General features: G+C 52.1%; 5 non-coding genes across 5 annotated transcripts; 3 read left to right on the top strand and 2 right to left on the bottom strand.

Moving 5' to 3' along the window:
• The first annotated feature begins 2,244 nt into the window (after positions 1 to 2,244).
• TRNAQ-CUG (transfer RNA glutamine (anticodon CUG)) lies at positions 2,245 to 2,316 on the top strand. The gene has a single exon. It is a non-coding gene; the product is annotated as a tRNA-Gln (tRNA).
• Positions 2,317 to 14,748: 12,432 nt separating this feature from the next.
• Positions 14,749 to 14,821, bottom strand: TRNAF-GAA (transfer RNA phenylalanine (anticodon GAA)). Its single transcript has one exon. It is a non-coding gene; the product is annotated as a tRNA-Phe (tRNA).
• Positions 14,822 to 26,940: 12,119 nt separating this feature from the next.
• TRNAN-GUU (transfer RNA asparagine (anticodon GUU)) lies at positions 26,941 to 27,014 on the bottom strand. Its single transcript has one exon. It is a non-coding gene; the product is annotated as a tRNA-Asn (tRNA).
• A 14,655-nt stretch (positions 27,015 to 41,669) lies between these two features.
• On the top strand, positions 41,670 to 41,751 carry TRNAS-UGA (transfer RNA serine (anticodon UGA)). Its single transcript has one exon. It is a non-coding gene; the product is annotated as a tRNA-Ser (tRNA).
• A 20,614-nt stretch (positions 41,752 to 62,365) lies between these two features.
• On the top strand, positions 62,366 to 62,439 carry TRNAT-AGU (transfer RNA threonine (anticodon AGU)). The gene has a single exon. It is a non-coding gene; the product is annotated as a tRNA-Thr (tRNA).
• The last annotated feature ends 8,175 nt before the right edge of the window (positions 62,440 to 70,614 follow it).

Raw genomic sequence — 70,614 nt, 5'->3', positions numbered from 1 at the left:
ATAGTCAGTGCTTCCCTTCAGGGACGGCCCTAGAGGGGTCTGGGGTATGGGACAAATCCCCCCCTTTCCTCCTCAGGCCCTGCCCCACTCCACCCCTTCCCCCAAGTTCCCCACCCATCCCGTCCCATCTCTTCCCTTCCTGCACCTTCCTGACCCATTCCTCTCCCACCCCCAGCTCTTCCCATCCCAGCTCCTTCCCCTCCCCACCCAGCGCCTCCTGCACCCCACTGAACAGCTGATCACTGTCAAGTGAGAGGCACTGAAAGGGAAGAGGAGGAGCTTGTCAGCAAGGCCTGTAGTGTGGAGGAGGAGCTGGCTGTCAATGGGCGCTGAGCACCTATTTTTTCTCTGTTGGTTCTGCAGCCTCCTAGCTCCCATGGAGTTGCTGACTTGGCTCCTTTCACACTCTAGAGAGAGGAGCAGAACCAGGGCTATGGCTGATCTATGGGGCACCAGGTGAGTGGCAGAGGCGTCAGGTGCTGAGAGTTTGCCTGACCCCTCAGGGTCACAGTGTGAGGTGGTGCCCCAGGGATCTCTATGAAAGGAGCAGAACAGGATTTACTTGGGTGGGGAGAGAATTGAGAGTGTCTCAGGGGGTTGTACAGAGGTGTTGCCCGGGTGAGAGACTGGCTAAAACACAGGCCATGCTGTGAGCAGGATTTGCACCTGCACAGGAGAACCCTATTGGATTTCAACTCCCACATCTTAACCACTCGGCCATCACAGCTGGGAGTGAAAAAAAATGACCCCAATGCCAGAGAAACTGGTAAAGAATCACAATGACCAGGTGTGAAGTCATCTGAACCACAAAATTCCCACCACAAACCTGGCTCCCAAAGCACGGGGGGGATTGCGGTTTGTTCTCTTTCCTTAGCCCATGTGCTGTCACACAGACAGCGTGTTTAAAAGTCTCCCCTCCTGCAGAGCGGGAATGGGAAATGATTCTCAGCTTGAAGCCTGATGTAGGGTGACTGGACGTCCTGATTTTATCGGGACTGTCCTGATATTTGCTTGTTTGTCCCGCATCCCAACCGATGTTTGGTCGGGACCCTGGACAAACAAATAACTTTGTCCTCTGCTCCGACAAACAGGCATAGTCTGGAGGGATATTTGCCCCCTCCCCAACTCCACCCCCTCATTCCCCCATTGGATTCATCCCCAAATCCTGGCCCTGGCCCTGCCCCAGTCCCACCCCCTCACTGCCCCATTGGATCCCTCCCCAAATCCTTGCCCTGGCTCTGCCTCTTTCCCAAGCACGCGGCATTCTTCCTTCCTCCCAGGTTTGCACATGGGCCATGGCCATGGCCGAGAGCGCAGTGTGGAAGCTGCTTCAGCCCTGCAGCCTGCGGGGCAGCGCAATGGGGCTGGGGGCAGTGCGGAGGAGGCAGGGCCCAGGTGGGTGGGGGGCAGAGACACATGTGGGGCAGACACACTCCTGTTGGGAGCTGCCTGGTTTCATCCCTTGCCCGGGAGCTGCAGGAAGGGCCCGGATCATGGCTCGGCTGCAGAGCTCGGAGCCCAGGCTGGGCCCAGGAGTGAAGGGATGGGGGAGCTGGGGGTGTATCGGGGGTCAGAGCTGAGAGTTGGTTGGAGATGGGGCTGTGCCACTGCCGCTTGGCGGCGTGGCGGCCCTCTGCTTCTTTTTTTTTGCTCCGCCCCCCGCGTCCCGATATTTCATTTTTGACATCTGGTCACTCTAGCCTGATATGAAGGAGGATGTCTGGACCAAGGGGCCAGGGACTGGCCTTTGCTAGAGAAACCACTGTCAAGTTTTAGCCAGTTAGGACAAGTCAGCAAATAAGAACAACCTCAGGTATCAGCTAACTGCTACAGGTTGCAAATTCCTACACTGCAGCAGTTTCTGGCACTACACCTGCACAGCTCTGCTCCCCGGCTCTTCTCGGGCTCCTGCTCTCTCCTTAGCTCTGTCCCCACTCTTGCCCAGGCAGTTCCAGCTCACATGGAGGATGGGACCCCCTGGCCTGGTGACTCTCTCATTACACTGCCTGGCCTGTCAGTGCAGCTAACTTGGAGCTTTGGCCTCTCCCCATTGTCCCTGGGGACTGTCAGTCTCAGGGTCCTGATTTCCCATTGATCCTTCCCACTTCTATTGGTGCTGGGAACTAGCCAACCAACCCCGCCCCCACCCGCCCACTCACACTAAGTTTTAGTAAAGGGCCAAAAGCCCCCTTACACGAGCAGCCCCATGAGGGTCACCGATGTGCAGAGAAGGCAGCACAAGCTGGTCCCATGGTGTAATGGGCAGCACTCAGGACTCTGAATCCTGTAATCTGAGTTCAAATCTCAGTGGGACCTTGTGTTGGCTTGTGGTCATAGGCAGCAGGTTATATACATTTCTGGTGCTCAGGCTCCAGCAATGTTCAGGGCTGGGGCCTTGCTCCAGCAATAGTTGGAGTTGGGTCTCTTCTCTGGGCCCTGGCCTCTGCCTGCCACCCCCTCCCCTGCTGCACTCTGTCCTTGCCTGACAAAAAGCTGCATGGGCCTGTCCCCTGCTGCTGGAGTAGAGGGATTTGGGCAGAACGGCTGTCTGCTGGCCCAGGGTCCTAGTGCCTGCCCACCGCTAATAGAAAGGCAGGCTGCCCTGAGCCTCTCCAACGCCCCCAGCCCTAAGATCTCTTATCCCTCTTTCCGAGGCGGGAGCCCCCCCTACATCATGAACCCCCCATCTTCAGCCCCACAGCCCTCACCCCTGCACTTCCTCTCAGACGGTGCACCTCCTCCCCATTCCATCCCAAAGCCTCCACCCTGCATCCCTCCTGCACCCCAATCCCCAGCCCAGGATCTACACCCCAGACCTCCCCCCCAAACCTCCTCCCAGAGCCTTAGGCAGGTTGGGGGAGGAGTTTGGGGGGGTGGAGTTGGGGGGTTGGTTCTGGGCACCACCAAAATTTCTACAAACTTGCCACCCATGCTTGTGGTAAAGTCCCAGAGCTCAACTTCCCTGTCTCCAGCTGTGTAAGAGTGAATCTTTCCCCTCCTGCTGGGTGACTCACACCTCCTAGAGCCAGGTCTTTGGCTGCGATGGCCACAATGGGTTAGGGCTCTAGAACTTGCTACCCTGATAGCTGAGATTCTTGCTGCTGCACCTGATGTTCACAAGCTTGGCCCTTTTGCTTCCTACCACACGTTTCCTCTGGCCCACATGGCGCTTGAAGAAAGGAGTGCCAGCGCTGGGATTAATAGTCAGGGCTTGGCAGGAGGGAGGGAAGAGTCCCAGGCTGGAGCCCCACACACCTTCCCTCCTCTGGGCACCTAGAGCAGAGGCAGCCCAGCTCTGTGCGCTGGATACCTCGGCAGAGTAGGTGAGTTCATGTAAATACAGTCTGGTCCCAAAGCCTCCTCCCAACCCTGGTGATCAGTAGCTGTCAGGGGAGAGCTCATTCACACCTCACTTACAAATCATCATTTGAAATTCTAAGGTTGGCCAACACTGCCGAAGGCAATGCACCCACATTGTCAGCAAACACAACAGCTGAGTGAGGAAACCCGGCTTTGTCCAGGACTTTCCAAACCTATTTTACTTTCTCAGCTACAGTAGTTTTCATACATTGTATCTGCTTTTAAAGTGTGTGTTAACGTTTCAATTTCTTTTCAAATTTGCAACCAATGATGACATTGGCAGCGCTGCATGTAACTACCTGACCACTGAGGGAGGGGGTGTTGGGGAAATTCAGGGAAGGGGGTGCACAGCCCCCTGGATGGGGGGCTTATAGGGAATAGCCCAGTTTCACTGAATTGAGTCTCCTACTGCAGCACCTCAGTAGGTTACATCAGAGAGGAGCTGCAGTGTCTAGGCAGTGGGATGCCTGTGCCTTTAAGAGCCCAGCCCTGGGAAGCCCAGGCTGAGAGGTGCTGCCTGATGAGAGGGGAAATAAAAAAAGCCCTCTGCTCTCCCCACCCATGTTTGCAAACACTGGAGTCTCAGCCCACCGGGATAACTGTTACCCTCGGCCCCTGCCTGTGCCGGGGTTTAACCCTCTTGGCAGCGCCTCCCTCTGGCTTAACTCCGGCTTCCTTCCCCTTTCCCTGACTTTGCCCTTCAGTCCCTCTCCTAATTCTGCCTCCAACTGCTTGACCCCCCGACAGTCAATTTCCACCCCCTGCTCAGACTCTGGCCACCCACTCCTCTGATTTGCCCCCCTTTGCCCCTTTTAATCCCTGTAAAAAGTAGGGGTTGCTGGGTCCCATTCTCTGGAGGGAGGCGCTGGGCACCTGGCCCCTGCCTGCCAGTGCTCAAAGTGCCCCATGAGCTTGTGGATATTTGCCAAGTGCTGCAGGGTCACCCGAAGGGAGAGAGAGACGCGGTTAGGAAGTGATGCAGCCAAGGGTGCCTCACCCAACACTGAGATGCAGCCACCTCTGGGGTGAGTTACACAAGTCAGCAAATGAATTTGGAACAAGAATGCACTGAAAGGACCGAGGCAGCTGCAGGAAGTGGAGAAAACCAGAAAAAGCAGTAGCCCTGGATCCTAGCCCTGCCCCTCCCCCACTCTACCCCCTAACCTACTACTCCCCTCCCACATTTGAGGGGAGAACCCAGGAGTCCTGGTCCCCAGCCTTGCCCACCCCCATATTTTGATATGGCTCCATCCAGCAGCTGCCCCCACAATTGCAGGGCAGTGCCATGGGGCACACTGGGGCCTGCCTGTTTGCACAGGATGGGCAATGCCAGTGCCCCAGGGTGCAGAGAGACGATGTAAGGGAGAAGCAGGCAGCAGACAGCTCCCATGACTGAGAAAGAAATGCTAGGAGGTGCTATGCTGCAAGGAGTGAAGGGGGTTGGCAGGGAATGGGAGGATCTTCCCTCACAGCAGGTGCGTCTGTCTCCCTCCCAGTTCCTCCCCCAGCCCAGGCAAATCGTGGCCCAGCTACCAGGGTTAAATTTGGCCTGGATTCCCCAGCTGCTGGGGGTGGGGTGTGGGGCTGGGAAGCATGAGCCTCTACTCCCCCTTACCCAGACACAGTTGCATGGGCACAGACCAAAGGAGCCTGCAGCACTGCTGCCTAGAGGAAAGTGAGTCACCAGCCAGTGACAGATACATCATGGCTCTCCTCATCCTCATCCTCTTTTCCATATACAACCTGGCCAGGGGAGGGGGTGTAAACTTAGGGCAGTTGCATAGTTAACCTGTGGAACTCCTTGCAAGAGCATGATTGAAGGCCAAGACTATAACAGGGTTCAAAAAAGAACTAGATAAGTTTATGGTGGATAGATCCATCAAGGCTATTAGCCAGGGTGAGCAGGGATGGTGCCTGTAGCCTCTGTTTGCCAGAAGCTGGGAATGGGCGGCAGGGGATGGATCACTTAATGATTCCCTACTCTGTTCATTCCCTCGGGGCACCTGGCACTGGCCACTGTCAGAAGACAGGAGGATACTGGGCTAGATGGACTTTGCATCTGAACCAATCTGGCCGCTCTTATGTCTCCCTTGGCGCAGCAGTGACACCCAGTGAGCAATCAGGGTATGTTTCTCTGGAGCAGCAGTGACACCTCGTGGTCATTCAGGGTAATGCACAGAAAGCGTTTCCCATTGATAGAGCAATGACACCAGCGGTCAGGTGGTGTAATGCACAGCGTGTATCTGCCTTCTAGGAGCAGTGACACCCACGGACCAGTCACGGTAATACACAGTGTGTGTTTCCCACCAATCTGGGTAAGGCACAGAGCATGTTTCCCATGAAGCAGCTGTGACACCCAGTGACAGGAAGTGGAGTGACCTGGCCCCAGCCTGCTCCGCTCTGCCAGCTTGGGCTGGGGGACAGGGTGCTGTGTAGGGCACCAAAATGTCTAGGGACAACCTTGAATAGATCATTTTTCCACAGGGACCGATAGCTGTTAGAATCGAGATATTCAGGCTGCCTATACAGGCCTAGACTTTAAGAACTTAGGTGTATTTTTATCACTTAGCCAGTGACGGGTATAAAACAAAACCAAAATCCCAGTCTGCCTGTGTCTGGGCCTTCTCTCCCTAGTAAAGTCTGAGCCCTTGTTAGGAGATGTCATAAATAGATAGTTAAGGGTTAATGTCTCTTTTACCTTTAAAGGGTTAAGAAGCTCCATAAAGCTGGCTGACACCTGACCAGAGGACCAATAGGGGGATAAGATGCTTTCAGATCTTGGTGGAGGGAAGTCTTTGTTTGTGCTCTTTGTTTTGGGGGTTGTCCGCTCTTGGAACTAAGAGGGACCAGACGTCCATCCAGGCTCTCCAAATCTTTCTGAATCAGTCTCTCATGTTTCAAATTTGTAAGTAATTAGCCAGGCAAGGAGTGTTAGTCTTATTTTTGTTTTCTCAACTTGTAAATGATCCTTGTTTGCTGAGAGGATTTTACCTCCGCTTGCTGTAACTTTGAACCAAGGCTAGAGGGGTTTCCTCTGGGCTATATAAATCTGAATACCCTGTAAAGTATTTTCCATCCTGATTTTACAGAGATTATTTTTATCTTTCTTTCTTTAATTAAAAGTTTTTTCTTTTAAGAACCTGATTGATTTTCCTTGTTTTAAGATCCAAGGGGATTGGGTCTGGACTCACCAGGATTGGTAGGGGAAAAGGAGTGGGGATGGTTAATTTCTCCTTGTTTTAAGTTCCAAGGAGTTTGGATCTGTGTTCACGAGGGAACTGGTGAAGCCTCTCAAGGCTGCCCAGGGAGGGGAATGTTTTGGGGGGACAGAAAGTATTCCAGACACTAACTTCTGGATGGTGGCAGTGTTACCAGATCTAAGCTAGTAATTAAGCTTAGAAGGGTCCATGCAGGTCCCCCACATCTGTACCCTAAAGTTCAGAGCGGGGAAAAAACCTTGACAGTAGGCTAAGGCCTTTGGCTAAGCAGCAGGGGCAGCCAGACGCTGGGAAGTGAATGGTCACATCCTCACCTCCCAAACCCGTCACACTGAACTAAGGTGGGGTTGGGCTGTTAGGAAGACGATCCTGTCCCAGTAGTGCCCGTCACCTACCAGATAAAGAACAGATCTTAAGGGAGCATCCAGTCTGGCAAGATATCCCTTCTCAATGGTTTGTGGATTGTGAAACCGTCATTTCTGTAGGTTTATCTTTATGGCCCCCGCTTTTCTATTGTCAATCTGTCTGGTCCTCTAATTGTTTCTGTCTGCTGCAGAATTAATTTTGCTGGGTGTAAGTTAATTAGGGGAGTGGGATGTAATTGGTTAGAGAATTCTGTTACAATAGGTTAGAATTGGTTAATTTCATTTCAGTAAAATGATTGGTTAAGGTCTCGCTGAGAATATTACTATATTAACTGGGGTCAAACAGGCAGTGGGCGGGGAAATTGGAATCATGCTTGCTAACGGTGGGATGGGAATAGGGAACAGGGAACAGGGACACAGGCAAGGCTCTGCAGTGTCGGAGCTGGGAAGGGGGACATGGGGTAAACACTCTGCAGTGTAAGAGCTCATAGACTTTAAGGTCAGAAGGGACCATTATGATCGTCTAGTCTGACCTCCTGCACAACGTAGGCCACAGACTCTCACCCACCCACTCCTGTAACAAACCCCTGACCTATGTCTGAGCTGTTGAAGTCCTCAACTCATTGTTTAAAGACTTCAAGGTGCAGAGAATCCTCCAGCAAGTGACCCGTGCCCGACGCTGCAGAGAAAGGATGAAACCCCCCAGGGTCTCTGCCAATCTGCCCTGGAGGAAAATTCCCTTTCCTGACCCAAATATGGTGATCAGCTAAACCCTGAGCATGTGGGCAAGACTCACCAGCCGGACACCCAGGAAAGAATTGTCTGTAGGGATGTGGGGTAAATGCTCTGTGGTGTCAGAGCTGGGAAGGGAACACAGGGGAACAGACTCTGTCCATGTATAGATCTCAGCCTGACTGGTGTGAAGGGCTTTGGAATCTGCTTGCTTGGAAACTAACCCCAGTAAACATCCTTCTGTCTGCGCTTCTGACTTCTGGTCTTTTGCTGCTTCCTGTCTGTGTGACAAGAGCCAGAGAGGTGGGCAGGGGAAGGGAAAGCCAAAGCCATCTAACAATGGCTCCTTGCTCCTCTCCCTCCAGGTTCAGGGGTCAGGGATGGGCAGGACTCCAGGCTCTGCTTGAGGGATCCTGGCACAGGGGCTGGTGGGGGAGAAAGGATTGTAGATTCTGACCTGCACTCTGGAGAGGAGCTAATAAGTGAAGGGGGCATTTTTGATTCCTCTCCTGCTTCAATGTCCCCAGGGCTGGAATTCTACATTCCATAGGGCCAAATGAGGGGTTGAAGCCATTTGGCTAATGAAAACCAGTGCTCACAACCTCAGCATAGCTCCTGTCAGCACTGCCCTAGAAGTACTGTGTGCTAACCAATTGTGCCACTGGAGCACATGTTAATTGGTAGTCTCTCACTCCCCTAGGTTGATAAAGGCAAGGGGTATGGCTACATTTGGAATTTCAAAGCGCTGCCGCGGCAGCGCTTTGAAGTGTAAATGTAGTCAGAGCGGCAGTGCTGGGAGAGAGCTCTCCCAGCGCTGCATGTAAACCACATCCCTTACGGATGTAGCGTGCAGCGCTGGGAGCCGCGCTCTCAGCGCTGCTGCCCTGATTACACTGACGCTTTACAACGCTGTATCTTGCAGCGCTCAGGGGGGTGTTTTTTCACACCTCAGTTGCAGCGCTGTAAAGTGTGAGTGTAGCCAAGGCCAAGGAGTGACCCCAAACATTCTCAATGGGATTAAGAGCCGGGTATCAACAAGTGTTGTACTTGGTGGGTTGGATTCTTCTTAAGGCTTCCAGGCACCATTTGACCCTTTTGTTCTTCTCTGTGTAATAACAGAGCTGACTGAGGGTATGTCTACATCTACAATTTTGCAGCGCTGGTTGTTACAGCTGTATTAGTACAGCTGTATAGGGCCAGCGCTGCAGAGTGGCCACACTTACAGCAACCAGCGCTGCAAGTGGTGTTAGATGTGGCCACACTGCAGCGCTGTTGGGCGGCTTGCAGGGGTGTTCGGGGAACGCGAGAGCAAACCGCGGGGAAGCAGGTCTCCTTCCCCGCGGTGTGCTCTCGCGTTCCCCGAACCCCCCTGCAAGCAGGTCTCCTTCCCCACGGTTTGCTCCAGGTGTTCCCCGAACCCCCCGCAAGCAGGTCTCCTTCCCCGTGGTTTGCTTTCACGTTCCCCGAACCCCCCCCGCAAGCAGGTCTCCTTCCCCGCGATTTGCTCTCGCGTTCCCCGAACCCCCGTGCAAACCGCGGGGGAAGGAGACCTGCTTGCGGGGGGGTTCGGGGGAAACGCGAGAGCACACCGCGGGGAAGGAGACCTTGCTTGCTGCGGGGTTCGGGGAAATGCGGAAGAGCAAACTGCGGGGGAGGAGAAGGATACCTGCTTGATTACCAGAGAGGCTTCCTCAGGTATGCTGGGATACCTGCTTATTCCAAGGAGGTCAAGAAAAACGCTGGTGAGTGTCTACACCTGATGACCAGCGCTGGATCACCAGCACTGGATCCTCTACACCCGAGGTTCGACGGGGTGTAGGGCCAGCGCTGCAAACAGGGAGTTGCAGCGCTGGTAATGCCCTGCAGATGTGTACACCTCCTAAGTTGCAGCGCTGTAACCCCCTCACCAGCGCTGCAACTTTGTGGTGTAGACAAGGCCTACGACTCACTGTTGCAGTCTTACTGCAGACCAAACAGATCTGAAATCACTGATAACCAGGGTCTAAGCATTAGTCCTGCTTTGGGACAGTGTCTCTCATGCAAGAAACTGCCCAGTCTGCGCTAGCAGTGAGGCTCCCTCACTAACAGCTGAAAGCAGGAAGAGCTGTGTGAAGTGCAGGGCCCCAGGAGTGTCTGAACAGGGGCGAACAACACCCCAGGACTTTTAAAAATGGGAGGTCTCTGCCTTGCCACTTTGTAATGACCGTAAGGGTGAGTGAGGGTGGGGAGGGGGCCGAGAGCAGCGAGCAGGAGGAGGGGTCTTTGGGGGAAGAGGCAGCGTAGGAGTTGGAGGTGAGCTGGGGCACGGTGGCTGGGGAGTGCAGGGAGAGGGCTGCCCGCAGCAAGTAACGGGGGTGGGGGCATGCAGGGGAACTGCTCCCTGTCCCAGCTCACCTCTGCTCCGTCTTCTCCCCTGAGCACGCTGCCCCCGCTGTAATTCTCCTCCCCTCTCAGGCTTGCCACACTAAACAGCTGATTAGCACCGCAAGTCTGGGAGGCAGGAGAAGTGGAGCGGTGCCAGCATGCTCAGAGGAGAAGGGAAGAGGGGAGGTGAGCTGGGTGGGGAGCTGCTTCAGAGGGGGCTGCCTGGCTCTTTGCCATGGCCCCTGCCCCCTGCTCCGCCCCAAGCCCTGCACCCCTCGCCCCTGCACTCACTGCATGGTCCACTCCTCTGGCTCCCAGCCATGCTGCCAGCGAGTGCTGTGGGGCGGTTCCCCCCTCCCCGCAAACTTGGGAGTCAGGGGAGCAGAGCAGGCTGAGGCCCCAGGCCTGCATGGGGGGAAGCAGAGTGGGGCTGGTCCCAGGCCTCTGTGGGGGACAGGGGGCTGGCTACTTCCTGCAGGAAGTGGAGTGACCCGGCCCCAGCCTGCTATTGCACAATCCCCAGCCACGCTGCACAGCGTGCCCCAAGAGGGAGTGGGGGGCCAAGCAGATGATCCAGCGCGAGGGGGTCATTCTCATTGGTAGCTGTCTCGTGGCAGTGAGTTCAACAGGCCTTGGCACATGCTGTGTGGGGCAGGAGGTCCTTGTATTTGGAGCAGTGGGAGGGAACTGCGTGCAGTTGTGTCTCTGAGCACAACTGTGAATGTTATGTGTGTGTGTGGGGGGTTATTGTGAGTGTGGCTGGGAGTGTGATTGTTTCTCTCTTTGAGGGTTGGACTAACATGTCCCTCTGGGTGTGTTGTGTGTGAGTGTTCTTGGGATTGTGTGAGTCCCTTTGTGTGTGTGTGTCAGTCACTTGCTGCAGAATACAAAAATCCTGCAAAGCCATTTCCTACTGGTTAGCGCAGGAACACACTGATACAGTGTGACAGACACACACACACAGAGCAGGGCTCAGCAGAGGGCAGCAAGGACACACACGTCTCCCCTGGGCCACCTTGGACAATTGTCCATCACTACTCGGCACAGTGCTGGTGCCCCCACACGGGGGTGGGCAGTGACCGGGGAGAGAGGGCAGATGTGCTGGATCTTTAAAAGCAGCAAAGAGTCCTGTGGCACCTTATAGACCAACAGACGTATTGGAGCATGAGCTTTCATGTGTGAATTGCCACTTCGTCAGCTAGATTCAGAAGGAAGCACTTTGGGAAAATCAGTCAAGGCCCTTAGCAGAGCTGGGACACAGACCCAGTGACCCCTGCACCACCCTGGGAGGGCAGTGGGGTTTAGTGGTCAGAGCAGGAAGGGGCTGGACAGCAGGACCCCTGGGTTCTATCCTTAGCTCTGGAAGTGGAGGGGGTCTAGAGCAGGGGGACTGGGATCCAGGACTCCTGGGTCCCATAGGGGAGACTGTTTTTCCCTGTGCTTCCCTCCCTAGAGATCCCAGCCCAGCCCCCTAGTGGAGACTGAGCAGGAGTAGGGGGAGTTGTTCTCCCACTTTGGAGTTATGATTCAAACTCCTCCCCCAAGGACTGTGACATCACAGAATCCACCACCCCACCCCACAACACAAAGAAAACTAGTGGGGTTAGGAGGATTCTAGCTGCAGACACCCCTTGTCATTGCAAAAAACCCCCAAACCTACTTGCACACACACAAAACACCCTCTCAGGCTATACACCCCCTGCTAGGACAGGACCTCTTGCTCCCACCCCTTTTCTTATCACCACAAGCTGCTCCCAGGCAAGCACCACACCCCATTCACACACTTTTTGTCACTACGTAGCTCAGTGGCAATCACTGCCCCAAAATGACTTCGGTGCAGGCACTCCCCGCACGAACTCCCCACACTGGATTCTGTCCACACACAGAGAATCTCTCTGCCCGGCTCCTTCGGTTCATCTCACTGCTCCCCGTACTGCCACCAGACACCGCTCATCTGCATAACCCCGCCCACGGACACGTGACACCTTCTGTCCTGCTAGTTTCAAGTGAGTGAGTTGCCCTTGGGGAGTGAGCAGGTCACAGCACATCACAGCCCCAGCGCACGTCACAGCCCCAGCCAGGGCCGGCTCCAGGCACCAGCTCAGCAAGCAGGTGCTTGGGGCGGCCAAGGGAAAGGAGCGGCACATCGGGCTCTTCGGCAGCAATTCGGCAGTGGGTCCCTCGGTCCCTCTCGGAGGGAAGGACCTGCCACCGAATTGCCGCCGAAGAAAAAGGCAGCGCAGTGGAACAGCCGCCGATTGCGATCGTGGGTTGTTGTTTTTTCCTCACCGCTTGGGGCAGCAAAAACCCAGCCCTGGCCCCAGCACATCACAGCCCCAGCACACGTCATAGCACATCACAGCCTGGGGCAGGGAGATATTGGGGGAGGGGATTAGGGGAGGGAGAGACCCAGCCCCATAGACCCATAGGGGCAGGAGATATTGGGGTCAGAAGAAGAGGAGAGGGGGGTGGCAGAGACCCAGCCTGTGGTGCAGAGAAAACGGGGTGGGGTGGAGGGAGGTGGGGAACAGAAGAGACGTGTGGAGTGGTGAGATGTTGGTCCAGGGAAACTGAGTCACTCCCAGGACATGCTGTGCAGGGGGAATCACAGGGGCAGGGAGAGAGAACCAGCCCCACAGAGCCCAAGAGGGATATTGGAGGCAGGGGAGGGGATGGAGGGATGAGAGACCCAGGGCCACAGAACTCCCCTGGCTCCCAAGTTTGGGGGGAGGGGGGAACCGCCCCACAGCACTCACTGGCTGCATGGCTGGGAACCAGAGGAGTGGACCAGGCTGGGGCTGGGTCACTCCACTTACCATGCAGTAAGTGCAGGGGCAGGAGGGCGGGACCGGGGCAGAGCAGGGGCAGGGGCCATGGGGAAGAGCCAGGCACCCCCGCTGCAGCAGCTCCCCACCCCAGCTCCCCACTGCTCCACCTTCTCCCCTGAGCACGCCGGCGCTGCCCCACTTCTCCTGCCTCCCAGGCTTGCAGTGCTAATCAGCTGTTTAGTGCAGCCAGCCTGGGAGGGGAGGAGAATTAGAGTAGGGGTGGCGTGCTCAGGGGAGAAGATGGAGCAGGGTTGAGCTGGGACAGGGAGCGGTTCACCTGCACACACATCCCCCGATAACTTGCTGCAGGCAGCTCTGCCCCCGCACCTCCCCCCAGCCCCCTGCCCCAGCTCACCTCCACTCTATTTCCTCCTCTGAGTGTGCTTTTTGGTGCCCCCAACCACTTGGCACCCTAGGCGGCCGACTAGATCGCCTAGTGGTTGCACCGGTCCTGGACACTGCCTATCAACAGGATTTCTCCTCCTCCTCCTCCTCAGTGAGATTAAATCTCCACACCTAGACAGCCGGTCCATCCGCTGCACCATAATTCCCCATGCCTGAGACCCCCTGCCAAAGCCCTGCACCCGGCTCCAGAGAATTAAGTTTCACATCTCACTGGGAACTCAACTTCTTGTGCTGAGAGAGACTCGGCCCCTCTCAGTAGCTGACCTGAGAAACACAGTGTCTGCAAAAGAGTCATGTTGCACCTTATAGATTAACAGACATATTGGAGCATGAGCTTCGGTGGGTGAATCCCCACTTTGTCAGTTGTATCAGTGTTTGTCTTTTCCAAAGAAGTGCCTGGACGTCCTTTTCTTGTGTGACCACGTGGCCTAATGGATAAGGCATCTGACTTTAGATCAGGGGATTGAGGGTTCAAGTCCCTTCGTGGTTGTGCTTGTCCAGTTTTACCTTTGGGCTAAAAGTCCTGCTTCCTTCAGGGCTGGAACCTCTTCTTGGCTGCTCAGGCCGGTGCTCTGGCTTCAGCTAGAGCCCTGGGAAGGAGTTGGGGGTTGGGTGTCACAAAGGCTAGGGCAGGAGCCCCAGGTGCTTCTGGTCTAGCCTTTGCCATTCCTGACTTGCCAAAGAAAATGGGCGGCTGCCCGGGCTAGTGTGTAGAGCAGTTTCCCTCTTCCAAATGTGCGCCAGTCCCTGTGTTTGAGGGGGTTTGCTACATACCACCTTCGGAGCCTGGGTGTTTCTCTGCTTCTCCGCAGCTGGGAAAAAGCCTCTTGGGGAAAAATCTCCTGCCCCACTGCAAAAGTGAGCACCTTGAGTGGGACCAGTCAGAGGCCCCACCATGGGGGCTGGCCCTGCTTTCCTACCATCTTGTGATGTTGGCCACAGAGCATCAGCAGCCGCCCCGCATGCATGCTGGTGACCTTCAGTGGGTGTTTGGCATGGCAGGGAGCAGGCTGGCTGAGTGTTTTTATGCCTGTCTGAAGGCCACACCTAGGCATGGTCCTGCCCTCCTCTAGCCCTGACCTCAGTTGCTCTGTGGCTTTTAAGCTTCCCTTGGAGCTGTCAGCACCAGCTGCCTCTGCTCTAGGTGCCCAGAGGAGGAGAGGTGTGTTGGGTCACTTTTACAGATGCCCCTTCCCTGGTACTGCCATTGCTCAGCTGCACAGAGGAGCTTCCATCCCCAATCCCTGCCTAGCAGCCCTCTGGCACCATTCCTGAGGGCTGCCCTGCCTCACTTTCTTCCTACCATGTCAGGAAAGACAGTTCTCATTATTAAAGGGCAGGTGGGCCAACTAGGGGCAGAAGCCCATTCCATGTTTTCCTACTGCAAAGCCCAAGATCAGTAACTTATCTTGAATGCAAGCACTGCTGTGCTCCCAGAAAACAAGCCACCCCTGCACAAAGAAGAATGAAAGGGCCTGCCAAAGCCTGGGATTGAACCAGGGACCTTTAGATCTTCAGTCTAATGCTCTCACAACTGAGCTACTTTGGCAACTGCAGGACAGCATTTTGGCCTGTTGCTTCTCTGTCTGGGATGTTTTTGTCAGCAGCTGCACACAAAAAGGAAAGGAAAACAAACGGCTGCTTCATACCCCCACCGGAGGAACCCGGCACCGTTAGCTGTGGTGAGTAATAAGTGGCTGTTCGCTGACAGGGCCTGTCCCCGAGCAGCTGGAACAGCAGCTGCCGCCTCCCCTTCAGCTCCAGGCTGTGGGAAATGCTCATTGCCTGGCTCCATGGACGGATGCTGCTCCATGCTCTGGAGAGCATCTGTATTGCTCTGTCAACCCCTCGTCTTCACTGAGCCAGTCTGGTAAGTGCCCCCTGCGGCCTGGCAGCTGAAAGTCTGTGCAGACATCAACCCTCTGGCCAGCCCCAGAGCCAGCAACAGCGCCAGCCCTCCCCCCCCACAGCACCACAGGGGCACTCAATGCACTTCCTGTGGGGAAATGGCTCCTTGGCGTCCTGCTGCTAGAGTGAGAGCCAGGAGAGAGCAGTGTCTGGCTCACCTTGGGGGAGAGAAGGGACCTGATGGGTGCGGCTCTCCCTCAGCCTCACCCGCAATGCTGGTCAGTTGTATTGTCACTGTCATAGTCAGCGTTTTCCTTCAGGACCGGCCCTAGAGGGGTCTGGGATCAAGGACAAATCCCCCCTTTTGTCCCCAGGCCCCGCCCCCACCCCTTCCCCCAAGTCCCCACCCCTGTCCCATCTCTTCCCATCCTGCAACTTCCTGCCCCATTCCTCAACCACCCCCACCTCTTCCCGTCCCTGCTCCTCCCCCTCCACCCAGTGCCTCCTGAACCCCACTGAACAGCTGATCACTGGCAAGTGGGAGTAGCTGAAAGGGAAGAGGAGGAGCTTGTCAGCAAGGCCTGTAGTGTGTATGGGGGGGAGGTGGCTGTCAGTGGGCGCCGAGCACCTATTTTTTATCTGTTGGTTCTGCAGCCCCATTGCTACCCTGGAGTCACTGACATGGCTTCCTTCGCACTCTAGAGAGAGGAACAGAACCAGGGCTATGGCTGATCTATGGGGCACCAAGTGAGTGGCAGAGGCTTCAGGTGCTGAGAGTTTGCCTGACCCCTCAGGGACACAGTGTGAGGTGGTGCCCCAGGGATCTCTATGAAAGGAGCAGAACAGGATTTACTTGGGGTGGGGAGAGAATTGAGAGTGTCTCAAGGTGTTGTACAGAGGTGTTGCCCGGGTGATAGACTGGCTAAAACACAGGCCTCGCTGTGAGCAGGATTCAAACCTGCACAGAGGAAACCTATTGCATTTCCACTCCCACACCTTAACCACTCAGCCATCAGTGAAACAAATCCCCCAATGCCAGAGAAACTGGTAAAGAATCACAATGACCAGGTGTGAAGTCATCTGAACTACAGAATTCCCACCGCAAACCTGGCTCCCAAAGCACGGGGGGGATCTGGGGTTTGTTCTCTTTGCTTAGCCATGTGCAGTCGCACAGAGAGCGCATTTAAAAGTCTCCCCTCCCACAGAGCAGGAATGGGAAATGATTCTCAACTTGAAGCTGATGTAGGGTGACCGGACGTCCTGATTTTATCGGGACTGTCCTGATATTTGCTTGTTTGTTCCGTGTCCCGACTGATGTTTGGTTGGGACCCTGGACAAACAAATAACTTTGTCCTCTTCTCCAGCACACAGGCATAGTCTGGAGGGATACTTACCCCCCCCAACTCTGCCCCCTCATTCCCCCATTGGATCCCTCCCTAAATCCCGGCCCTGACCCTGACCCTGCCCCAAGCCCCACCCCCTCACTGCCCCATTGGATCCCTCCCCAAATCCTTGCCCTGGCCCTGCCTCTTCCCCAAGCACACGGCATTCTTCCTTCCTCCCAGGTTTGCACACGGGCCATGGCCATGGCCAGGAGTGCAGCGCAGAAGCTGCTCCAGCCCTGCAGCCTGCGGGGCAGCGCAGTGGGGCTGGGGGCAGCACGGAGCAGGCAGGGCCCAGGTGGGCAGGTGGTGGAGACACACGTGGGGCGGACACGCTCCTGCTGGGAGCTGCCTGGTTCACCCCTTGCCCGAGAGCTGCAGGAGGGGCCCGGATCATGGCTCGGCTGCAGAGCTTGGAACCCAGGTTGGGCCCAGGAGCGAGGGGATGGGGGAGCTGGGGATGTAGCGGGGGTTGGAGCCGAGAGTTGGTTGGAGATGGGACTGTGCTACTGCCGCTTGGTGGCGGGGGAGCCCTCCAGCTTTTTTTTGCTCCACTCCCCGCGTCCCGATATTTCATCTTTGACATCTGGTCACCCTAGCCTGATATGAAGGGGGATGTCTGGACCAAGGGCCCAGGGACTGGCCTTTGCTAGAGAAACCACTGTCAAGTTTTAGTCAATTAGGACAAGTCAGCAAATAAGAACAACCTGAGGTATCAGTAACTGCTACAGGTTGCAAATTCCTACATGCAGCAGTTTCTGGCACTACACCTGCACAGCTCTGCTCCCCAGCTCTTCTCGGGCTCCTGCTCTCTCCTTAGCTCTGTCCCACTCTCGCCCAGGCAGTTCCAGCTCACATGGAGGATGGGACCCCCTGGCCTGGTGACTCTCTCATTACACTGCCTGGCCTGTCAGTGCTGCTAACTTGGAGCTTTGGCGTCTCCCCATTGTCCCTGGGGACTGTCAGTCTCAGGGTCCTGATTTCCCATTGATCCTTCCCTCTTCTATTGGTGCTGGGAACTAGCCAACCAACCTCGCCCCCCCTCCCCCCGCCCACACACACTAAGTTTTAGTAAAGGGCCAAGAGCCCCCTTACACAAGCCAGCCCCATGAGGGTCACCGATGTGCAGAGAAGGCAGCACAAGCTGGTCCCATGGTGTAACGGGCAGCACTCAGGATCTGAATCCTGTAATCTGAGTTCATATCTCAGTGGGATCTTGTGTTGGCTTGTGGTCATAGGCGACAGGTTATATACATTTGTGGTGCTTGTGCTCCACGACTATTCAGGGCTGGGGGCCCTGCTCCAGCAATATTTGGAGTTGGGTCTCTTCCCCTGGGCCCTGGCCCCTGCCTGGCATCCCTCCCCCTGCCGCGGTGCGTCCCTGCCTGACAAAAAGCAGCATGGGCCTGTCTCCTGCCTGCTCCTGCTGCTGGAGTAAAGGGATTCTGGGCAGAACTGCTGCCCCAGAGTCCTAGTGCAGGCTGCCCTGAGCCTCTCCAACACCCCCAACCCTGAGCTCCCTCTGAACCCTGATACTCTGCCCCAGTCCTGAGCCCCCTCCTGCATCATGAATCCCTCATCCTCAGCCCTACGCTCCCTCCCAGAGGGTGCACCCCTTCCCACACACTCCTTCCCACCCCCAGAGCCTGCACCTCTCCACCCCTTCCTAGAACCCTGCCAGAGCCTGCACCCAGCACCCAAACTCCATCCTAAAGCCTGAACCTTGCACCCCTCCTGCACCCTAATCCCCAGCCCAGAATCTGAAGCCCAGACCTCCCCCCTAAATCCCAGCCCAGAGCCTTAGGCAGGTGGGGGTGGAGTTTGGGGGTCGGAGTTGGGGTGTGGGTTCTGGGCACCACCAAAATTTCTACAAACTTGCCACCCATGCTTATGGTAAAGCCCCAGAGCTCAATTTCCCCGTCTCCAGCTGTGTAAGAGTGAATCTTTCCCCTCCTGCTGGGTGACTCACACCTCCTAGAGCCAGGTCTTTGGCTGGGATGGCCACAATGGGTTAGGGCTCTAGAACTTGCTACCCTGATAGCTGAGATTCTTGCTGCTTCACCTGATGTTCACAAGCTTGGCCCTTGTGCTTCCTACCACACTTTTCCTCTGGCCCACATGGCGCTTGAAGAAAGGAGTGCCAGGGCTGGGATTAATAGTCAGGGCGTGGCAGGAGGGAGGAAGAGTCCCAGGCTGGAGCCCCACACACCTTCTCTCCTCCAGGCACCTAGAGCAGAGGCAGCCCAGCTCTGTGCGCTGGATACCTCGGCAGAGTAGGTGAGTTCATGTAAATACAGTCTGGTCCCAAAGCCTCCTCCCAACCCTGGTCATCAGTAGCTGTCACGGGAGAGCTCATTCACACCTCGCTTACAAATCATCATTTGAAATTCTAAGGTTGGCCAACACTGCCGAAGCCAATGCACCCACATTGTCAGCAAACACAACAGCTGGGTGAGGAAACCCGGCTTTGTCCAGACTTTCCAAACCTATTTTACTTTCTCAGGTACAAGTAGTTTTCATACGTTGTATCTGCTTTTAAAGTGTGTTAACGTTTCAATTTCCATTCAAATTTGCAACCAATGACAACATTGGCAGGGCTGCATGTAACTACCTGACCACTGAGGGAGGGGGTGTTGGGGAAATTTGGGGAAGGGGGTGCACAGCCCCCTGGATGGGGGGCATATAGGGAATGCCCAGTTTCACTGAATTGAGTCTCCTACTGCAGCACCTCAGTAGGTTACATCAGAGAGGAGCTGCAGTGTCTAGGCAGTGGGATGCCTGTGCCTTTAAGAGCCCAGCCCTGGGAAGCCCATGCTGAGAGGTGCTGCCTGTGAGAGGAGAAATAAAAAAGCCCTCTGCTCCCCCCACCCATGTTTGCAAACACTGGAGTCTCAGCCCACCGGGATAACTGTTACCCCTCGGCCCCTGTCTGTGCCAGGATTTAACCCTCTGGCAGCGCCTCCCTCTGGGCGTAACTCCGGCTCCTCCCCCCCTCCCTGACTTTACCCTTCGGTCCCTCTCCTAACTCTGCCTCCAGCTGCTTGACTCCCCGACCAGTCAATTTCCACCCCCTGCTCAGACCCTGGCCACCCCGTCCTCTGATTTGCCCCCCTTTTCCCCTTTTTAATCCCTGTAAAATGTAGAGGGTGCTGGGTCCCATTCTCTGGAGGGAGGGCTGGGCGCCTGGCCCCTGCCTGCCCAGTGCTCAAAGTGCCCCATGATCTTGTGGATGTTTGCTGAGTGCTGCAGGGTCACCCGAAGGGGGAGAGAGACGCAGTTAGGAGGTGATGCAGCCAAGGGTGCCTCACCCAACACTGAGATGCAGCCACCTCTGGGGTGAGTTACACAAGTCAGCAAATGAATTTGGAACAAAAAACGCAGTGAAAGGACCAAGGCAGCTGCAGGAGGTGGAGAAAACCAGAAAAAGCAGTATCACTGGATCTCAGCCCTGCCCCTCCCCTAATCTACCCCCTAACCTCCACTCCCCTCCCCTCCCACATGTGAGGAGAAAACCCAGGAGTCCTGGTCCCCAGCCTTGCCAACTCCCATATTTTGATATGGCTCCATCCAACAGCTGCCCCCACAATTGCAGAGCAGTGCCATGGGGCACACTGGGGCCTGCCTGTTTGCACAGGATGGGCAATGTCAGTGCCCCAGGATGGGGAGAGATGATGCTAAGGGAGAAGCAGGCAGCAGACAGCTCCCATGACAGAGAAAGAAACGCTAGGGGGTGCTATGCTGCAAGGAGTGAAGGGGGTTGGCAGGGAATGGGAGGATCTTCCCTCACAGTAGGTGCGTCTGTCTCCCTCCCAATTCCTCCCCAGCCCTACGCCAGCCCAGGCTAATCCCAGCCCAGCTGCCAGGGTTAAATTTGGCCTGGATTCCCCAGCTGCTGGGGGTGGGGCATGGGGCTGGGAAGCCTGAGCCTCTACTTCCCCTTCCTCAGACACCGTTGCATGGGCACAGACCAAAGGAGCCTGCAGCACTGCTGCCTAGAGGAAACTGAGTCACCAGCCAGTGACAGACACATCATGGCTCTCCTCATCCTCATCCTCTTTTCCATATACAACCTGGCCAGGGGAGGGGGGGGTAAACTCAGGGCAGTTGCATAGTTAACCTGTGGAACTCCTTGCAAGAGGATGTTGTGAAGTCCAAGACTATAACAGGGTTCAAAAAAGAATTAGATAAGTTTATGGTGGATAGATCCATCAAGGGCTATTAGCCAGGGTGGGCAGGGATGGTGCCTGTAGCCTCTGTTTGCCAGAAGCTGGGAATGGGCAATAGGGGATGGATCACTTGATGATTCCCTGCTCTGTTCATTCCCTCTGGGGCACCTGGCACTGGCCACTGTCAGAAGACAGGAGGATACTGGACTAGATGGACTTTGCATCTGAACCAGTCTGGCCGTTCTTATGTATCCCTTGGAGCAGCAGTGACACCTCGTGGTCATTCAAGGTAATGCACAAAAGGTGTTTCCCTTGATACAGCAGTGACACCCACTGGTCAGGTGGCGTAATGCACAGCATGTGTCTGCGCTCTACGAGCAGTGACACCCATGGACCAGTCACGGTACGGCACATAGTGTGTTTCCCACCAGTCTGGGTAAGACACAGAGCATGTTTCCCATGAAGCAGCAGTGACACCCAGTGACCAGCAGGGGTGGCATCAGACTCTTGTCCTTTAGTGGGGGACTGAGATGGGTTAGACAAAAAAAATTGGGGGGCTGTGCCCCCCATCACCTGGCCCCACCCTTCATGGGGGTCATGACTCTGCTCCTTCTCAGTTAAAGGCCAGGCTCATCTCCTCTCCCCCGGGCTAGGGTTTACAGCAATACAAACTTTATTAAAATAAAATATTAAACAGGGTTTACTTTAAATATTCTAAATCTGTCCAATTTTAGTACTGAATCCAAAGTTCTCTTAAAGATCCCATCAGTAACCAAAACCTAAATGAAAAATTGAAACCAAAAACAAGGCTTAATTTAAAACCCAAACATTAAGAAAAACGTTGTTTGTAAAAATAAAAACAAATGCTGTAAATTAATAATTTCAACATTTTATCAAAAAAGTCTGCTACAGCAGAATGATAAAATAACATCAAATAAATAAGCATGACCACTAAAACCTCCTATAAAGGAATTGAATCCTTGAATACTGGCCAAATCTATATAAAATATGCAGAACTATGTCAAAACTGGTTTTGCAGATCAGCCATTCAAATCCAGCAAATGTCAATTAAAAGCTCCATTCCAACTAAAAAAACCAAAACAACCCAATAAACCAAAACCATCACAGCCTGAAACAAACCTGCACAGAAGCAAAATTAAACTATACCAACACAGGAACAAACGATGTAAATTTCTAATTCTAACTTCTTATTTCTCCCAGGAGGAAGGTGTTTTGCACCTCAGTAACCAGGCTGTCACTGCAGTTTTCCTTTCACTAAATAAGATTTTTACCAAATATAAATTGCCCTCCAATTTCTCTAAGAGAAATTGAAATTGTATCTTTGCACTAATATCCCCTCAGAGCAGCCCCACACCCTGAGGCCAGGGGAGAATCCCAGCTGGTTTGTGCCTGAAGCTGATGAGAGAAAAGGAAGTGAGCCATCTTGGAGCTTTCCGATACCACCTGCGGGGAGCACAGGGATTTGACTGAGGGTACGTCTTCACTACCCGCCGTATCGGTGGGAAGCAATCGATTGCTCGGGGATCGATATATTGCATCTCATCTAGACGCGATATATCGATCCCCGGATGCGCTTATATCGATTTCGTAACTCCACCAAGCCGAACGGAGTTGTGGAATCAATAGGAGGAGCCACGGATATCGATCCTGAGCTGTGAGGAGGATGAATAATTTGATCTTAGATACTTCGACTTCAGCTACATTATTCACGTAGCTGAAGTTGAGTATCTAAGATCGATTTTCCCCCATAGCATAGACCAGCCCTCAGTGACATCCTGGCTAATTTTCACCTTGTTCTCTGCCAGCAGGCTCAACTGAAGAGCTCGGGAGTGACTTGACCATGGCAGCACCCTATTTACATACTAAAAGCTGGCATTTTGGGGCCAATGGGGTGAAATGTGAGTACTTTTGGGGTTGGGACCCACATGAGAAGGGATGTGGACAAACTGGAAAGAGTCCAGCAGAGGGCAATAAAAATGATTAGGGGACTGAGACACATCACTTATAAGGACCTATCCTGTATGTTAAGCTAAGGCAAAGTTAGCATATCTATATTGTGACCTTTTACTCAGATAGGAAAATCGACCTTTATCATGTTACTTAAATAGATGAGTACCCATGCCTGTCTAAGACCTTTACCTAGACCAATCGACAATGGAGAATGGCATAGGAGTTTTTTCAGTGTTATACCCACAGATTTAACAGGTACACCACAAGGTAACTTATGTGCATATGTACATGTCATCAACAAGCACAAACATACTAGCCTATGAAGTAAATGTACCCTAATGTTTTGTGGGGGAGGAATGAAATTTGGGCATAGGAGGAAGGATTTCCAGCCCTTGTGCCCTATAAAAGAGGTAACCCACCTCGCTAGAGCACTTTGCTCTATCATTGTGGCTTACTTCCTCCACTCTCTCTCTATGTACTATCAGTAGGCTGTACTTGTTCTGAAACTTTAAGTTTCAAGGGAACTAGGCTAAGTTCGGTTTCCCTAAGTTGTTATTCTTTGTTTATTAGGTTTTGATTCTAAAGTTTAACATATTCTAGTAAACCCTAAGTAACACCAGATTTTTCTAAGCACTGCATCTTTCAATTAAGAATTAAGAAACCTGAACTGCAAGGCTGGTCCTGTGTCTCTTACCACCAGGTTATCAAGGAAGGCTGTGAGTATATTAACCAAAACTTTGTTGCATATAATGCCATATGTATCTTCTGAATAGCAGTAATGCAACTGTAACTTTGTAACTCAATTAAATTAAATTAAATGTAAGCTAATAAATTAAATTTTCATCAAATTATCCAAATTAATATTATTAGTATACCCTAAATCAGGCTACATGGGACAGAGAGTTGGAGTGCAGAGGGATGAAGGCACTGGCTCTGGGGGAGCAGACTCTGGGGTGGGGTTAGAATGAGAGATTGAGGGTGCACTAGAGGACTCAGGGTTAGGATAGAGAATTGGGCTGTGAATGCTCCGGAATGAGACCAGGAAAGAGAAAATTGAGATGCAAGAGAGAAATCAAGCTGGAGCAAAAAGCAAAGAAGAAGTGTGCAATTTGAGCTCCAGAGGGAAGAAAAAAACCTCTGCTTGTCCCCTCTTACCAAAGCATCTAAGAACCAGATGAGAGACATTTTTCCCCCACTGCAACAACAATTCCAGTTGATCTAGACTGAGAAAGGAACTCTTCTTCTCTACAGCATTAGCAAACCTGGACTGGGTCAGGAACATCTCATCCCCCTACCCCCCCTCTGATGTTCCTGGCCTGGGACATGGGAGGGGCTCCTCTCTTCTCCATTTGGGACATGGCGGGATGAGAGAAGTGACAGGGCTTTACGGGAAATCATTATTTGCTTGATTCATGTGCAAGTCTTAGTCCTTGTTAACCCAAACAAACCATTTATCCTGCATGCAGTTTGGAAGGTCTGGGAGCAGTCCCGTACCAGGAAGTAGAAGGAAATGTAAATCTGTAGGCTTTGCCAGCTGAGGACTGTCTGATAGCAAAAGTCGCTATCCCATCCACCAGCTGCAGTTCTTGGTCTTGATATGGGCCATCACTGAGAAATTTCGAGACTACTTGTGTGGTGCTCAGTTTCAGGTGTGGACAGAGAACAATCCACTGACTTATGTGTTAACAAGGGCTAAGCTGGATGCTACAAGGCAGAGATGGGTGGCAACTTTTGCTAGCCATAACTTCGCATTCAATACCAATGAGTTGGTATAATAGAGAATGTGATTTATCAGGACCATCAATTCTTGGCTTGGGGGAGGATGTAAGCAGGATGAGAATGAACTCTACCCTGACATCCGTTGGTGATCTGTTGTAAAGGCCTTTTGAGGCTGCTGTCATTTGCATGGTTCCACCCACCCCGCATTGCATGATGGGGGTGCTTGTCCAAAGGATCATTTCAGCTGCTGTGGGATCCTCAGTCTCTATCTTATTAGGGCAGGGGTAATAAACTGCAGTTATTCCGGTGACATAAATCAAGGACAGTAGAACGGAATTTAGCGATTCATGATTTCGGGACTCACCTGAACCTTCATAAATCTCGTTAGGCAAGGGACATGGGTTCCAAAATATGGTGAAATAAGAGAGATTGCAAAGGGATGCTTGTACTTAGTGCTGTGGATTTCTTGTGAAATCTTTAAATGCAGGTTTTATGTTCTTTGTGTCTCTCCAATTTAAAAATAAAGTTTTTTATACTTCTAATCCATGTTTAGATTTATGAATAGATAAAAAGTGGTTAATGACTAAATGCAGTTTTTAGGTGTTCTTAAACTGCTGGGCTGTAATCTCTTCTCCACACTGAAAATTGAAAACAACTCTATAGTTGGGGAAAAGACTCCCCACCCACACTCAGACAGCAAGAAAATTTTGCAGATTGGATTCTGGGGCACACTCTAAAACCAGATTCTTAGTCACAGGTCAGCTGGTGGGTTTAGGCAAATTCTGGCCTCTGGGACCAGAGCTGAGGTTGGGGGGGGGGACAGGCCCCCACAACTTTTGTGGCACATGCACCACCTCTGCAATCAACCTTTGCTACCTCACTCCCTAGCACCACACACAGAGCAGCCTTTTACCTCTCAGAACCAAAACATACCCTGAAAAAGATCAAACAGCATAAGCACCACTAACAACAACTCAAAGAGATTCAAAACTGTCTCTACCTTTATACACCAGCAACAACAGGAACGAAACCAACAAGCACAGGCAACCAAGAGCTAAACAAACATCCATTCCAGCCTCCCACAAGCCTCAGGCATTGGGAACCCAGACCCCTTAATGGTGAGTACTTTTCAGTTGAGGGTGAAGCTCTCAGGCCTCAAATGCCAGGTACAGTTACTCTCTCCTTGATCCAAAACGAACAGCAAAATACACTGCATTACTCCTACCCCAATAACAAAGAGACTGGGGATCCCACAGCAGCTGAAATGACCGTTTGGACAAGCACTCCCATCATGCAATCCAGGGTGGGTGGAACCATGCAAATGACAGCAGCCTCAAAAGGCATTTACAACAGATCACCAACAGATGGCAGGGTAGAGTTCATAGCAACCCTGCTTAAACTAGATTGTGGAAAAGATTAAAAAACACTGAACATTCAAACTCACCAAATGCGGGTCAATCCATCCTCATCGTCCTATCCGCTCGTTATACTCCACACCTGAACTTAGCCCTCACATGGACAACATACCCTCCTAACTCAGTGTCTGTACGTTAACCTTTTACCCCCAGTCGGGGCTATTGCACATTATGTATTCCTTATGCCACCCGATCTTAAACTGAACTTCGCACCCAGCGTCTACAGGGTAAAAGCCTCCCTTTTACCCTGTAGACGCTGTAAAATCCTGTGACCAGGGCAGCTGCATAGCAGCCTGCGCATCTGCCTGCCAGCGCAAGAGCGCATAAGGCACTAATCCGGATAGTGCCGGCTGGGTGGCAGGGCTGTGAAGAGCCAGCAGAGTGCCGCAGCGGAAGTGTGCTGGCCCCATAGCCCAGAGGTTGATGGATTGAAACCATCCTCTGCTATGTGTGTGTTTGTTTCTTTTCCCTCTGGGCCTTCCAGCAAGGCGGTGACCAGCAGAGCGGCAAGAGGTGGCTGAGGCGGCGGCCTGCCAGGGAGCTCCCTGGCACCTCTGGCTGCCTGGGCTGAAGGCAAGAGGGAGGTCTGGGTGTGGCAAGGGCCTCCTGTCCCAGAATGACGCCGCAGTGCTTCCTGGTCCCCTTTTCCCACCCACCCCGGCAGGCTGCGGGAGAACACGAGGGAGGCTCTCGGGGCGCTAGGCAGTGCTGTGTGTCTGTCAGGGGAAAGAGCCGAGGCTACCGACTCGACCTGCCATCGGCTCGTGTGGCTCTGCGTGCCGTCAGCTGGGGCGGGCCAGGCTGCGCACGTGACTCAGGCTTGGGCAGCATGGCTGCTCTTTCCTGACGAGGCATGAGGCAGGCCAAGAGCTTTGCACAGCCTACAGGAAAGTGGGAGGGAGGCGTCTTTGAGCAGGCATGTCTCGTCCCCTTCTCCCTTGCCGCTTTGGCGGAGGCGGGAAGGCAGCAAAATGTTCCCGGCTGAAAGTTTTTGTGCTCGGCCTCGAGGATTAAGCCTGAGCCTTCGGCACCACTGCTGGGAAATGGGTTTCTGAATGGCATCCAGCATGCTCTTTGGGCCACCAGCTGAAAGCACTGAGGCCAAGAGGCAGCAAAATGAGACTTTGGAGGCTCCGGGGAAGCAAGGAAGTAGCACAGGGTCATCGCCATCCCTGGGTGGACTCAAACCACCACCCTTTTAGTTAACAGCCAAATGCGCTGACCCATTGCGCCACAGAGACATGGATGGGCAAGGCTGTATGGAGCACAAAAGTTGGGAATCAGCTCAGGCTACGTCTACACTACAGCATAAAATCGAAATTACTAAAACCGATTTTATAAAACTCATATTATAAAATCGATTTTATGCGTCCACACTAGGGCACATTAATTCGGTGGTGTGCGTCCATGGTCGTAGTCTACCATCGATTTCTGAAGCAATGCATTCTGGGTAGCTACATTGAAGGAATGAGATCAATAACTTCGATTTCCGTCCACACTAAACCTAAATCGATATAGTAATATCGATTTTAGGGTTACTCCTCTCGTTGGGGAGGAGTACAGAAATCGATTTTAAGAGCCCTTAAAATCGATTTAAAGTGCCTTGTAGTGTGGACGGGTACAGAGTTAAATCGATTTAATGCTGTTTAAATCGATTTAACTGTGTAGTGTGGACCAGGCCTCAGGGTACGCTCTAGCATATGCATGCAGCTCTTAGATAAGCAACAGCAAGGAACTGGACTGGCATGCAGTGAAAGTTCTGTGGGAAGGAACCGAAAAGAGCACGGGGGCTGCGGTTCAGCGCTTGCATACACTTTCTTTGGCCTGTTTTGCTGGAAGAGTTAGTAGGGCAAAATTCTTAGTCACAGGTCAGCGGGTGGGTTTAGGCAAATTCTGGCCTCTGGGACCAGAGCTGAGGTGGGGGAGGGGAGCCAGGCCCCCACAACTTTTGTGGCACATGCACCACCTCTGCAATCAACCTTTGCTACCTCACTCCCTAGCACCACACACAGAGCAGCCTTTTACCTCTCAGTACCAAAACGCACCCTGAAAGAGATCTAATGGCATAAGCTTAAGGCAAACGACTGCAGCACTAACAACAACAAAGAGATCGAATGGTAAAACCCTAACCCTAAGGCAGTGGGGCTCCTCATGGCTTTTTGTTCCACGCTTTGATCTCACCCACCATGTATCAAGTGTGAGTTTCTCAGGCACTAGAATAGCCTTAACATGGAGTCTTAGGCCACGTCCAGACTAGGGTATTAAAATCGATTTTAGATATGCAACTTCAGCTACGTGAATAACGTAGCTGAAGTCGAACTTCTAAAATCGAGGTACTCACCCGTCTGTACGGCGCTGCATCGATGTCCGTGGCTCTCCGTGTCGATTCCGGAACTCCGTTCGGGTTGATGGAGTTCTGGAATCGATGTAAGCGCTCTCGGGGATCGATACATTACGTCCAGACTAGACACGATATATCGATCCCCGAGCAATCGATTTTAACCCGCCGATGCCGCGGGTTAGTCTGGACGTGGGCTTAGACATTCTCCTTAGGCCTCCTGACATTATCTTACCACTCGAGTGTAGTAGAAGCTGCAAACTCTGTATGTCCTTTAGAGCTAACCCTACGAAAACATCCAGGATTCCTTGCTTATGCTTAGAAAGTGTGCGGTCTCCCTGAAGTCCAACCAGCATCCGGGGTGGGGACAACAGTTTCTTCCTGACAGGGATTTTTATTCCACTCCCCCAGAGTTCAAGCTGATGGGGGCAAGTGTTTGTGCAGGTCTTTGCCTCGTCGTGGGTGTGTGAGGGGGAGCAATCAACCAGGTCTTTTGTCCATGGATGATCCACAGTGGCTTGCCTGATGTCTCAGTCAGGGCCTTCTCTTGTTGGAAAGGAGATGACGCCTCTTCTGGTAAACTAGCATTTCACACTTAATCATGCTTCTCTCCTGACTGGTGGCAGGGTGGCGGTAAGGGGGTTTACAGCTTTAGTACCAATGCTTATATATCACCTTACAACATGGGCTACAGCTATTATCGGTGAGAAGAATGCATGCAGCAACTCACGAGCTTGTCATAAACTCTAAATACTAAACACATTTTTATAAATCGAAGGCCTGTTTTAACCACAGTAACAAACAGGTGAGAAACACTAGGTTCCAGCCATGCATTTGTCACTTTTCAGTAACGCCTGGGGGCCTTGGTATGAGCTGGCACCTGGTCTGCCAATGTCAGAAAAGTATCTTCCCTCTCTTGTCCCCAGGTGTCTGTACTGGGAGCAGTACTGTTCAACTTATTCATAAATGATCTGGGGAAAGGGGTAAACAGTGAGGTGGCAAAATTTGCAGATGATACAAAATTGCTCAAGATAGTTAAGTCTCAGGCAGACTGCGAAGAGCCATAAAGAGATCTCACAAAACTGGGTGACGGGACAACCAAATGGCACATGAACATCGGTGCTGTTAAGTGCAAAGTAATACACATTGGAAAACATAATCCCAACTATCCCTATAAAATGATGGGGTCTTAATTAGCTGTTACCACTCGAGAAAGAGATCTGGGAGTCATTGTGGAGAGTTCTCTGAAAACATCCACTCAATATGCAGCCGAGTGTTGGGAATCATTAAGAAAGGGATAGGTAAGAAGACTGAAACTATCATATCGCTTCAATAACAATCCATGGTACGCCCACATCTTGAATACTGCGTGCTGATGCCGTCGCCCCAATCTCAAAAAAGGTCTATTGGAATGGGAAAGATTCAGAAAATGACAAGAAAGATGATGAGGGGATATGGACCAGCTTCCGTCTAAGAAGAGATTCATAAGATTGGGACTTTTCATCTTGGAAAAGAGACAACTAAAGGGGGATAAGACGGAGGTCTATAAAAGCATGACCGGTGTGGAGAAAGTAAATAAGAAAGAAAAGAAAAGCTGTGGCTCTTCGGCGGCAGCTCAACCACACTGCTTCTTCTGCGGCAGTTCGGCGGCAAGTCCTCCCTCCCTTCCTCTTTGGTAGACATTTGGTGGCAGCTCAAAGACTAAGACAGGGAATGGGGGACCCGCTACCGAATTTCCACAAAAGACCCAGATGTGCTGCCCCGATACAGTACAGGCCGCCTCTTTGAACTGGCTGCTCCAAGCACCTACTTGCTACGCTGGTGCCTGGAGCCAGCCCTGCTCCTGTGACAAGCAGGGGCTGGTGCAGAGCGTGGCAGGGCAGGGAGATGACATCTCCTCTAATAGCGGGGCCCTTTCACAGCAAGGGCAGCACCTCCCCACAGTAGCACAGACCCACCTACTCCTCCTGCTTTCTCCTGACACCAGCACCACCCTTCCCGGCACCGCCTCATGGCAGCATCTGCTTCCAGACTCGCACCAGAAATGGGAAGTCTGGGCCGGGCCTGGCAGCAGCTGTCAGGAAATGGAAGCAGGAGACACGACCACTCCCATTGTGCTGTGGGGCCCATCCTGGCTGGTGGAAGATGGAGGCAGTGGACACTGCCACTCCCATGGTGCCGTAGGGTTTTCCGGTGGGGTGCCCCCCCTAGGGTTGGGTTCCAGGAGAGGTTTGGCATCTTAAGGGATTGATGGGGGGTTGCTTGGAGGAGGTTTGAAGACCAACAGCAAAGGGGAAGTTGGACAGTTGCCAGAAAACCAGGGAGACAAGGCAGGTGAGGTGATACCTGTTACTGGACCAGCTTTGGGGTCACACAAGGTCTTCTTCATGCAGGGGAAAGGTGCTCAGAGCATCACAGTTCAATAGAAGGTGGAACGCTCTGCCCCAAACACCAGACATTCCCCTACTTCCTGGAACAGGGGGGCTGTCCCCACTGTCCTGTAAACAGCCCCACCATGTAACCCAGAAGTGGCTGCATCTTAGCACCAAGACACCAGTGGTCACTGCTCTAGAGGAGATGGTACATACAGGCCACTGCCCTACGTGGCCACCAGACGTCACAGACTGTGCACTGTCTTAGCTGGCCCCACACGTTACTGCCCCAAGAGCTGAGGTACAGACAGGCTACTACTCAAACTGGGCACCTGGGGTCACTGCAGCAATGGTTGGGGGGGATACAGGCAGGGCACTGCCGCACATGGCCACCAGGTGGCACTGCTGCAATAGTGCTGGTGGGGGGGAGATGATAAACAGGCTACTGCCTGAAGTGGCCACTACTACAGTGGCATGGGGAGAGGGGGAAGGAGAAAGCAATAGGGCACTGCCACACCAGGGCACCCCGGGGAGGTCACTGCTCCAATTAGTAGAGATACGCATCGGGCAGTGCCCCAACTGGGGGTCCTACACCAGAGAGAGAGGGGGCTGGGGAGAGAAGAGAAAATCAAAGGCCACTGCCTCACTTAGCCATCGGGGTCGCTACCTAAATAGGGGACACACACACACAGGGCTCTGCCCCACCTGACCAGCAGGGGTCACTGCCCCAATTGGGGGATATACAGAGGGTATTGCCCCACAGGGATGCCAGGGATCAGTGCCTGCCATACCTGGCACACGGGTAGGGGGGATAGGGTGACCAGATGTCCCGATTTTATAGGGATAGTCCCGATATTTGGGGCTTTTCCTTATGTAGGTGCCTATTAGCCTCCACCCCATCCCGATTCTTCACACTTTCTATCTGGTCACCCTGGGGGGCGGGGAGTGGAGGCTATACAAAGGGCACTGCCATACTTGGCCACCAGTGCACATCCCTAGTGGGGGAGTGATACACACCAGAAGCAGGGCTCACTGCCACAAAGGAGTTGGAAGATACCCAAGGCACTGCCTGACACAGCCACCCAGGCACCCTGCCACCTTGGGGAAGGTGAGGAATACACCTTGGGCACTGACTCCTCTGGCTACCAGTGGTCACAGGCCCAATGCAGGGGTTGCGGGGAGTAAATACACACAGGGGACTGCCCCACCTGGGCAACACGAGTCACTGAGCTGAGAGTGGGATACGCAAAGGGCACTGCCCCAATGGCTGATATACATACAGGGCCCTGCCTCACCTACCCACCAGCGCTCACAGGCGCAATGGAAGTAGTGGGGGTCACACAGGCAACTGACCTCAGTTGCCACCAGGGGTCGCTGCAGCAATGCCAGGGGGGATACATGCCAGGCATTGCTGCCCCTCGCCACCAGGAGTCACTGCTCCTACAAGAAGGTACCTACAGGACACTCCCGTGCCTGGCCAGCAGGGGTCACTATCGCTGTGGAAGGGCTATGGGGAAGCAGAGAAAGAGCAACTAACTGCAGTGGGGAAAATCACTATCTACCAGGGAGAAAGAACGGACTCTGCTAGGAAATCACACCAACTCCGGCCAGGCTGGATACCAGCAATTCGGGGCTGGAGCAGCTCCAGCTAGAGGCTGGCCAGAGACAGGTGACCTCGGTCTCTGCGCTGAGCAGGCTGCTTTGGCAGCGAGAAGGGACAAGGAACCCCCTGGCCAGGGTATTGCTGCCCAAGGAGCGGGAGATCTGCGGCAGTCTTTGGAGTAGCTGGTTAAGCAGCTGTGAGCCACACGCTTTTCCCTGCCTGAGCTCTCCAGGAGCACATTACGCACAGGTGTGCGCTGGATGTAGGCACCAGTGTAACAACAGGGCCAGACTCTGCTGAGTGCTGCCTGTGAGAGAAAGGGGCAGAGTCAGATGGGGACAGGAGATGACAGAGCCAGCGGCCATGAGCTGAACCCATCACAAGTCCAGCCTGTGACATCACCATCCATCCCTGCAGCTCTCCATCTGTCCCGCTGTCCGTCCAACCCTCAACCCCCATCCATCCCCAGTGTATGCCACACACACCCCTTCACCCATCTGCCTCACACACTCATCTATTTCCTCATGCATCCTGCTGTCCCTCTGATTGTCCCTGCAGTGCCCAGCACAAGGACGCATAGTGGACCCTGAGCGAGGCTTTTGGGCGATGCAGTAATGGAGCTAGCGGGTGAAAGGGGCATCTCTATTCCCAGCCCCACTTCTCCTCTGCCCAAAGCCATGACCGTGAGCCCACCCCTCTCATTCTCAGACCTCACAGCCCCAAAGACATTACTGGCCACTCACGCTGTGACCCAGTTACAGCAATGAGGTCTCCCTGAAGATAGGGGGTGGGAGGAGCAACCCCCTTATCCTGGCAGGCAGGACACATCCTTCCCAGTATGGCAGAGACCCTGCCCGTGAGCAGATAGACCCAGCTGAGCCCAGGCAGCTCAGCCCCCACCCCCCGCTGCTGCCCAGTCCCACTGGTGCCCCCCCCGGCTCCCTGTGGGGAGGGGGCGGGGGCAGCGAAGCCTCGGGGCGAGGGAACCAGGCCCGCCCCCCACGCGCCGAGTCTCTGTCCCGCGCTCTCTCCGCCAATCAGGGAGCCGGGAGGGGCGCGGCGAACTGACGAGCTACGGCCCCTCCTCCAATAGAGTCCGCGTGTGAGAGGGAGAACTACGCTTCCCAGTGTGCACCGGGAGGGGGCGCGTTGCCTGAGCAACCGTTCGTCACTTCCGCTCTGAGACGAGCCAGGAACTACAACTCCCAGCCTGCCCCGGGGCGCTTCCGTCCTCTTGAGCCCAGGTGAGGGCAGGTCCCTGGGTCAATCGCACACCTCCCGCCCCGCCCCCCAGAGATCCCCGGCCCCACCCTCCCCAAGCTCCGGCTCCTGACGCGAACTCTCGTGCCCCGGGGTCTCGGCCTGGCCCCGCCCCCACAGCGCGGCGCCCCCCAGTGCGGTGGGGGCTGCCGGGCGCCTGCTTCTCCCCTGGGCTCGTCTGTGCCGCCCCGATGTGCCCCGCGGGGCTGCCCCACTCGGGGGGGGCGTTGGGTGGAGCCCTATGGAAACATGGGGGTGGGCAGGGCTGGGAGCCAGGACTCCTGGGTTCTCCCCCAGCTCGGAGAGGGGAGTGGAGGTTAGGGGGTAGAGTGGGGGAGGGGCTGGGGGGGTCTCCTGCCCAAGAGGCAAGTGCAGGAGCGGGTGTCGGGCAGCAGGTCACTTCTGGGCCCCGAGTGTCCTATCTGGAAACAGCTGCCTGTCCCCACGCCCGGGGACTGCGCGTGGCTGGCAACCGTCTCCTTATACCTGAGAATTATCCATACACCCCAGGGGTGTGAGCCCTGCGCTCCCCTGTCAGTGCCTGGGGCACAGAGCCATGTGTACGAGTCACTCTCTGTGCAGGGATGTCAGTTTGTACAGACTTTGCTGGTGCTTTTTCTGTAGCCTGTGGTAAAATAAGGCAATTAACTAGATGCGTTGATGGAAGTTCTCTGCGTACCCTCAGGGGTACACGTACCCCTGGTTGAGAACCACTGATGTAGGGGAACCCAGGCCCACCTCCCGATTCTGACTTCCAACCCCGTACCCTGGGCAGCTGGTTCAGCTTTGCTTACCTTGCATCAGCCTCAAGTCAGCTTCACTGGGTCACCAGTTCCACCATGGCCAGGCGTCAGAGAGAGGAAGTTTCCTCTCAGCTGTAAAAGCAGCAAGGGCTCCATGAGCGGTCGGTGCTGATGGAGCAATTATTGACACTTTCTCTAGTCTCCTTTTCAGATTTTGCCCCATTTTCTCTTTAATTCTCCAATGTTAATTTAACAATCTCAGATTTGGGATATTTTCACACCTGTTTGACCTGCAGCAAATTTTCTTCCTTTCTTTGGGAAATTGTCCTGAATCATTCCCCAAATGAGAAGGGGCTTAATGGATGCTGTTTGCAGAACCCTGAGACACAGCTGCCTCTAGGGTGGGCTGGGGTGGCCTTTCTCTGCTGGCGAGGAAGGGGACAGGAGGAAAAAGTCCCCAGTGGAGACTGTCCAGCACAAGGTTACGCAGTCCTGGCTACTGCTACCCCCAACTGCCAGTCGCCTGCCTGCCCCTGCTTCTGCCTCCTCCCCACTGCCAGGAAGTTTTCCTGCTCCACGCTCCCCTCACGTACCCTCTTAAAGCACCTCCTCAAAGGGCTCCCTGCTGCCATGTGAATGGTGTGGGTGTGTGTGTGTGTGTGTGGGGGGGGGAATTATTGCTGTCTGTTAATTGAACTTCCACTGTCCAATTACTCTCACTTAATATAAAATATCTTCATATTCGGGTGGTTTTCTCTCATTAGCAAATGTTTCTTTTTAGACCCATTTCTTCCCCAGTTCTCAAAGATACATATAAAATATCCTGTGTGCAGCGCTGTAGTAGGCAGGGTGGTCCCAGGGTATTGGAGGCTTCCCCCTTGGTTTGTATATGTAACCCTTCTGCCCCTCTGAGTTGGCAGCAACAAGGGCCGGGTTTAGTATCCAGGGGTTCCGTTTCAATAACCCAATGCTAAACCAGATCGAGCCCCCACCCAGTGACCTGGGAAAATCTTACACACACCCCTAGGCGCCTCAAAGAGGTAATGCTTCCCCTCTCGCAAGCACAGAGTCTCGGTGTAGCAGAAAAGGTTTAATACATGAGATAAACAACAAACACTAAATTGGGAAAAAAGCTCAACTAGAGTTCATAGACCAAACCGTGAGCAAAGACCCACCCCAGGAAATTGGGCTGTGTCCTCTTTCCTGGGCTCTTGAGTCCAGTAACCCCAAAATCACCCACAGTCCCAAAAGTCCCACAATCCAAAAGTCTCTGTCCTGGGTCAGTGCAGCCCCAAAGTTTGAGAGTCTATCTGCAGAGGTCCCTCCCCCCAGCCTGGGTAGAAAGGGGCACCTTACGTGGTCTGGGGCCAACTGCCCTGCCTCTCTGTGGGTTCTGCTCCAGCCTTCTCCACGAACTGCTCCGCTTTACCAGCTGCTCCACTCTGCTCCGCCAGCCATCTTCACAAACTGCTCCACTCCACCAGCTGCTCTGCTCCATGAGCTGCTCCAGTTCTCCCTGCAAACTGCTCGGCTCCACTCACTCTGTGGGCCACTCCACCCGTCCCACAGCTACACCACTCTGCTCCACCAGCTGTCCTGTGATCCGCTACAGCCATCCCCACAAACTGCTCCACTCCACTAGCTGCTCTGTTCCACAGTATAGTTTCAGGCTCCCCCACTAGCTAGCACAGTACTTAACACTCTTTGCTCAGTAATTTCAGCTCATAGCAGGGGAGCCCCAGTGCTAATGCACTATTAGCCAAAAGTGAGTTCAGCTCAATAACTTGTACTCAGATTCTTAAGGGAATAAAACATCAACTCTGACATTCCACAGTAGAGAAAGAAGAATGTGCAAATTGGTGTTCTAGACCCTCACAAAGAGACCCACACCACTAAGTACACACACCAGTCTACAACCTCCTTCCTTCATGGGGCCTTGGAACCCATGTCCCATGTTTAGCAAGTACCACCCAACTGAGGTTGAGTCATCTCTGTCACAAAGCAGTCCCACAGCTCCCCATTCACACAATCAGGGTGACAAACTTTTTTTTTCCTGCCCCAATAACAAAGAAATTGGGGATCCCAGAGCTGTTAAAATAACCATCCCAGTCTGCTGTGGGCTTATGCTAAGTGGAGGGTGGATGCCAATGCAAATCTTTCCCCATTCTTTGAAATTCTTGGAATTCTTTCCACATTCCCTACAATTCACCACCAGATGTCAGGGTAGCACTCATCCTGACTCTGCTTACATCAATGCTTGGTGTTATTCTCCAGCCCATTCCTTATGAATACTAACTTGATGTTAACTTTTTTGCTGGCAGCTGTGAATTGAGTGGAGCTTTTCACTGATCTGTCTACAGCAACATGCAGATCCCGTTCTTGGGTTGTGTAGCCGATAATCTGTTCTGCTGCCCTCGCTAGGTGTGATGCATGTTCAGTAGGGGTTTCTCCCCTCTTCCCTTTTTGTATTTCCTCTCCCTACTAGTGTTGGAGTGTCCTTCTCCTCAGGTTAGTGTATTAATGATCTCATCTTGGGGTCATATGTGTCAATTCGTTGTTACGTCTTCAGAGAACTATCCATGATGACTCCAAGATCTCTTTCCTGATTAGTTGTAGCTAAATTAGCCCCCATCATATTGTATGTATAGTTGGGGTTATGTTTTCCCAACGTGACATTTATCCACCTTAAATTTCATTTGCCATTTTCTTGCCCAATCACTTAGTTTTGTGAGATCTTTTTGAAGTTCTTCGCAGTCTGCTTTGGTCTTAACTATCTTGAGCAGTTTAGTATCGTCTGTGAACTTTGCCACCTCACTGTTTACCCCTTTCTCCAAATCATTTATGAATAAGTCGAATAGGATTGGTCCTAGGGCTGACCTAGGAAAATCACAGCAGCAAGATGGAGTCTGGAGTCACATGGGCAGGTCACATGTCCATGCATGATTCAATTTGCAGGCCTACGCCATTGTTTACATGTTAGTTTGAATGTTCCCAGGAAAGCTCAGATGTGGATTGGCATTTTCCAAAGTCCATTGTCAGTGAAGCATTTCTTGATTGGGCACTTACTGAGAATAGTCCTTTTTCAACAAGCTGACCAAATGCATCACTGAGGCTACTTGAAATCAAATACATTTGAGATACAAGTACATAGCCCATATTCATAACTTCAGATACAAAAATGGTACACACATACAGCTAGTATAATTATAACCAGCAAATCATAACCTTGTCACAGACACCTCACATGACAACTTTTGCACAATATTTGTTGAAAATATATAATAGTGGTGGCAGCAATGATCTATATGGTCCCAGTTGATATTAATAATGTCACAGCCTACAGAGAAGTGGGAGGGAGGCATCTTCTAGCAGGCGTTTCTCCTACATTTCTCCATTGCCGCTTGGGCGGAGGCAAGAATGGAGCAAAACACGCCTGGCTGAAGGTTTTGCGTTCAACTTTGAGGATTAAGCTTGAGCCTCCGGCATGGGTGCTGGGAGATGGATTTCTGAGTTGCATCCAGCACAGTCTTCAGGCCTGAGCTGAAACCACTGAGGCCAAGAGAGATGGGTTTAAGGTGGCCTTTGAGGCTCCCAGCAGGTCTTGAGGAGCAAGGGGTTACCGCCATCCCTGGGGAGCTCAAACCACCATCCTTTCGATTAACAGCAAAACACAAAGACCCATTGCGCCACAGAGACACATGTCTGCTGTTACCAAGGCTGCTGCCTAGCAGCGTGCGCATCTGCCTGCCAGCGCTAGAGCTCGCAAGGCAAGTGTGGGTGCTGGAGGTAAAGAGCCAGTAGAGTGACACAGCAGCTCTAAAGGGGGGTGAAGGCCAGGAGTGAGGGGTTCAGGGCATGGGAAGGGGCTCTGGGCTGGGGCAGGGGGGTAAGGATGCGGGAGGGGGTGAGGGCTCTAACAGGGGAAGAAGGGCAGAAATGAGGGGTTCAGGGTACAGGAAGGGGCTCCAGGCTGGGCAGGGGGTTGGGGTGCAGGAAGGGGTGAGGGCTCCGGCTGGGGATGTGTGTAACCTTCCCCTTTCCCTAGCCATGTGTCTGAGCCACCAGGGCCAGCACGTACAAGGCCTCGCTGCTGAAGCACTGACAGTGTCCAGTGATGCTACACCTGGCCCTCTACTGACAGCTCAGGGGTTTGGCTTCCTCTGGCACTGAGACGCCACAATAATTACAGGGTTATTTCTAATGGGTTAAAGCAGAACTTGTGCTGAGATTAACACGTCCCTCGTGGGTCTGGGGGTTTTACAGCATGAACTGGCTCTGCTTGTGGGTACTGTGCATGTGTTTAAGTGATACTAACACGGCTGAAACACACAACTCCCCATCCTGGGGGTTTCCATCCCCCCGATTCCTTCCACGGGGGGCGCTGACCCAGCTCCTCTACGGCCAGATGTCCCGATGGGCAGCAGTTGGGATATTGGGAGAGGTTCTGTTTTCTGTGTCTAGTGACAGCCCCAAAGTGACTCCCACCAGCCCCCATTGCCTTGTGCTGCAGCTGCCTGTCTCTGAATACTGGTCTGGAATTCGATTGGAACGAGGCCCTTGGGGGCTGAAGAGACCACGGGTCAGGCACTGCAACATTGTAGTCAGAACATCCATGTCTAGATTTTAAGGCCAGTCAAGACAACTAAATAATCCTCTCTAACCCCCATGCACGTGACAGGCCACAAAGTCACCCCTGCACTTAGCCCAATCACCAGGATTAAACCAAAATATTCCAGCCTTTAGGAGAATATCCCGTTGTGTGCTACAGACGGAGCATAGGAGAGGCAGAGGAGTACCAAAACTGGAGGCCCCTGCACTGGAATTGGTTTGGTGAGATGTACCCAGCTAATCCGGGCAAGTGACTTGTGCCCCATGCTGCAGAGGATGACAAAAACTCCAACATCCCTGCCAGTGTGAGCTGGGGGAAATTCCTTCCTAACCCCAGCAATGGAGATCAGGGAGACCCTGAGCATGAGAGCAAGGCCACCAGCCAAGCACCGGAGAGAAATGGTGTTCTATCTCACCCGAGAGCACTTTCTTCAGCCCCACCTGTCCCCTCTTGCCAGCCCCATGTGAGGTGGAGAATCCATCATTGCCTTGGGTACTTTGTTCCAATGTTTAATCACCCGATTGCAAATGTGTCCCTTATTTCTCATTTTAGTTTCTCTGCCATTAACTTCCAGCCACTGGTTCTTGTTCTGCCTTTTGCTGCTAGGTTAAAGAACCCTTCAGTACCCAGAATTTTCTCTTTGGGAGGTGATTTACACACTCTCATCAAGTGACCTCTTGGTCTTCTCTGTGATAGACTGAACAGACTGAGCTCTTGTCTCGCACTGGAAGGCAACCTTTCAGCACTTTTTTTTTCTCTTCTCTGCCCCCCTGTCCAATTTTTCATTCTTCATCTTAAAATATGGCCAGGACGACTGTGCTGAAAAGTCCAGTGTTGGTCTGACCAATGTTGTACACAGAGATAACACTAGTGCCCTATATCTAGTCACTGTTCTCCTGTCCATACATCCAAGGACGACCACAGCATCACACGGGGATTTCATGCTGAGTTGTTTGTCCATTATGACACCTAAACCCTTCTCCAAGTCAAAGCAGTCTGGCCTTGCTCGTTAGTAAAGCTCAATGTGTTTGAATGGCCACAGCTGCCCAAGTGTTCTGTAACATGCACAAGGGATTCCCCTCCTCAGTCACCTTCACCTGCTGTTAGTCTCTTATCTCTTTCTTCTTCTCCAGGATCCGCATGTGTCATTGTGAGAGGAGTTCTCCTCCTCTCTTTGCCTGGGAGCGATGTGACCCCCCGGATGGACTGACCAAACCCAGGATTCCTTCAGCCTGAAAGCAGAGGGGAGCCTTCACCCGCTCCCTCTTTAAGGCTCCAGTCCCAGATCCTAAATTTCCTGCCAAAGCAGAAAAATCCACCCTGAGCCCAACTCCTCTCTCGGTGGTGATTTCCTTTCTCCCACAAATCTGTCTTGAGGACACAGCCCTGGGAACAGGTGAACACAACCCCTGAGATTTCCCTTCGCAGCCTGCAAGGGGCAGTTCGCCCTATTAAACAGCTTGGGAATGTCGTCTTTTTCTTTTCTCCTTTCAAAAGTAACTTCTTGTATTTCTAGTCTCTTCATATGACCCCTCGATTTGCTGCTTCCAATTCTCTGCTGTACACGCCAGCACTGGATCGAGTGAGGTGCCTGGAGCCATCCTGTAATGGGTACATGGGGGACTTGCAGGATTAGACCCTAAAATCGCTTTGGAGGGAAATTCTAAGCCCACCCAACCCCGACCTGTTCCTGGGAGGTGTCGGTGCTGACCCAGGCTACCGAGCACCATGGAGTGAAGAGACCAATTTTATCAGTAAGTCAGACCCCCCGGCTGCCCCCTGCCTGGATCACATCCTCCCAGGTGACGCGAGCCACCCTCCAGAGCCATTGCTGGGACCCGGGGGACAGCCACACAAGCCATGGGGATGGGCAGCTCCCAGGAATCTCGGCAACGAATCTCCAGGCCGGAGGGTTTCCCCTAGTGCCTGATCCACCCTCAGGGTCCAACCAGCCAGCAGCTTCCACCCCAGGCTAGTGCGCTAACAGCAGCAGTGTGGCTGGGGGGCTCGGCCGGTGACAGGGGCCAGTCGCCTGAGCATGAACCCAGCCGACCCCAGGAGATGGACCCGGGTCACCAGCCCAACCCACCACGCAGCTGCTGCCGCTACCCCATTAGTGCGTGAGCTCCCATGGACCACGCTGGGGAGATCTCCCAGCTGCAGGGTAGATGCCCCTGAGCGCCTGGCAGGGCACAGCTCCTGGCTGACCTGCCCTGCTGAGTTCTCTACTAGGCTGGGTGGATCCAAGGCCAAGGATGCTGGGTGACAGTGGGGCATTGGCTCTGGGCTGGGACTGTCACTTCCCCCCCCGCCCATCCAACAGGATCACAGCAAACGAAACCAGTTCAGCCTTCAGGGGAAGAGTTCAGTCCAGGGTGTGGTGCATTCTGAGAGCAGGGACGGTGCAGAGAAAGGGCAGATACAGGGCACCTCTGAACACTCTGCGCAGAACTGCTTGTCCTGACCCACAGCCCCTGTTATCCCAGCCCTGGGCTCCCCTCTCACTGCTCTGCCAGTGCCCCACACTCCCGATCCACAGACCTCCCCCACCGTATCTGTGACTTCTGCTACCGAACCACCAATGCGCTGACCCCTCTTGTGAGACATTTCTCTGCACAATACTGCTGCTATTCCAGTTACTGACTCCAGGAAACATTTTCTTTAGCCTAGTTCCGTGTGTCACTGGTTTCTATAGCAAAGATCAGTCACTGGCCCTGTGGCCCAGACATTCTCAATCACATCAAGCTTCAAGTTGAGAATCATTTCCCATTCCCGCTCTGTGGGAGGGGAGACTTTTAAACACGCTCTCTGTGCGACTGCGCATGGCTAAGCAAAGAGAACAAACCCAAAATCCCCCCTGTGCTTTGGGAGCCAGGTTTGCTGTGGGAATTCTGTAGTTCAGATGACTTCACACTTGGGCATTGTGATTCTTTACCAGTTTATCTGGCAGTGGGGCAATTTTGTGCTCACAGCTGTGATGGTTGAGTGGTTAAGGTGTTGGAGTTGAAATCCAATAGGGTTTCCTTGTGCAGGTTCAAATCCTGCTCACAGTGAAGCCTGTGTTTTAGCTACTCTCTAACCCGGGCAATACCTCTCTACAACCCCCTGAGACACTCTCAATTCTCTCCCCACCCCAAGGAAATCCTGTTCTGCTCCTTTCATAGGGATTCCTGGGACACCACTTCTCAGCACCTGAAGCCTCTGGCACTCACCTAGTGCCCCATAGATCAATCATAGCCCTGGTTCTGCTCCTCTCTCTAGCGTGCGAAAGGAGCAAAGTCAGTGACTCCATGCGTGCTACAGGGCTGCAGAACCAACAGAGAGAGAAAAAAAAAAAAGGTGCCTAGCAGCCATCTCTGCTCCTGCCCCTCCCACCTGCTAGCAGGCCTGGCTGATAAGCTCCTCCTCTTCTCCTTCAGCGCCTCCCGCTGGCCATTGATGGGGTGTGCTGGAGGAGTGAGGAGAGAAAGAAGTAGGGCAGGGTCGGGTAGGAAGAGATTTGATGGTTTGGGGGCAGGGCCTGTGGTGGAGCAGGCCTTGAGCCCTGCCCGGGAACTCTCAAAGTCAGCACCTCTGCGCGCAGAAGCCTTCCCTGAGTCTGAGCTGCCAGGATCCCTGCCGCAGAGCAAGTGCCACAAGTCTCAGCCTCTCTGTACCACACATGGCTCTGGGAACCACCAGGAATCATTTGGCTCCTGGCACACAAGGCAACTTAAAAGCTGAGTCCTTGGACAGCAGCTCAAACCCTGGCTCCTCCCATTAAGAGCCTGATGCTCTACTGACTGAGCAAGCCAGGCTTGCTAGGAGCCTCCACCCCTCCTCTTCTTCTCCACGGCCACTGCCAATTCCTCCTTCTCTTCCTCTCTCCTGCACCTGAGGGTCACTAAATCTACTCACCTAGACAGCCAGCCCGTCCACTGCACCCCAATCCCCCATGCCTGAGCCTCCCTGCCAAAGTCCTGCACCTGGCTCCATAGAATTAATTCTCACGTGTCACTGGGAACTCTATTTCTTGTGCCCAGAGAGTCTCAGCCCCACTCAGTAGAAGACCTGAGAAACACAGTGTCTGCCTTTTCTAAAGAAGTGTTTGGAGGGGCTTTTCTTCCCTGGCCTAATGGATAAGATGTCTGACTTCAAATCAGGAGATTGAGGGTTTAAGTCTCTTCATGGTTGTGTTGCTGCAGTTTTACCTTCGTGCTGAAAGTCCTGCTCCCTTCAGGGTTGGAACCTCTTCTTGGCCGCTCAGACCAATGCTCTGCCTTCAGCTAGAGCCCTGGGAAGGAGTTGGGGGTTGGGTGTCACAAAGGCTGGGACATGAGCGGCAGGTGCTTCCAGTCAAGACCTTGCCATTCCTGACTTGCCAAAGATAATGGGCGGCTGCCCGGGCTGGCATGTAGAGCAGTTTCCCTCTTCCAAGTGTGCACCTGCCCCTGTGCTTGAGGGGGTTGGTAAATAGCACCTTGGGAGCCTGGGTGTTTCTCTGCTTCTTGCCAGCTGGGGAAAAGCCTCTTGGTGTAAAAACTTCTGCCTCACTGCAAAAGTGAGCACTGTGAGTGGGAACAGACAGAGGCCCCACCATGGGGGCTGGCCCTGCTTTCCTACCTTCTTCTGATGTTGGCCACAGAGCATCACCAGCTGCCCTGCATGCTGGTTTGTGGGTTGCTTTCAGTGGGCGTTTGGCATGGCAGGGAGCAGCCTGGCCGGGGGTCTTTGTGGCTGTCTGCTGGCCATGCATAGGCATGGGCCCCCCTCTCCTCTTGCCCCGCCTTCAGTTGTTCTCTGGCTTATAAACCTTCCCTTGGAGGTGTCAGCACCAGCCACCTCAGCACTAGGTGTCCGGAGGAGGGAAGGTGTGAGGGGCTCCAGGTTGGGCTCCACCTCCCTCCTGCCAAGCCCTGACTATTAATCCCGGCCCTGACACTCCTTTCTTCAAGCACTGTGTGGGCCAGAGGAAAGGTGTGGCAGCAAGCACAAGGGCCAAACTTGTGGGCATCAGGTGAAGCAGCAAGAATCCCAACCACCAGGTCAAACCACAGGACTACAGGCAGCCATAGCCGCTTCTACACCCCAATCCATTGCAGCCATCTCAACCAAAGACCTGGTTCCAGTGGGTGTGAGTCACTCAGCAGGACGGAAAAAACTCACTCTTAAACAACTAGAGACAGGGAAATTGAGCACTTTGAGCTCCAGGGCTTTATCAAAAACTAATAAAGGTCCCACTGACATTTGAACTCAGATTGCAGGATTCAGAGTTCTGAGTGCTGCCCATTACACCATGGGACCAGCTTGTGCTTCCTTTTCTGGCCTTTGGTGACCCTCACAGGGCTGGCTCATGTAAGGGATTGTTGGCCCTTTACTAAAACTTAGTGGGGTTTTTGGTTGGCTCGTTCCCAGTCCCAATAGAAGGGAGAAGGGTCAATGGGAAATCAGGCCCCTGAGACTGACGTGCCCCGGGGCAATGGTCACCAACTGGTAGGGAACACGTGAGAATTTGTTAATGGAGAAAAATTCCTGGTGAAAATTGGCAAAGCTGTGGACATTTTGAAAAGTTCCAGTGAATTTACACATGAAGATACAAACAGAGAGACAAACACACAGAGAGAAAGAGAAAATCACACACTGCACAGGCCCACACAGACATAACAAAAAACAAACCCACACAGCGCACAGAGCCATATACACATAAGGGAAAGCCACACAAAATATAGAAAGAACAAATCCACACCAAAAAATACAGCAAAAGCCCACAACAAGTTTTGTGAAAGCATAAAAACCACATACCAAAAAAATACTAAGCAAAAAACCAATCTGCATGCAGAAATCATACACACACGCACCCAAAACTATGCCAGGCATCCACCAAAATCACACAGGACCCATATGCCCATCAGTGAGACAGACAAAAACCACATCAACATACAGAAAGCCAGGCAGGGTTTGAGTCTCACAGCGAAGAGGGTCAGCACACAGGTGGTTTGGGGAGCAAAGACTGAGGGGGAGTCAGGGGCAGTGCTCTGGGCTCTGCCTGACCCCTTCTGACACAGGCGGCTGGTGGAGAGCAGAACCTGATAGATCTGTGGAATCTGCCCTGCTCTCTGTAAAGCAAGGGGACCTCGGTGTCTTCTGAGCTGGAATTGTATTTTCTGCAGGACAAAATGATTGGCAGAAGCCATTTGCTTAAAGAAAACTAGTGCTTCAGGTGAGGTTTGAACTCATAACTTCAGTATCATTCCACTCAGCACTAGCTACTATAAATCCTGTGCACTCACCCACTGCACCTTTGGTGCCTAGCTGAGGATCTTGTCTCCTTGATTCATGGATGGATTAGGGATTGAGGGAGTTGCATTAGCTAAACCAAATCCATATTAATGGCTGCAGAATGGCAATAGCAGAGGTGGGGAGTCTCCTTCTGAGTGATAGAGCTGGTTCCCCCTTCCATTGCTGAGGGGAAGGTTGGTGCTTTGAGCCCACTAGGTGCTGGAACGTCCCATGGGTGAGATTAACAGAACTCAAGAGGAGAGAAGGAAAGGGAAGGGAAGTCTTTTCTAGTCCTGCCTAGCTCCATTGGTCTCCTGTGGCCCTTTCGGCTCTCTGCTCCCCTGTTGGGGAGATGCAGAGACAAGCCCCCATCTGGGTGAGTCACCGAGAGGCTGTGTCCCATGGAGTGTGTGTGGGAGAGAGGGAGGGTTGGATTGGGCTCAAGGGGAGAAGGTTGTGTGTGACAGTGTGTGGGGGAGGGGGTTATAAATGATGGAAAACACAGGGGCAGTGACAGTGAAGCCCCGTGTCTCAGTGTTATGACCCTGTGTGGTGCTGCTGTTCACCTTCCCCTCCTATGGTCTCATCTTTCATTGAATCCAGCATTTTTTCACCTGTCATCATCCCAGAGGTGTCCCACATGCCTCAGATACAGAGTGTCCCTCTTAGAGACGCTGAGGCCTGGAACTGATTTCAGCTGCTGGACAGCTCTGCTAGGTTTTTATACATTTGCACAGGAAAATGCTGAGTGTTTCAATTCATTTCAAGCCACCCCCCACCCACTCCCAATTCAGCAAACTCCTGAATATACTGGAGATGGGTCTGGAAATCGATTTTCATTTGAAAAAGTTTTTAAAGGGAATCACTTGGATTGGAACTAGGAAGCCATTACCCTGCAGGGAAACATTCAACCACTGATCTATACGCTCAACAAAGAGTGTTATGTACAGCTTACAGTAGGAACAGCTTTGAACCTGGAGGTTAGTAACTTTATCTCTATACAAACACCACAGCTTACAAACTCCCCACCCCTGCTCTGTGTCACCAGAGCACAACAACAACTCTCCTTGGAGCACACACAGCTCCCCAGCTCCATGCCCATCAGTCTCTCCAGCATTGCTCCAATCCCTTAAAGCAGGGTCTCAACCACAATTTACCTTAGGGCCAGTGCCAGTCCTCCAGTTCTCCCAGTGGGCCAATAATGTCACTCATACCTCCCAGAATCTGCCCTTCAAAACTCCACCTCACACCTGCCTAAGGCTCTGGGAGGGAGTTTGGGTGGGGGGAAGGAGGTCTAGGGTTCAGGCCTTGGGCTGGGGCTGGGGACTGGGGTGCAGGAGGGGTGCAGGCTCTGGGGGGAGTTTGGGTGCAGAAGGGGTGAGAGGCTGGTCTCTGCGAGGGAGTTTGGGTGGGGGAGGAGTTCTGGGGTGCAGGCTCTGGGATGGAATTTGGGTGCAGAAGGGGTGAGAGGCTGGTCTCTGGGAAGGAGTTTGGGTGGGGGAGGAGTTCTGGGGTGCAGGCTCTGGGATGGAGTTTGCAGCGCCTTAGCAAGGGAGAGGCGAGTGAGGTACTTGCCTTGGGCGCACAAAGTGGAGGGGCGCAGCTCTACCACGGTCAGTGGCACTTCGGTGGCAGCTCTACCGCTACTGCTTCTTCGGCAGCAATTTGGCAGTGGGTCCTTCTCTCCAAGAGGGACTCAGGCACCCGCTGCCAAATTGCCGCCGAAGGATGAATGAAGCGGTGGAGGCAATTGGGCAGCACGTCCTTCCCTCCGACAGGGACTCAGGGACCTGCCGCCAAAGAGCCTGGAGCCGGCCCTTGCCTTGGGCACAAAAATTCCTTGTTATGGCTCTGAGAGTTTGGGTGCTGGGTGCAGGCTCTGGGCTGGGGCAGTGGGTAGGGGGAACAGGAGGAGTGGTGGGGGTGCAGGCTCTGGGAGGGAGTTTGGGGGCAGGCAGAAGGGGGTGTGTGGAGGGAGGAGGTGCAGGCTGTGGGAGGGAGTTGGGGGCAGGCATGTGTGGAGGGGCGTGCAGGCTGTGGGAGGGAGTTTGGGGGCTAAGGGGGTGTAGAAGGAGGGCATGCAGACTCTGGGAGGGGCCGGCAGCCACTGGAGCGAGCAGGCAGACACTGCTCAGCTCCGCTGCACTGCCAGGGCCCCTTAGGGGGAAAGCCTGGGGGTGGCAGGTGGGGCCAAGGGAGTGACCCAGTCCCAAAACTGCTGGAGCCCCACGGACAAGACCTGGGAACCAGGACTACCAGCCAGACAAACACCTTTAAGAGGAGGCGTCCCTCTCCCTGTCAAAAACTGATCTTCCTCCTTCAGTTCAGTGACAGCCTGAATTGTTCCTTATCCTGGCAGAGCCAGAGGACTGAAAGCAGCAACATCAAACCCTTGTGTAGCTCGCAGGGATGGACATAAACACTCCCTGGTATCTGAGGAGATGTTCAGCTTTGCCCTTGGTCAACTACAAGGCTAAAGGGAAAGGAGGTGACACCAGATATAAAGAGTGAAACATGACACATCATAGTTATGCCCATGGTGGCTGCAAAATATTTTTATGTACTTCTTCTTATCAGCAGTGTATTGTTTTCTCTGGAGTCTAGGCCTTGACCAAGAAATTTATATCTTGATAAAATAATTGACTGCCCCTGGTGAAGGCAATGGACTTGACACCCACTGGGGTGTCTTTACATGGATATAAGTACTAACAACAATGGCTGCCTTTTAGCCATAGATTTTAGCCATAGATTTTAATCAGGGCAATACATTGAAACAAACCCCTGTTAAATCATTTCTCAGCCCGAGTCCTTTACCCACATTCCCTAGAGCATTGGGCCACCATGCGGACGTTTCATTTCCCTCCTCAGTTTCACACAGAGACACAATTTCCTTTGCACAAATCCGTGAACAGCAAAACCTCCCTGTGTCTCTTGTCTGAGTCAGGGCATTCAATTCCAGTGAACCCTTCTCTCCTGCAATGACGATGGTCAGACAGAGGGGACGTGGCACCTGCATCCCTGACAGGGAGATATTGGCTCAGCTCTTTCTTTCTGCTGCTGTTGTTAATCCAGGAAACATCAAGGGTGTAGTGCAAGGCTGAGTTCACACACCAACTCCCTGAAATATTTCAGTGCCCCAGAGAAATCCTGCCCCTGGCTATTGGAGTGATGTGCTGGATATCTGAATAGAAAAACGACTGTCTGAATTGTCAGAGTGGGGAATGAACAACAATCTACAGCAATGTCTTTAACACAAACACACTCTAATCCTGCTCCAGCCAAAAGGGAAATGGGCAGGAACTCTCGCTGTTCAGCCAAGGACACATTTACAGTGATGTGCAGCCATAAGTGTGCTGGGGAAGCTGGTCTGAGCAAACAATTTGAAGTGACAATTCAGTGAGAACAGAATTATCGTGTTGTGAAACAATTGCACATCAAGTAGTTGTGGCCGAGTGGTTAAGGCAATGGACTTGAAATCCAGTTCAGAATGTGAGTAGTGACCTTGTCTCCTTCCTGCACCTGTTCTACATTGCTCCACAGTAGCTTCTCCCCCTGCAGAGTCACCCCAGCACGGCAGCAGCCCAGGTTCAGCAGGGGTCCCTGGCAAGGACAGTGGGTGCAGCTAACAGCCCAGTGTGCCTGGAAGTGAGTCAGCTGTAAAAAAGAAACACTCCCTCCAGAAGTACAGAGATTGAATTCCCCAACTTTAACATCATGACCCCCTGTAGAAAGCCACATGTGTCAGTTGTATTTTCACAAGGGGATGCAAAAATCAAGTGACACCAATTTTTAAGTTGAGTAAATAAAGTTGAGGAGATAGTTATTAACCTCACAAAAATATACTAAAGATCCCTCAACATAACACCTGAAGGTGACATATGAACAGAGACAAACTTTGTCAGCACAGGCTCATTTCCCAAATGATCCTCAAATGTTATTAATTCCCACCCCTCCTCCACAGGAGCTCTGTGCAGTGTAACTGTTCTGCAGGCAGCTTCCCATTAAATGCTGTTGTGGGACATTCCCAGACCTGGAAATGCACCAACGACAGAATTTGAAGCGCAAACCTGGCTCCCCGCACCAGGTGGGATTTGAGTGTTTTGTCCCTAACACTTAATCTTAGTCAATAGTACAGATGCCATGGTGGACTCCAGGCTCTGCTAGAGAGATCCTGGCACAGGGGCTGGTGGGGGAGAAAGGATTATAGATTCTGACCTGCACTCTGGAGAAGAGGTAATAATTGAAGGGGGCATTATTGATTCCTCCCCTTCTCAGGCTCCCCTGGGCTGGAATTCTACATTCCACAGAGCCAAAAGAGGGGGTGATGCCATGTGGTTAATGAAAACCAGTACTCCAGGTGAGGTTTGAACTCACAACCTCAGCACAGCTCCTCTCAGCACTGTTCTAGAAACACTAGGCACTAACCAATTGCACCACTACAGGACCTTTTAATTAACACTTTCCAAGACCCCTAGGTTGATAAAGGTGAGGAGTGACCCCAAAACATTCTCAGCAGAGTTGAGAGCAGGTAACGACAAGTGTTGTACTCGGTGGGGTGGATTTTTCTGAAGGGTTCCAGGCACCATTTGACCCTTTTGTTCGTCCCTGTGTAATAACAGAGCTGACTGAGACTCAGTGTAGAGTCTTGCTGCAGACCAAAAGATCTGAAATCACTGATCACCAGGTCTAAGCATTAGTCCTGCTTTGGGACAGTGTCTCTCATGCAACAAACTACCCAGTTTGCACTAGCAGTGAGGCTCCCTTACTAACAGCTGAAATCAGGGAGAGCTGTGTGAAGTGCAGGGCCCCAGGGGTGCCTGAACAGGGGGGAACAACACCCCAGGACTTTTCAAAATGGGAGGGCTCTGCCTTACCACTTTGTAATGACCGTAAGGGCGAATGACGGGGAGAGGGGACGGAGAGCAGTGAGCTGGAGGAGGGGTCTTGGGGAATGAGACAGCATAGGAGGGGGGCCTTGGAGACAAGGGGGGGCAGGGGCATGGCCTTGAGTGGAAGGGGTGGGGCTACTGTTTGGGCTCTGGTGACAACCACTTTTAGGCAGGGTCACCCTGGGGGGGCAAGTGGGGCAATTTGCCCCTGGCCCCACAGGGGCCCCGCAAGCCCTGGCCGAGAATTCCTTCCCTGGCTAGAGGCGCCTTTTTAAATTTTACTCACCCGGCAGCGGTCCAGATCTTTGGATGCACTTCCGCGGTGGGTCCTTCAGTGCTGCCGAAGATGCGGAGTGAGTGAAAGACCTGCTGCCACTGAAGACTTGGACACCGCCCAGTGAGTACAAGCGTCACAGCAGGTGGCTCCTTTTTTTATGTCCACTCCCCTGCTTTGCCCCAGGCCTCCGAATCCTCTGGGTGGCCCTGCTTTTAGGGAGCCTGTTCCACTCCTGGTGGGACCACAAGACATCCCAGAGGAGAGAGGATGGAGAACAGAGCGGTGACAGGGTGAAACGGCAAGTGGCCAGCAATGTGGCCAGACAGCAGAGGGAGAAAGGGACTTTCCCGCCAGGAGGTGAGAGGTGAACTCTGGGTTTTCATTGACCCAGGACAGCAGCTGTGGGTGAGGTGCAGTGAAAAGAGGGGCACATCCACAGAGCTTTTGGTGTCTGGATTTAAGATCCCGGGCCAAAAGGGCACTGCCCAGCGGGCTGTGGGTAGGTGTTTTGCTCATAGTGTTGTGTTATGAATCCTCATTGTGGTGTTTTCCCAAGTTATTACAAGGTGAGTTTCCTCCTTTTTCTTAAAGTTTCTTTTCTACACTCAGTGCGTGTGAGTGGGGAAAGTATCGCCTCTTAGAGGCACCCAGTGGCCAGGGTTAGTTTCCCCAGGTTACTGGGTGGGGGCTTATGCAGATTGTGTGTTGTATTGTTGAAGAGGAGCCCCAAGCACCCAGACAGGGAACTGTAATTTCAACCTTCAGAGTAAGAGCCAGAGGTGCTGCCAGATGAGCTAGCCAGGCCGCCTAAACGTATTAACCCCTTTCACCGCAAGAGCAAACACCGGGTACTTCTGTACTTCTCAGCAGCTGGGAAAGAGCCTCTTGGGGGAAATATCTCCTGCCCCACCACCAAAAGGAGCCCTTTGAGTAGGAACGGTCAGAGGCCCCACCTGCTTTCCAACCACCTTGTGATGCTGGCCACAGAATGAATGCTGGTCTGTGGGTGGCCTTCAGTGGGGGTTTGGCATGGCATGGAGCAGGCTGGCCGGGTGCCTTTGTGGCTGTCTGCTGGCCACACATAGGCATGGTTATATCCTCCTCTTGCCCTGCCCTTGGTGGGTCTGTGGCTTATAAACCTTCCCTTGGAGCTGTCAGCACCAGCCGCCTCTGCTCTAGGTGCCCAGAGCAGGAAAGATGTGTTGGGCTCCAGCCTGGGACTCTTCCTCCTTCCTGCCTAGCCCTGACTATGAAGCCTGGCCGTGGCACTCCTTCCTTTGAATGTCATGTGGGCAAGAGGAAGAGTGTGGCAGCTGCAGGGACCAAAGTTGTGGACATCAGGTGAAGCAGTGAGAAACAACCATATGGTCAACCCGCAGGGCTCTCCAGCCAGAGTGTTAAGTTCAAGGATCCCCACCTATAGCAGCCAGCCCATTGAACTTGCCAGACCAAAGACCTATCTCCAGTGGGCATCAGTCACCCAGCAGGAGGGAAAAAACTCACTCTATTTCACCCTGAGGGAGGGGAGCCAACACATTGAGCTCCATGGCTTTGCAGGAAACCAGAATTGCTCCAGGAGGTCCCACTGAGATTTAAACCCAGGATCCAAAGTCCTGAGTGCTGCCCATTACACCATGGGACCTGCTGCCATTTCATTTTCTAGATCCCTGTGACTCTCAGCTGGCTGGTTTGTACCCTGCACTTATTGCTTCCCACTAGCAGCTTCCTCTTGCGGGACTCTCTCTCCTCCTCCATCGACTCTGGTCCTGCACTATCAGATCCGCAGGTCCTGCCCTGAGTCCCCGCATCCCCCTGCTCTGTCTCCATTTCCTGCAGGCCACAAAAATGTTAGGGGAGCTGCCTCTCCCTTCACTCAGTGCTCCCGCTCATATCGGCCAGCTGCAGCCTCATCTCCTGGAACTTGGCCAGCTGTCGTTTGATCCGGTCATACAGTCACATGCTGACTGGCTCCTCAGCATGGATGCTCTTGGGGAAACCCCACAGGTGACGCTGCAGGACTTGGTACCGTTGGTTTCTTTAATGTTGTGGTGTTTCCCCAGCCAATGGAACAAAACTGCCAACAAAGCGGGGGGGGGAGGGAGGGGGCGGTGGCAGGCTCCAGGATGGAGTTTGGGTGTGGATGGGGTGCGGAATCTGGGCTGGGGCAGGGGGTTGGGGTGCAAGGGGGGCAGTGGCAGGCTCTGGGAGGGATTTTCAGTGCATGAGGTGCAGGTTCTGGGCTGGAGCAGGGGGTTGGGATGTGGCACCTATCTCAGGCAGCTCCTGAAAGTGACCCACACCCCCCTCTGGCACAAATCCTACATGGAGGAGGCTGGGGGAGTCCCCTGGCACCACTGCCCACAGGCACCACCCCTGCAGCTCCCATTGCCGCAGTTCCAATGGCAGAGTTGGCACTTGGGGCAGGGGCAGCATGCAAGAGACACACCTCACAGGGGCCGCAGGGACGTGCCAGATGCTTCTGGGAGTGGTGCGCCGTGTGAAGCGAGCGTGGGCAGGAATCTGCTTTAGCCCCACTGTGCTGCCGGTAGTGGTGGCAAGAACCCCCGGGCCCTTTCAAATCAATCGGGGCCAGCTGCTCAGGCTTTCTGATGGGGAAACAAAGGGAAGCCACAAGAGTGGTCATGCACCCCTCATGAGCAGTTCTGGGGAGTCTTTTGGGAGCTCCTGGAGTAGGCAGCAGAGAGGTGCAGCCTCACCACAGAGTCTGTTTCCCTGGAAGGGAGAGGGGGCTGCAGGGTGATATCCCACCTCTGGGCATCCAAGAGCCTCTGCTTCCCCACTGCCATGCTGGAGCCTCCACATTTATTTATTGGCAAATAAAATTTGCATAATTGTAAATTATTGTGCACAGAATTTTTATTGTGCAGAATCTCCTGAGGAGTGAAACCGACTCAGGGAACCTCCTTGAATTGTCACTGCTTGGTTAACCACTCAGCCACCACACCAATGCAGAGAGAGAGTGCCAAGCCCTACAGCTATATCGGGGTGTGGGCTCGGGTCAGGTCATACACATTCAGACTGTACGCTCCCCCAGCTACAAACCCCTGCTGATTTCTCATTTAGGACATTAGCCCTTACTGACAAGGTTTGTCTGTGTTCTTTTTTTATCTCATGCTGTTAGTTAGAAGGATATTATTTTTTTTTCAAAAATACACAACTCCCTAAACCTGCTTTTAGCAATCAGAATAATTTAGTGTCACCTTATTTTTGCCTGCCCCAGTACAAAAGAAGAGGCTTTTGTGGTTTTTCTGACTCAGAGGATGAAAACAAACATGTGTCGGTCCCAGGGGTGGCTCTAGGCACCAGCAAAGCAAGCAGGTACTTGGGGCAGCCCATTTGCAGGGGCAGCTGCTAAGAAGGATCCAGCCTGGGAGCAGTGACCTAGAATCCTACTTTCGTCATCTCTGACTCAAAGAATACTTCCAACTCACCTCTGGACAACATACTAACCCACAGAATCCTTCCTACCAACGTTATAATAAAAAGGATTCTGCATGGACTCCTCTGGAGGGTCGAAACAACAGACTGGACTTCTACATAGATTGCTTCCGTCAACGTGCACAGGCTGAAATTGTGGAAAACAGCATCACTTGCTCCATAACCTAAGCCGTACTGAACACAATGCCATCAACAGCCTCAAGAACAACTCCGACATCATAATCAAAAAGGCTGACAAAGGAGGTGCTGTCGTCACCATGAATAGGTCGGAATATGAACAAGAGGCTGCTAGGCAGCTCTCTAACTCCACATTCTACAGGCCATTACCCTCTGATCCCACTGATGATTACCAAAAGAAACTACACCATCTGCTCAAAAAACTCCCTGAAAAAGCACAGGAACAGATCTGTGCAGAGACATGGCTAGAACCCTGACCAGGTGTATTCTATTTGCTACCCAAGATCCATAAACCTGGAAATCCTGGATGCCCCATCATCTCAAGCATTGGCACCTTAACAGCAGGATTGTCTGGCTATGTGGACTATCTCCTCAGGCCCTATGCTATCAGCACTCCTAGCCATCTTCGAGATACCACTGACTTCCTGAGGAAACTACAATCCATCAATGATCTTCCAGAAAACACCATCCTGGCCACTATGGAGGTAGAAGCCCTCTACACCAACATTCCATACAAAGATGGACTACAAGCCGTCAGGAACAGTATCCTCGATAATATCATGGCTATCCTGGTGGCTGAACTTTGTGACTTTGTCCTCACCCACAACTATTTCACATTTGGGGACAATATATACCTTCAAGTCAGCGGCACTGCTATGGGTACCCGCATGGCCCCACAGTATGCCAACATCTTTATGACTGACTTAGAACAACGCTTCCTTAGCTCTCGTTCCCTAACGCCCCTTCTCTACTTGAGCTGCATTGATGACATCTTCATCATCTGGACCCATGGAAAAGAAGCCCTCAAGGAATTGCACCGTGATTTTAACAATTTCCTTCCAACCTCAACCTCAGCCTAGACCAATCCACACAAGCAGTCCATTTCCTAGACACTACTGTGCTATGCGATGGTCACATAAACACCACCCTATAGTGGAAACTCACTGACCGCTATACTTACCTAAATGCCTCCAGCTTCCATCCAGGACACACCACATGATCCATTGTCTACGGCCAAGCGCTAAGATACAACCGTATATGCTCCAATCCCTCAGACAGAGAGAAACACCTACAAGATCTCTATCAAGCATTCTTAAAACTACAATACCCACCACTGAAGTGAGAAAACAGATTGAAAGAGACAGAAGGGTACCCAGAAGCCACCTACTACAGGACAGGCCCAACAAAGAAAATAAGAGAACGCCACCAGTCATCACCTACAGCCCCCAACTAAAACCTCTCCAGCACATCATCAAAGATCTACAACCTATCCTGAAAGATGATCCCTCACTCTCACAGATCTTAGGAGACAGGCCAGTCCTCGCTTATAGACAGCTTCCCAACCTGAAGCAAATACTCACCAGCAACCGCACACCATACACCATACACCCTAACCTAGAAACCTATCCTTGCAACAAAGCCCGATGCCAGCTCTGTTCACATATCTATACAAGTGACACTATCATAGGATCTAATCACATCAACCACGCCATCAGGGGCTCGTTCACCTGCACATCTACCAACGTGATATATGCCATCATGTGCCAGCAATGCCCCTCTGACATGTACATTGGCCAAACCGGACAGTCTCTACGCAAAAGAATAAATGGACACAAATCTGACATCAGGAATCATAACATTCAAAAACCAGTGGGAGAACACTTCAACCTCTCTAACTACTCAGTGATAGACTTGAAGGTGGCAATTTTGTAACAAAAAAACTTCAAAAACAGACTCCAAAGAGAGACTGCTGAACTCGAATTAATATGCAAATTAGATACAATTAACTCAGGCTTAAACAGAGACTGGGAACTGTTGGGTCATTACATTAATTGAATCTATTTCCTTATGTTAAGTTCTCCTCAAATCTTCTATAGGTCATCTTAATTATCACTTCAAAAGGTTTTTTTTCTCTCCTGCTGATGATAGCTCATCTCAATTGATAAGACTCTTCCTGTTGGTATCCATACTTCCACCTTTTCTTGTTCTCTGTATGTATAAATATCTCCTGTCTGTGTGTTCCATTCTGTGCATCCGAAGAAGTGAGCTGTAGCTCAGGAAAGCTCATGCTGAAATAAATTTGTTAGGCTCTAAGGTGCCACAAGTACTGCTGTTCTTTGCGGATACAGACTAACACAGCTGATACTCTGAAGCCTGGGAGCTGAGAACCAACAGAGGGCCTTGGGAGCTGTAGTTCCTTGGTTAGCTCCCTGCCTATAGAGCCAGCCCTGGAGCAGGAAAAGAACTACATTTCCCAGCATTCCCTTGGCTGCTATCAACAGGGAAGGGAGGAGAAGGGAGTATGGTAGGTGAAACCTGATGCTGCAGCTTGCTGTGAATGGAGAGCTCACGGATAGAGCAGGGTGGCACTGTGAATGGGGAACAAATGTGCCCAATAAGTAGAAGGCTTTGGCCCAGATACCCCCTTCAGAAGATATCCCCAGACTGGCCTAGGGACACTGGTGTGACCTCACCTTGCAGCCCCCAAAGAAGGAATTGGGTGGACTAAATGGACAGTGCCGCTCTCTATCTGAAGCCTAGCAAGGGACCTATGTGGGTCCCACTAGAATTTAAAATGCAAAGTAAGGGAGGGGAAGCTCTACTGGACCTGGGCAGCTTTAGATACAGTACCAGGCACGTAGGAGGATTTCCACTTCTGAGCCATGGAAGCAGAAATTGACTTTTCCTTTCCAGATTTAGCTAATATTCAGAAAGGGAATCTAGCACCTGCCTTCCAGATCTGAACACCTCAAAATTCAGGAGTGCTCAAGCTCAGTTTGGGCAGCTGGTACTTCATTTCTCCCAAAACAAATATACTGATCCACTGTAATTTCCTGTAGAAAAAGTAGGATAAAATTGAGCAAGAAATGCTTCCCAGAGGTTTTTAGGACTGGAATTGCTATTTTCAACAGCCATTGCCTTTTTGTTTGTTTAAAAGGAAGACAGTGATATTGCACTGGCAAATTCCCCATACAAACGAAGAGTGGAAGAAAGAATAATAAAGGCACCTCAACTTTTCCTCATTTATGGAGGACAGTCTTACAATATGCATCCAGATATGTTCCAATCGCACAAGCTGAAAATTGTTCCACTTTACTGCAGCTCTGTAACCATGTGGGAACCAATCCTGTCTGTGTTTTGTGCACATCCGAAATTCCTGCTGAATGACCCGCCCTGGGAGCAAGTTACCAGTGACCCAGGGCTGGGGCAGAAGAAGGGTGCAGGTGGGGGGGAGGAGCCCAGGGCTGGGGCGGCAGGGGGTGCAGGTGGAGGGGGCAGAGCCCAGGACTGGGGCGGCAGGGGGTGTGTGGGTGGGGGAGCACTGGCGGGGGGAGATCCCAGAGCTGGGGTAGCATGGGGTGTATGTGTGTAAGAGCCCAGGGCTGGCTTGGCAGGGGGTCATGGTGTGGGGAGGAGAGCCCAGTGCTGGGATGGCAGGGGAGTGAGGGTCAGGGGTTAGAGCCCAGGGCTGGGGCAGCAGGGGGGTTGAGGGTCAGGGGGTAGAGCCCAGGGGTGGGTCAGCAGAGGGGTGGGGGGAGGCCCAGAGCTGGGTAGGCAGGGGGTGCGGGGTTGGGGGAGTGCCCAGGGCTCCGGCAGCAGGGGGATGGGGGGACAGACAAATTTTTTTTTGCTTGGGGCAGCAAAAAACCTAGAGCCAGTCCTGCCTCCACATACCGTAAGGTAGGTAGGAGCGGATCATTATTATCCCTACTTGAAAGAGGGAGAAGCTAAGGCTGAGAAAGGAGAATTGACTTGTCTTAGGTCACACAGCCAGCCAGTGGCAGAGTTGGGAGTAGGACCCAAGAGCCCTGATGTTCAAACTAACCATCGGATCTTGAATTTCAGACATTGAATGACCTGAGTAAAGTGCTCTCAGATGAGCTCCAGATCAACAACAGTGCACAGTAATTATTCAGCAAGTATTTGAGGAGAACTGCAATGTTAGAGAGAATCGTGAATTGCTCAGAGACCGTTAATGCAGAGAAGCAGCAAAATTCATCAAACATATAAGTGGTTATGACTTATTTACTTGGTTTTCAAAGAGAACAACAAGGACCTGAGTCTCCTCCCTGTCAATAAGCCCCTGCTCAGGCAGTCAGGGTAGAGACTGAGGATGAGAGGCTGAGGGTTCTCACCAGAGAGCCCAAAGGATGGCCAGGTCATTGGTGGGGATCACTGCCCAAGCACTATTTCAGCCCCGCATTTTTGGGTGGACCTCCCATAGTGGGATCTGCCGAGCACTCCCCCGCAACACACACACACACACACACACACACACAGGAGACACCAAAAGCAAGAGAAGAAGAGAAAGGAGGGAGGGAGGGATGGAGGAAAAGGTGAAACAAAACAGAAAAACCCTAATGTTCCCAGTGATTCTAAGGGATAAAATCCCAGGTGCAGAATAAAATTCTGCCGCCTTAAGCTCGTGTTTTCCATGCCTAGAATTCATCTGTCACCAGATGGATCAGACTAAACAGGTTTCAAACCTCAAGGAGGCTCTTACCTTCTAAACAGGGACAGCTGTTTTCTAGTAAAAGCAGGAAAAGGGAAGGAGAAAACTGGAAAGAAGTTCCTCCTGGTGCTCACATACCTGAACCCAAATACTTTCTCAGTCCTCAAAGAGAGACCTGGAGAAGGAGACTTGCTGAAGCAAAGCCACAGGGATCTCTGAGGTTTCCCTGGCCCTTCGCCCCTGTCCTGCCTGACTGATGTCAGCATCTCTCTGTGAGGTCACCACCTCCCCACCACCTTTGACCAATAGTCTGAGGTCCTGCAAAAGGCGTTTGTGATGTCACTGCCACATCCCTCCCTTGCTGTGCTAATGTCCTGCCCCTGGCCAGGAACTTTGGAGGTTTGAGCTATTCCCTGTGGTCACCCCACTCAAGGAGCGTTCGTTCTCGGAAGCAAGCCAGCTAGACAGGAAAACATCAGATGCTGCTTCCAATGCTACACTCCGTTTTTCAGAAATTAGTCAACTTTATGCCCTGAAGAGACCATTAGAGCATCTAATCTGACCCCCTGCATATCACAGGCCTCCTGTATGACACAATAGCTACTTTTGGGGCAAACACATTCCACAAAGGCATCTAGTCTTCATTGAATGACATCAGGAGATGGTGAATCCACCACTTTCCTTGGTAGCTTGTTCCTGTGGTGAATCATCCTCCCTGTTGCGAATCATCCTCCCTGTTGCTTATTTGTGCCTTAAGTGTAATATGAATTTGTCTCTTTTCACCTTCCAGCCATTGGGTCTTGTTATGCTTTTCTCTGCTAGATTAAGGAGCCCTTTAATAGCCAATCTTTTCTCTCCATTAAAGCACTTCAATGAAGTCACCTTTCAATCTTCTTTTGATAAGCTAAACAGGTTGAGCTCTTTCAATAGCTCACTAGAAGGCATTTTTCTCCAGCCCTCAGAACATTGGTGGCTCTTTGCTGCCCCAGCTCCAATTTCACAACATCTTTTTCAAATGAGGACACCAAAACTGGAGGCAATATTTCAGTATCAGTCTCACTGATGCTGTGTCACCTCCTGTGATGTTATTGACATAATCTGTAACTCTATAGATCACCGTTGCGACCACTGTTCTATATTTGCAGCCAATATTTTAGAAATGTTGTCGTGTAAGAGGTGTATGGAGAGGTTCTGATTGGCTGATTATAATGATGCTATCTCTACATGTGTATCATTTTTGTTGTTGACGTTATGAATATTGGCTCTATGCTGCCCATATTTCAAACTTGTGCTACGCTTCCCGGGAACACTCCAGCCAGACAAGTTGGTGTCAGTTCTGCCTAGCCTGCTTGATGGCTCATTAAGGACCACAAGTTATGCAACTGACCCACTGAGAGAAGGTAAGGTATGCAGGGACCTGCCTATGGACAGAACTTTAAGGTTTTTTAGTATGCCACGTGCTGGATAGAGTGTCCTTGGGACAAAGAAAGCAAAGACCACATGGCAAGAGACTATAAAAAGCTGATGCCTCGTCTTCATCTTGTCTTCAATCCTGCTTCATACCTCTGGAGGGACTTTGCTACAGACTGAAGCTCTCTACAAAGGACTGAATGACCCATCCCAGCTGTGGATGGACTCCAGAGACTTGATTTGAACCTGCAGTTTATTCCATCACTGCTACGAACCTGAACCAAAAACTTTGCCATTACTGGGTGTGAAAGGTTAAAATCCATGTGCAGTTTATATAACAACCTGGTCTATGGATCGTGCCAGCTCTTTTCCAGACCCAAAGTCCAGAATATGTTCAAGGGAGCAGAGGCCTAGCAAATAGTGATCAGCTAAGAGAAAGCTGGGGTAAACAGAAAGCCTTGCTTGCTAAGATAGGCCTGGTCAGCAAATTGCCAGGAGTTGGAGCTAAGAACTAAGTAATCATGTCTTATTCAAAGTTGCAGATTGAACAAAGAATCCCTGTTCCTATTGTGTTTGATTATTCTGTAGGGAGATGTTCTTCCCACACATCCAACCTTGAATTTATGAAAAGTTGGCACGTCAGTATAAAATATGGCATCCTTCCACCTCCCTTCCAAGGGACCAATGCCTTGCCTTTAGACAGACAGAAAACAATCTTTATTGCCATATACTTTCACTGTTTCTTTGCTTTAACACCTACGAATGTACCTGTTGGACCATGAAAAAGAGTTGCTCCATTTCTATGGACCTCAAATCAGAATTCAACATAGATATTTTATACTAATAACATTTTATCAAAGTATTCAGTAAATGTTAACCTGCTAACTTGAGACTATAGGCGGAGACATTATGTAACCTGCTAGCCACTGGCTAATGTGCTATCTTGTCTTGCTGCAAAACCTATCTCGGGGTGTGGAACTGCCTACCCTGTCACTTTCCCCCACCCATGAAAAACCTATGTATTCTATTGTAATCAATTGATTGACAGTGTCTCTGAGCCTAACAAGCAAGGTGACTCTCCTTTTATTGACCTCTACACAGTGTAGATTTATCTCCTTCACAGACAGGTGCTGAATAAAGAGGAGATTCAGCATCCAGTGGTGCCTGGCTGAATGTGCCTCCTCTCCTCACAGCTTGGTGATCTTTTGAGGAAATGGAGAAGACTGCCTTTGCCTAGCTGTACATTGCTTGCAAAAGAAACAGGTCTTTTTGGTGACAAGTGTTGAAAGGAGTCACTAGGCAAATGTGGAGACAAGAAAAAGATCTCCTAATTGAACTTGCATCTGTGGATGCTGAAGCCACAACACAGAGTGCTAAATGCTATATGATCACGGCTGGAGTCAGAAGAGTCTCTACCAAAGCCTTTTTTCACCAGCAGGGGCCTCTCTGTGCACAGAACTCCTGGTAGCTTGATGGCTGCAGGCAGTGGAGAACTCTATTTTGGCATCTCTTTGTCTCTTTTGTGGTGAACAACTGCAGTAACTGTTAAAAGGCCTCTGGATAGTGGTCTTTGGGAAGAGCTGATTGAAGAGCCTTCCTAGTAACCAGGAAATCTTGGCTTGGCCTGACAGTTCTTCCTTGCTGAACCTAATGTGTCTGTTGGCTCCTTTTTCGTATCTCTTCATAAGAAAGAAAAGACCTGTCATCAGAATCCTTCTAAGTGGTGGTTCAAGACAGAGAGAGCCTTCCTTGCAGCTAAGTCTTGGTGCCAGGGGGCATGTCTCACCACTGCAGTGCCTCCTGTTGGCCATCCTGGCGATTAGGTCTGCTCCACCAGTGCACCTTCATCCAGTGGCATCTGGCTGCCATCTGTTCTATCATTAGGACCCATATCGCTCTCAGGACTTCAATGTCCTCTTATGGACAGAGCCCTCTGGCTGTGCCCCACTCAGTTCTCTCCCCGCTTCCAGGGGGCAGCTGTCCTTCACCCAGACACTTGCCTCAGTGGCCAGCTGCAGTCCAGGGTGTAGCCACCTGTGTCAGTGGCGACTGAGGCAAAAGGGGTGCACCTCCAACCCTCACCATCTGTTTCCCTGGACCACTTCCCCACAGACCTAGCACCTTCCTCCACCTTTGTATAAGGGCCTCAGTCTGGCAGTAATCAGCCAGGAGGTCACTCATGCTCCCCTTACCCACCCAGCACTACTCTGACCATGGTACCCCTCCTTCTCCTTCTCCTTCTCCGCAGCCAATCCTCCCTCCTCAAACTCCAAGGAGTGACTGACTTGCTGTGCTGAGCAGCCCTTTATATATGGGCTGCTCCAGCAAGCCTTCTCCTGATTGGCTCTCCCAATAAGCCCTTTCCTGACTGGCTGGATTCTGCACCGCCTCTGCAAGGCTGCCTTAATTTTTTTCCTGATTGTTTGGGGCAGTCACCCCACCACACTTGGAAAGTGGCAAATGAGAAGTCTAGAGCTGAAGGAAAGGTTACCATGACTCAGAACTGAGCCGAGGTTGCTGCGACTGAAACACAGATCACTAACCAGTATACGATCACAGTGGCTGGTGGGAGAAGCACATGTTAGAAGCCCTCTGTCAACTCAGCTGTGGCTTTCTGTGCACAGAGAGCCAGACATCTCAAAGTCTACAAGTCTTGAGGGAAATTGGGAAGGGCTGTATTTTGGAATTTGCAGGTGTTGTCCTGGGCCATCAAATGGAACAGTTGCAAACACTTTCTCGAGGCAGGCACCATGGCTTAGCTGGCTAAAGCACCTGCCTAGTAAACAGGAGATCCTGGGTTCAACTCCCAGTGGTGCCTTGTTGTACGGCTTCTGTCTCCTCTGCTCACATTTTCCTGTCTTTCTAGGAAACAGAAGAGACCTCCCTTGGTATCCAAGTAACTGCTTGCTAAGGAAAAGGCTTCTTTGGAGAGAAGCATTGGAAAGAATCAAATCACAAGCCTGGAGTTGATGAAAAGGCTGCTGTGACTGGCATTAGCCTGGCGATTGCTTCAACTGCAATTGCTGCAACACGAGAGCCTGCGCCACACGTCCTTGGGGTTCACTGGGGATGTCCACACACAGAGGCCATGTCACCTTCCTTTTGATTGTCATTGATGAGAAATGGAGCAGCTCAGAGAAAAGTCCCAGAGAGCAGCACCGTGGCTAAGCTGGCCAAGGCACCTGCCAGGTAAAGTGGAGGTTAGAGATGAAGCACCCAGTGGTGCCTTCCAAATGTGTCTGCTCTTTCCACCTTTTGGTCAATCTTTCGAGGAAGCAGAGAAGACTGCCTCTGCCTTGCAGTGCAGATGCTTCCAAAAGAAACCGGTCATTTTTTCTGACAAGTGTCAGAAGGAGGCACCTAAGAAACATGGGGACAAGGAAAAGGTCATCGTAACTCAGCTTGCATCCATGGCTCTTGAGGCCACAACGCAGAGCACTGAGCACTGTAGGACCACAGCTGGTGACAGAAGGGGCTTTTCCAAAGGCATTTTCCACTAGCAGGGTCCTCTGTGTGTGCAGAATTCCTTATCATTTGATGTCTGCAGGCCCTGGAGATCACCATTTGGCATCTCTCTCTCTGTCTCAGTGAACATTCACTGTGGTTGTTGAAAATCTGTGATGAGATCTACAGGATGAAACCTGAACAGAGGGACCCCTGAGCCCTGTGTCCCACCACCTGGATTCCCTCTCATACTATGATGCTGTGACAGGCTGCAAATCTCTGGCACATATTGCACTTACACAGACATCCACAGGTCGGGGCACATCCAACTGAGTTACATGAATGCTTCTCCCAGCCACTCATAAAACTAATGATAGAGAGCCTCCTGCCAATTCCCCCCAGCTCTGCACCCTTGCACCCCTGGATTATACCGCAAAAAGGGCGAACCACAGCAGTTGCCTCCCCCACATGCAGGAAAACAGCTTGACCTGCTAGCCCTGCGGACTAAGTCTCCAGGCCTCCAGCTTGCCCCATTCGACCCAACGGCTTGATCTTGTGGCCAGAATTATTTGCAGTTATGATTTCCCCCAGCAGTACTGCACAGGGGTCCATGGTCAGCTCCAGCACAGGCCTCACAGGAAGGCTTAATGCTCAGGGTGCAGCACATGCTGGGCAGGCTTAAGGCTGGGCTCCCCATGGCAAGAGAGAAGAAGACTCGGACCCTGGTGAGGCAGGCTGGGGCTTCCTGGATCCCTTTTGCACACAGCCAGCCCTCCGCCCTCACTCCCAAGTCATCAGTGGCGCCCCCAGGTCAGCCAGAATGAAGCAGCGGTTTTCACTTCACCAAGTCCACTTATGGCTTACAGGCAACTCCCAGACCCCCCGCAGCCCACAGTCTCAGCCAGAAAGGAGCCCACTCAGCCTCACCATTGCTTCTTTTCCTTCCCCCCAAAACTCCACTTCTCCTGACCTACAAGTAGCCATCTCTGAGATGCCAAGAGGCAGGTAAAGGGGTCTATCTCCCAGAAGCCAACCACATCTCCATAGGTTCGGCCCTCAGAAGGGCAGATGGGGGTTTCCTGGATCCCAGTTGCTCACAGCCAGCCCAGCCCCCACCTCTAAAGCCATCAATCTATAGGCCAACCTCCAAGGGGAGAGGAGGCCAAGCCACAAACCTCCAAAAGGTGACACACCTAAGTGCTCTAGGTTCTCCAGACTGACACCAAGGTGTTTTCTCCATTGATGTCAGCACCCTCTGTCATGCAGGGGTTGGAGTTATCCCAGGGACAGGCCAATAGCAGAAGGAGAAGTGCCTTCCTGGACAGCAAGGGGATCTGAGTAAAGGAAGCCAGTATGTTTCTGTCTGACTTTGAACCAGGGACCTTTTGTGTATTGGGCAAATGTGATAACCACTACACTACAGAAAATCTGTCTGCTTAGCTTGTGCTCACCCTGGCACACACTGATGGGGAAACGTAGAGCGAGTGGTGGCAGCCCTCCAATAGCTCAGCTGGCAGAGCAGAGGACTGGAGCCGGTGCTCAGGAAGTCATCCTTACATCACCCTTCTGAACCTTGCTTGAAGGAAAGCTTCTTTTTCTTCCCCTTGCTGACGAAGAACAAGAGAAGAATGAAAGGGGAGGTGGGCCAACTCAGTGCAGAAGCCCATGCTGTCTTTTCCTGCTGCATAGGCTGAAATGAGGGGTTTGTGGCAGTTAAAGGAACTGCTGCACTTTCAGAAAACAGTCCAGCCCTGCACGAAGGGAGAAAGAAGAGCCTGCCAGAGGTTGGGATTGAACCACAGACGTTTAACTTAGCACTCACCCAACTGAACTACTGCCACAGCTGCTAGGTTTCTTTTTAGCCTGTTGCTTTTCTGTCTGGGACGCTTTTGTCAGTGACCCATTAAGACAAAATTCACTTTTGCTTTCCTTAGCTGGCTAAAGCCCTTATTTCATAAACCAGGCAATCCTGGGTTCGACTCCCAGTGGTGCCTTGGGGAGTGGCTTTTGGGGCACCTGGCATTGGCTACTGTCAGAAGACAAGATTCAGAACTAGATGAACCTATGGTATAAATTACACTCACAGGCACTGATAATAGAGTTCCTGAAAGTTTAGGTATTAAGAGCTGATAGGTCAGTGGTCCAGTCCCCTCAAGGATGACCCCCACCCTCTGGGCAGGGGCAGGTCTGACTTCTCACAGCAGAATGCCCATTGTGGCTCCCAAAATCTGTGAGCGGCTCATTTAGTTTACACCCAGGGTTGAGACCTACTTTGGGTCCAGTGTCTGAGAATGAAAATCCTAAACCACCCTTTGAAATAACAAATGCAGCAGGATTTGCTATTGTCCCTGCCCCAAAGCAGAAAGATCAATGGAGAAATGCCATTGAGTCCAGGGTAATACTTGACTGCGGTTTTACCATTTCCACTCGCTAAACTCTCTCGCAACCTTCTGGACTCCTAGAGCAGGGTACTGAGTCTGAGCCCAGACATGTGCACTGCAACTTTACTCCAGACCTAGCTGCATGATCCTGATTAATGTGACATAGACCAACCGTGTGTGTTTCATTGCACTGGAGATGTAGCCTAACGTTACGTCTACACTGTGATTAAAACACCCAGGGCACCTGTCTCAAAGCCCGGGTCAGCTGTCTCAGGATTATGGGACTTGGGCTGTGCCAGACTATAAAATTACGGTGCAGATATATGGACTTGAACCCAATCTCTGAGACCCCCCAGAGGGGTGAGGGTTTCTGAACCCAGGCCTCAGTGTGAACACAAATATCTGCACCACAGTTTTTAGCCTATCAGCTTTAGCTCCATGAGCCCAAGTCAGATGACCCAGGCCAGCCCTGCTGCCACATTTATCCCAGGAGGGATGGACTCTAAGGGTACGTCTCCATTGCAGTGGAAGCCCAGGTGTGGCATGCTGTGCTCAAAGCAGCACCCTGGTAGTCCCATATTCACCACTCTCATATAATGATGACATGGTTTGTACGAAGTCTGCCTTGTGAGCTATCATTTCAAAAGTCTTGATCTGTTGAACATTAATATCATGTTGGATTGTGTGTGCTCGCATTGGTTGGGAAGTTATAAAGTTTTGCTCTGTGTGCCTTACTGAAATATGTTATGAGGTTGAGAAATGCCCCCCACCAGCCTTTCAGGTGTGACAATAGAGGAACCAGACTGGCTGCTGGCCCATTGAAGGTATCCACACTCCCAAGGACTATCCCAGGAACCGTGTACAATGCAGACTTCTCCGAGATAGCCCAGCAACAATGGACACTGCTTGACTCACGTCGTAGCAAAGGTATTTCCTAGCAAGTTGGAAGAAACTATGAAAGGGGGGTAGAGACATTATGAATTGGCCTCCTTCCCCCACAACTCAATACTTGTAAACACATCTGGAGGACAAACACTGAACTGAGATAAATCAGATGAGAATAATAATAATACATTCAAATAAAAGTCCCCAAACAGACTAGTATTGGTTTTTCAGCAGAAAATTTTCGGTCTGGGGAATTTTGTTTTCTGTCAGACCTTGCCAAGGGAAGCAGGTAGAAAATGTTTGAGTTTCCTCCTTCAGAACAGCTTGGCCTAGACACTAGCTCTGGTCCACGGTTGTGGCCTTGCTCAGGATGGGGGTCTTTTAATTATTTGGGCAAGTCCCAGGGTGTTTGGGGGAGATTATGAGGATGTTACCTTTTCAGATAAAGACTAAGAAATACAAGACTAGAGAAATTTTTTTTTAGAAATCTGGGATTTAGATATTTAATTTAAAGCAAGGGGAGCGGTCTGAGTTTCTGAGAAGGTTTTTGTTTGCAAGAAGCAACATTGTTGGGTCTGTTATTGTACCAAAGGGGGAGATGGTTGTCTATAAAGGAGAGGTGAAAACTAAATGCATCTGATGAGGATTAAATTTGAACCCATGTGTGCAGAGGATAATGGATTAGCAGTCCATTACCTTAACCACACGGCCACCTCATCTGAACTGTTAAAAACATGACAGGAGAAGAAATCTAAGGCCGACGGTGATAGGGACAATATGGAGTTTTTAAGTACTAAGCAGAAGCAGGGGCTGAATATGCTCCCCCCTCACATCTAGTGAGAAGCTGTGGGAAAGACTTCAGGAACAGACCGTGTTTGCATATACACACCTACTCTGCCTACGTATGCAGCATGATGGGGCCGCTTCCCCAAAATGACCAGTTTTGGCTGGTGTTGGGTTACAAATCACTTTAGGATTGAGTGGAATGAAATGTTATTATCCTTCCTGTATGAGTGAAGGGCAGCAGAACATACGTAGTCCATCCTGATGGAGGGGTAGGTGGGTGAGGAATAGCTTTTATTGGACTGCATAGAAGTGATTGTGGACATCATCCTAAACCAGTGGTCCCCAAACTTTTCACACTGTGCCCTCTTAACCATGGCTGTGGCCCCTTGGAAGCCACGGTCGAGAACCTGGGCTGGGAGTGGGGCTGTGGCTTGCTGGGGAGAGGGGTGCAGACACAGGTAAAGGGATCGCGGCTGGGCCAGGGGCTCAGGCTGAGGGTAGGGTGGATGAAGAGCTGGGACAGAGTGGGACTGAGTGGTGCTCCCTCCCTGACCTCCATGGGGGCTGGCTCAACCCTGAGGTGCCTACATGAACATTCCTCTGTGCCCCCCTAGGAGGCATGCCCCACATTTTGGGAATCACTGCCCTAAACTGACCCCTAGTCACTAAGCAGGGGCTAGTGATGCCAAAGCCCAGGGACAGGGAGCTTTGCCAGAGTGGCACCTGCCGGTCACATGCTGGGGGGCTGACACAGGCTCAGTGCTCTGGAACAGCTCTGAGCCAAACCCAGGCAGAGTCCTCATCAGTGTGACACTGCCCAGGGGACGCTGTCACTGGGGGAAACCTCCTTGCCTTCAGCACGACCTGGGACTGACCTTGGACCTTTCAGCACCCGTTCCATGCCAGGAGCTTCCTGTAGTGAGTCACCTTAGCAGGACACCTGGGAAAACCTTACACTCCCCAAAGGAGTCATGCACCTCTAACTTCCACAATCCCCAGTGACTCTCAGCCAGCGTTGTAAAACAGAAGGTTTATTAGTGGTCTGGAATACAGCCTAGGAAAGTTCTTTGTTAGCATAGGAAGTAGGAAGATTCAGCAAAGTCCATCTTCATGAGACCCAAAACTCAGAGCCTGGGCTCTCCCCTTGAGTCTCAAAACCAGCAGACTCCTTGCTTCCAACAGCCCAACTCAGCCAGGCCCTTTTGTCCCTCTTCTGTCCTTTGTTCTGTTTTCCTGGCAACCTGGTCACCTGGCCTCCACTTCTTTCTTTGTTCTCTGAAGGACGTAAATCATACCGTGTAGAGGTCAAGCAGAGGAGTTTATTGCACACAGTGCTGGCAGAGTGTCACCTTGCTTATTAGGTTCAGAGGCACTGTCAGGGTCTGTTTCCCACTTTGAACTTTAGCGTCCAGAAAGTGGGGACCTGCCTGTTACCTTCTAAGTTTAATTCCTAGCTTAGATCTTATCACGCTGCCACCAACCCAAAATACAGTGTTTAGGTACACTCTTTGTCCCCCAAAACCTTCCCTGGGGGACCCAAGACCCAAACCCCCTGGTCTCAAAACAAAGGGAAATAAACCATTCCCCCCTATCCTTTCTTCCTCCCAGATTTTCCCCTCCCTAGGTTACACTGGGAGATCACTGTGATTCAACCTCCTAGAATCTTAAAACAGAGAGGAAATTCACCTTCCCCCCACTTCTCTCCCCCTCTCAGACTCTCCCTGAGAGAGAGACAGTGAACCTAACACAGAGAGAAATTAACCTTTCCCTCCCCTTTGAGGATCATATTTATTTGCCAGATAAATCGGTTTAGTATTAACAACTACATCTATTTTACATTATTAGCGTTATCAGTCAGTAAGTGTTGGGACTCTTCCGCAACACACACACTGTCTCTCCTCCCCACACACACACACGCTCTCTACCCCAGGACGCACATTGCAGTTGAAAAGCAGCTGGCAATCTAGTAGGATGCCCACGGAACAATGGGATAGAAAACTGTATCATGTGATGCTGTACCAGCCCGTGAGGCATTGCAAACCCTTCCCAAAGCACCCTGCAGCCAGTTGCACAGTGGGATAGCTACCACAGTGCACTGTTCTCTGTGGCCATCCAAGAGATGCCAGCATGGATGTGCACTGGTGACACAGGATGGACATGCAACAGCTGTTCAATTAAACCACTTTATCTAAAGCCACATTACTCTTTCATGTAGATATAGCTTGAGAATGAGACAAGACCCAGCTCCATTGAAATTAAAAGACCACAACTTCCTCTGTAGTTAGCAGGACTTGAATCTGCACAGGGAGACCCCAATGGATTTCTAGTCCATTGCCTTAACCACTTGCTTGATGTGTTGCTGTCACTGCCCTCTTGTTCTGCTCTCACTGAGTGTTCAATTCCAGTGGTTTCCTCAGACCAGCTTCCACAACACACACACTGCTGTGCCGTTGTGTAAGTGTGTCCATGGCTGAACAGCAAGAATTCCTGCTCCTTTCCCTTCTGGCTGGAGCATGAGGAGAGTGTGCTCGTGGTTAATGACGTTGCTGTAGCTTGTCCATTTCCTGCCTTGCTCATTCAGACAGTCCCCTTCCCGTCATATCCCCGGGGCTTTGCCAGGGGGTTGATGGCTCCTTTCTTTCCTCACCCTGGAGTAAACTCAGCTTTTTATTCCACCCTTGATGTTTCAAGGAATAACAACAGATGACCAAAGAAAGAGGTAGACAGGGTGGGTCTCAGGGGAGGGGCAGAGAGGTGTGGGCGGTGGGCAGGTCAGGCCAGGGGAGGGGGCAGAGAGATGTGGGTGGTGGGCAGGGCTGGCCTCAGGGGAGGGGTCAGAGAGGTGCAAGTGGTGGGCAGGGCAGGTCTCAGGGGAGGGGGCAGAGAGGTGCAAGTGGTGGGCAGGGCTAGTCTCAGGGGAGGGGGCAGAGAGGTGTGAGCGATGGGCAGGGTGGGTCTCAGGGGAGGAGGCAGAGAGGTACGAGCAGTAGGCAGGGCAGGTCTCAGGGGAGGAGCAGAGATGTGTGGGTGATGGGCAGGATGAGTCTCGGGGGAGGGGGAAGAGGAGTGGGCAGGGCAGGTCTCAGGGGAGGGGACAGAGAGGTGTGGGCAGTGCGGGTCTCAGGGGAGGGGGCAGAGAGGTGTGGGCAGTGCGGGTCTCAGGGGAGGGGGCAGAGAGGAGTGGGCAGGGGGGTCTCGAGAGAGCTCAGAGCGGTGTGGGCAGGGGGGTCTCAGGGGAGGGGGCAGAGAGGTGTGGGCAGGGGGGTCTCAGGGGAGGGCTCAGAGAGGTGTGGGCAGGGGGGTCTCAGGGGAGGGGGCAGAGATGTGTGGGCAATGAGCAGGGTGAGTCTCAGGGGAAGAGGCAGAGAGGAGTGGGTATGGTGAGTCTCAGGGGAGGGGGCAGAGAAGTGTGGGCAATGGGCAGGGTGAGTCTCAGGGGAGGAGGCAGAGAGGTGTGGGCAGCAGGTAGACCTTGGGGTAGAGGGTGGAGAGGCGTG

This window comes from Gopherus flavomarginatus, chromosome 25 (genome assembly GCF_025201925.1).
Source record: "Gopherus flavomarginatus isolate rGopFla2 chromosome 25, rGopFla2.mat.asm, whole genome shotgun sequence".
Taxonomy (NCBI): domain Eukaryota; kingdom Metazoa; phylum Chordata; order Testudines; family Testudinidae; genus Gopherus; species Gopherus flavomarginatus.
The sequence above is the reverse complement of the archived record's forward strand: the minus strand, read 5'-3'. Positions and strand labels throughout refer to the sequence as shown.